We start from the raw sequence: 71,222 nt of genomic DNA on the forward strand, positions 1-71,222 counted from the left end.
TCAGGGAGGCCAGTTTTGATCCAACAATACACTGACCTCTTGCTAAGAAAGATTTTTCCGTTGCAGTGTGTTTACACATAAATGTGGGTGTTGCGTGTTTCGCTGTTTTGGTGAACAGCAGCAGGGTGTGTTGTGTTCGTGCGAGCGTTTGTTTTGCATGCTCTCACTCTGTACATATTTGACTACCTGTCTTTTCTTACTATTGTTCCATGTGCAGCCTGTCAAGACAATGAATCTCTCAGTGAAATGCCTTTAGGAGGATTTCTCTACTTTCTAGACATATTACGCCACACAATATCTTCCACAGTTTATAAAGCTCATATCCATGGGGCTAACAAATCAGACGAGAATGTGCTCCAACCTCCACTCTGCTCTGCTTTTTAATTAAAGTCTGTCTCAATTCAGTCAGTGGTGCCCTCTAATGGTTTTCTTATCTTCTGGTGTTTGTTTTACAGAATGAGGAAAAGTCTCAGTCGGAGGTAAGCATCAGCCCGCCCACAGCACTTCTCTCCTCTTTAATTTTCCGCACGCAGCCACTGGACTTGTTGGAACACGGGGATGTTTTTACAGTTGGATCCAGATACACGTGTAGCTGTATTGTGACTGACCCTGTAACAAGCTCTTGTTCCTGTGAACACCTGCGTGTGCTCTTTTATGCTTTTTGCCATTTCATCGCTGAACCTGAACTTCAATCACAGCTTCAGAGCTTCAATCTGGGAGCCTGACTCTTTTGATGCTGGATGCATTTATGTGCTTAGCGTTACATACATGCTCCATGAAGGCATGCATGTATTTAAATCTATGTGTTTATGCTTTTGTTTTGGCGCCTTTTGATGTCATGACGTTTTTTTTCTTGTAAATCCTCAGATTCGCAAGCTTCGGCGGGAGTTGGATGCCTCCCAGGAAAAAGTTTCAGCCTTGACAACACAACTGAGTGCAAATGTAAGGCCTCAAGCACTTAAGAACATGCAAACCCAAACTGTTGAAGAACATCTGTCAAAACTATCAAAGGGGCTAAAAAAACCCCTTTTATTATATATAGTATATAGTTTTTATTTTCCAAAGATTAAGCTAAATAAGCCGTTATATGTCAAATAATTTCACATATGCTAATTTCTAACTGCTAATTAGAGAAGTTTTAACAAACGTATTGAGCTCTTTAAAAGGCCAGCGTTTTCTCAAATTCCTGAACTTTTCCCAAAGACAGGCAGAAACACTTATTCAGACTGAGGGGATATCTCTTACAGGTATCATTTTACAGCTGGTAGAATGATCAGAACATCTCTTTAAGCATCTCTAGACACGATCATTTCTGCCAACCCTGCTCCTGTATTGCACAAGTTCTGCCACGCTCAGCTGGTAATCTTCAGCCCGAGTGGGCGCTTGCTAGTAGTTTCACTGTGGATTAGAGATATGGAAGCAAGGCAGAGGTGTTACATTACAGCAGTGTCAAGTCCCAACACAATGCCGAGGGTTTGTCCCAGATGTGGAGTAGAGATTTGTTGTCGATGACGCCTGGATACACAAAGTGTGCACGAGTGTTGAAAGATAAGCACAGACGGAGCAGACAGGAGCTGGTATTGGGGAGGTGGGCTTTGTTCAAATGTATTTATATGCGTGATGAATTATCTGAACACACCTTGAAGCCCTGGAGGCTGACAACATTTTTCTGCTCTAAAAAGTCACGACTTGAATCACATGTCAGTCAGCACTGTGCTCAACTCTCACACACATTTCTACAGGCGTCCGTGGAACATTTATATTCACAGCCCAGAACATAATAGTGAAGGATGAGCAAGTTCACCCATGTCTAACTGTTTAAATCACCATAATGATCCATGTCACTCAAAAGGAATAGTTCAAGTCTTTTGTTGTAAATTTGTCTCCAGTTTTAATCCTTGGCACTCGCATTATTTTTCTTTGACATGTCATGTCTGTGTCTGTATTTCTTTTGAACTGTGAACACATACCCAAGTTACCTCTTTCTCAGAAGGTCGTGTAAAAAAAAAACAAAAAAAAACCAAAAAAAAAAAACCACCACCTAGAGTTAAACTAGGTCTGACCAATCGTTGACTGTCTGTGGCCTTGAATGAGCCATGGATCCAAGGATTGTTTTTGGAACAGTTTTGTCATAGTTGTGCTCGTATTTTGCCGTCTCCAGAAGATAATATTTTTTCCCAGGACATTATTGGGTAGTATATTATTTGGGTTTGGTTGTGTTTTCATTTTTTCGTGTGAAGATGGATTGACTAACATGTTTGGGCTTTAGCCTCAAGGTTAACGTATCTCACTTTTTTCCGTTCATCCAAAAAGTAGGCCGTTCATTTTCTTATTGTCTCTGTTTATTAAATCAAGATTGTTTCTTACACTTACAGGATATTATAAAACAGACTTGGGATACAATTCTTTAGACACGAACCACTTAGCTCTCTGAAGTTAGCTAAAATTTGTGTATTTGTATATTTGCCATGTTATGTAAGGAGTTGTTAAGATGTCATTTGATTGTTTCTTGTCAGGCTCACCTGGTGGCAGCGTTTGAACAGTCTCTGGGCAACATGACCATAAGGCTGAAGAGTCTCACCTTGACGGCCGAGCAGAAGGTAAAAACAGAAAAGAAAAAACAAAAAAATGTTTGGTTTCTGATGTTTGAAAGAAAACTACTGTGCACAAAGTCTCTGTAGATGATTGTTAGGTTGATCATCATATTTTTTCTGTGCAGGACTCCGAGCTGAATGAGTTGAGGAAGACCATCGAGCTTCTGAAAAAGCAGAACGCTGTTGCTCAGGCTGCCATCAATGGAGTCATTAACACACCTGAACTTACACCTAAAGGGGAGCGCACAGGTACAGAAAATAATACAAACGCCTCAGTACAGCAATTGGAATTTGTGCCAATAATATCAGGATTATTAACTGGGAATTATGCAAAGGCACTCTAGTATAGAGGCTCTGTATAGACATGTCTGGGAGAAAGGTCATTATGGGACACATTGTAATGCCATACATCTTTTCCCTCTGTCTCCCCAGCTGGCAGTAATGGCAGTCCACAGCAGCAGCAACAGAACCAGCAGCCAGATCTGCGCATCAAGAGACAGCACTCCTCCGACAGCGTCAGCAGTGTTGCCAGCGCGACCAGCCACTCGAGTGTGGGCTCCAACATGGATGCTGACGCTAAAAACAAAAAGAAGAACAAAAAGAACTGGGTAAGAAGCCAGCAGTTTAAATAGATTACGTACAAGGAGCTGATTGCACTGTGTGACAACAAGCAGCCATTTTTTTCCTTTTATTTTGTCTTGTGTATCTGCATTTTCATATTTGTGTGGGTGACACATCTTTGTGTTTCTCCTCTTTAGCGTTCTTTGACTGGGGAGAAGGTGATTACAAACAGTATTTTCATAGGCTCAGTGTTGTTGAAAAGCAAGTAATGATGGATTTGACTGGTTATTTTAGAGATCAGAAAAGATCAGGGATTTACCTTGATATTTAGCTAAATGAAGTAGTTGTCTTTTGACCTGTAAATTATGTAGTCATTGCTTTCTGGATAGTGTTGTCCCACAGTTGAGTCATTAGTGGTTTTTTTAGTGATCATACAACAAATATGACACTTAAAAATTTTTTGTTGTTGTTGATGAAAGACTTTTTTGTGCACCGGAGGACAAGTCAGAGATGATGAAGTACGAACCTTTTCTTCCTCCCTCTCTTCCTCCTGGTTGACTGAAACAATGTGTTTGGCCACCTGTGCTTGTCAATCCAGATGTTGTCAAATGTCAGGAAGAGCAATGTAGCACTTTTAGACATCAGATCCTCTAGAGTTTCCTGCCTTAGGCCACAGTGATAATAAAATACCACTGCTTGGATAGATGAGACCCCACAGGAGCCTCCTCCATGCAGGTGCTGCTCATACAGTGAGTAATGTGTTGAGTGCATGGGGGCAGCGTGTGTTGGAGAGTATATAATGGATCATGAAAGACCCCTCGCTTCATGGTGGCTATGATGTAGAATTAGCTTGCAGCTGCCTGGAAATCAAATAAAATCTCTAGTCCTGTAGGCATCTCTAGTTTAATCTGTTTGTCCCACCATAACACATTATCACCCCCAAACCCATATGAACATGTGCTGTTTTGTCTCTCTGTCTTCCTGTGCTTCGCTTCATGTGGCAGGTGTATGAGGTAAGAATGGTACGCTATGTGAAATGAAAGGAAAGAAGCCTAACCCCTGCACTTTTTATAGGTTACTAACATCGGCCCTCTTCTTCCTTTCCTGCACTTTGCTGTCACTGTAGTGCCTTTCTGCTCCTTTCTAACACTACTTCTCCCTGAAAGCTGCTCTCATGACGCTTGAGCTGGCTCTTTAAGGAAAAATTCACCTGAAAATGTCAGAAGAACCATAATGCTTGTGGTTCTTGTAGGAGATTGCCAAAACACCTTAAAGAAATTACTAACATGAAGAAGAAGAAAACAAATATGTTTACATAAGAGTGTAAACATAACACATTACACTGTGTTTGGGGCTGTAGCTCTGAGTCAGTCATAAGACAGTTTTCCCCTATTTCTTCTCCCTGTGACTCACTTGCAGTTTTCCCACTACTTCCCCTCTCAACAGCTTTTCTAATAACCTCACCTGTTCATCGCCTTCTTTCTTTCTTCTTTTTGTTTCCTGCAGTTGCGAAGTTCCTTCAAACAAGCATTCAGCAAGAAGAAATCTCCAAAGTCGGCCTCCTCTCACTCTGACATCGAGGAGATGACGGACTCTTCATTGCCATCCTCCCCCAAGCTGCCTCACAATGGCACCTCGGCCACAGGCCACATGCTCAGGAACACGCACTCCAACACACTGTGTGTACTAGCTCAACATCTGCATGTGACAAAAAACAACCAAACTGCTCAAATTGCACTATGTTAATGCTTCAAACTGCATTGCCTTGTGTGCGCATACAGATTGTCGGAGTGTTTGGACAGCGAGGCTGAGATGGTGATGCAGCTGCGCAGTGAGCTCAGAGAGAAGGAGATGAAACTAACTGACATCCGCCTGGAGGCTCTTAGCTCTGCACATCAGCTGGATCAACTCCGCGAGGCCATGAACCGCATGCAGGTCTGCAAATTTCAGACTGAGCTTACTGAGTATGCTTCACATTGAGATGGATGTAAACATTGATTCTCTAATTGCATATAATTGTTGCTGTACTCATGTGACTGAAGCGTTATTGATCTCTGATGTTAAGTTTAATACATTTTTAATGCTAACAGTTTAATTGACATGAAGGAAGGGTGAATACATACATGTACATAAAAGATTATTTTCGATGTTTGTCTGCAGGTGGAGATCGAGAAGCTCAAGGCGGAGAATGACCGTCTGAAGCTGGAGAACCAGGGCAGCAGGACGGGCTCCCAGGCCTCCATCTCATCTTCTCCTCCCCCTCATACACACGGCCACACCCCAGGGCCTGGACCAGGGCTCTCCCAACATGGCCTCAACCTCACGACCAGTGAGTCCACCAGCCTGGGTAAGACAGGACCTGCACAGTTCAGGATAGATTTACATTAAATACCGACCAGGGTTTATCCAAGATGAAAGTTGGGGCATGTGATACATTACTCCAGTGTATTTAACGATGAAATGTTTTAATGTGTAACACTGACAATGGAGAAATCACATGTAACGTTGTCTTCCGGTCAGACATGTTGCTGGATGACACGGGCGGAGAAGGAGGGAGGAAGGAGGGGCGGCACGTGAGGATTGTTGTTAGCTTGGATGAAGACAGCAAGTGGGGAGAGGTGAGACTGATGTAACAAATGCTTTTCTGGTTGTTTTTAGGTTTTAATTTTATCTGTAGGCTTTTGGTATATTCAGCTTTTTTAATTTTTCCATCACAGGAGGCTCGACCTCGACATTTTCTTATTGGATGCATCGGTGTTAGTGGCAAAACTAAGTGGGATGTCCTGGATGGAGTAGTCCGACGCCTTTTCAAGGTAAAGACAGGAAAATGGTTTAGAATCAGATATAGACAAAACATGGTTGTCTGTATTTGACACATTTATAGTTCATATATTATATAAACATCGTTTCCTTCCATTCACTTTCATGTTTTTGGACAAAACATTCTCATTCAGAAACATTTCAGTCCTTAGAAAGCTGCTAAATGCTTTATCTCTGACAGGAGTACATCACCCATGTGGATCCAGTGAGCCAGCTAGGCTTGAGCTCAGACAGCGTGCAGGGATACAACATTGGAGAAATCCATCGGCCCAGCAGCCCCAGTGCCGCCAACACGCCTGAGCTGCTGCCGTGCGGCTACCTGGTGGGAGACAACACTATCAACATCCAGCTCAAAGGTACCAACCTCTCAGCAGGGTCATTGGTCCCAATGAGTTCGCAGCCTTCAGTTTCCATGAGCTCGATTGGGGGAGAAAAAAAAAAAATATATATATATATATATATATATATATATATTTATAGAGAGTAGTTTTTAAGAAAAAGGTTTCCCACAGTAGTAAATCAAAACAAAACACCCTGTGCTAAAACTTAAAATATGTCTTCAATTCCATTTTATTTATATAGCACCAAATCACAACAAAAGTCGCCTCAAGGCGCTTCATAGATACAGAAAAAACCCCAACAATCATATGACCCCCTATGAGCAAGCACTTTGGCGACAGTGGGAAGGAAAAACTCCCTTTTAACAGGAAGAAACCTCTGGCAGAACCAGGCTCAGGGAGGGGCGGCCATCTGCTGCGACCGGTTGGGGTGAGAGAAGGAAGACAGGATAAAAGACATGCTGTGGAAGAGAGACAGAGGTTAATAACAGATATGATTCAATGCAGAGAGGTCTGTTAATACATAGTGAGTGAGAAAGGTGACTGGAAAGGAAAAACTCAATGCATCATGGGAATCCCCCGGCAGCCTACGTCTATTGCAGCATAACTAAGGGAGGATTCAGGGTCACCTGGTCCAGCCCTAACTATATGCTTTAGCAAAAAGGAAAGTTTTTTAAGCCTAATCTTAAAAGTAGAGATAGTGTCTGTCTCCTGAATCCAAACTGGAAGATGGTTCCACAGAAGAGGGGCCTGAAAACTGAAGGCTCTCCCTCCCATTCTACTTTTAAATACTCTAGGAACAACAAGTAGGCCTGCAGAGCGGGAGCGAAGTGCTCTAATAGGGTGATATGGTACTACAAGGTCATTAAGATAAGATGGGGCCTGATTATTTAAGACCTGGTATGTAAGGAGCAGGATTTTGAATTCAATTCTGGGTTCAATAAATGAATAAAACATTTTATTTCACTGTAAAAAAAAAAAAAAGAACAATGAATAAAGCTGTCAAATGAAAAGATTTTTAATTGTGATACATTAAATTATCTGAATTTAAACAAACTATTGATTGATTAAAAAAATCTAATTAATACACTTTGGTTATGAAAGGTAGAGGATTTTAGCTAACTGAACTAAAGAAAATAACATTAAGATATTTGACAAACTCAGTCATCTTCTGCAAACTGCTAACCTCCCATGACATGAATTTATGTGTCCGTGTACAGGAGCAGGCAGTGAAAACGTGGACTCGCTGGTGTTCGACACGCTCATCCCCAAGCCGATGCTGCAGCGCTACGTCTCCCTGCTGAAGGAGCACAGGCGCGTCATCCTGTCAGGCCCCAGCGGTACAGGAAAGACCTACCTGGCCAATCAGCTATCGCGTCACCTGCTGCTGCTGGAGGGCCGACCGCTAACTCCAAATGCTGTCGTCACTTTCAACGTGGATCACAAGTCCAGCAAAGTAAACATGCACACAGATTCTCTACATGCTGGTTGTTAAACCCAGTCTGCAAAATGTAACAAGCACAAAAAGCTACGTTGCAGAGGAATTCCTCTTTAGTGGGTTGTGGGAGGTAACAGCTGAATTTATCACCTCTAAGAGCTCCGATATTTAATTTTTCTAGGGTTAAGTAAGTGTTGGGTTGACTCTTGAATATATTGAATTTAATTCTTTATGTTTAGTTTGCAAAACTGTAAACAACAGCTACAAATATAAAAATGTAATATTAGGGCAACAATTATTTATATATGTCAGAGCAGTTTGTACCCCAAAAAAACATGGTTGTTTTCTAAAGCTTCTGGTCAGACGGGTTTTTTCGAGAAACAACTTGTTCCCTGGCTTAAGAAATGTAAAACGTAATCTATGTGTTTGTAGGAGCTGCGTCAGTACTTATCAGGTTTGGCCGAGCAGTGCAGCAGTGTCTCAGGGGCAGAGAGCCCTCTAGTGGTCATCTTGGACAACCTCCACCATGTCAGCTCCCTGGGAGAAATCTTCAATGGTCTGTTCAACTGCAACTACCAGCACAGGTCAGTTCACTACACATTCCATCTGCACAGTCCTCCTAAAGCTTGAATGGATTTGTATACATGCTTAGTGTTATTACTCAATAAAGACTAGAAGTATCGCATTTATTTGAAAATGTGTACAGTTGTTCTGTAGAGCAGGTTAGCTTCACTTTACCTCAAATGAACTGAGCTGAAAGAAAACCCCTGTTAGAACAGCTCAGGGAGTTACGTCAGATTAAAGCAGAGTAAATCCCTCTCAACGTGTTTAGTAACTTCATAAAATGATGTACTTTTCTTGCCTTTCAGCCCTTACATTATCGGCACCATGAGCCAAGCCACTTCATCTGCCCCCAACCTGCAGCTTCACCACAACTTCAGGTAAACTGGGGATTTATGCCATAGCTACGTAAACCCTACAGCTTAACCTGACATGCACCTCCCTAGAAATGTGACTACGGGTTGGCTCCATGCAACCCACAGCTACAGTGACAGGCCTGTTCAGCACAGTTGATTCTTCTTCTGTTTTTCTGGCTACTTTTCACCCCAGTTTTTGAATTTATCAGTGAGAGAGTAACAGTCATCCCCTCAGTATAAAGAATAAATGTCATAGCATCAATATAAGAACTTAGAAATGTCAGCAAATTCCTGGAGGAAGCCTGCTGAAACTGCCAGAATGGACCTGAAGGAATGTAAAAAAGAATTGGAACAGCTAGACGGACAAATATGTGTGCACCCGAAAACAAAATGAGCACAACAAAGAGCAAAGACCTAGGGGGGGGGGGGAAACCCCAGCGTTTTATTTGTTTCTATCGGCTGCCACACAGTAATTAAAACAAAATGCACCAGCACAAACATAAATACCAACAACTTATATAACAGTACAGGAAAGACCTACCTGGCCAATCAGCTATCGCGTCACCTGCTGCTGCTGGTGGGCCGACCCCTAACTCCAATTGCTGTCGTCACTTTCAATGTGGATCACAAGTCCAGCAAAGTAAACATGCACACAGATTCTCTACATGCTGGTTGTTAAACCCAGTCTGCAAAATGTAACAAGCACAAAAAGCTACATTGCAGAGGAATTCCTCTTTAGTGGGTTGTGGGAGGTAACAGCTGAATTTATCACCTCTAAGAGCTCCGATATTTAATTTTTCTAGGGTTAAGTAAGTGTTGGGTTGACTCTTGAATATATTGAATTTAATTCTTTATGTTTAGTTTGCAAAACTGTAAACAACAGCTACAAATATAAAAATGTAATATTAGGGCAACAATTATTTATATATGTCAGAGCAGTTTGCACCCCCCCCCCCCCCCCCCCAAAACATGGTTGTTTTCTAAAGCTTCTGGTCAGACGAGTTTTTGAGAAAACCCTGGTTCCCTGGCTTGAGAAATAGATTATGTTGTAGGTCGTTGTAGAGCCTGGCAACTGAATGCTTAGATTCACATGATCTTAGTTACAGCTTCTCCCTTCAGGACAGGCGGTAGGATGTTGTATTTCTGAGTCCTGATATACCTGTGTGATCTCTGATCAGGTGGGTGCTGTGTGTCAACCACATGGAGCCAGTGAAAGGTTTCCTTGGCCGCTACCTGAGAAGGAAGCTGATCGAGATGGAGATCAGCAGCCGAACACGCAACGTAGAGCTGGTGAAGATTATCGACTGGGTCCCGCGGGTCTGGCACCACCTCAACCGCTTCCTGGAGACACACAGCTCCTCTGATGTCACCATTGGTGAGAGCACGGGAGAGAACAGGGAGTGCATAGATGCCAGTGTGGAAGCAGCATTTATACCTCTGCTCTGTGGTTTGCAGGACCCCGTCTCTTCTTGTCATGTCCCATGGACGTGGAAGGCTCCAGGGTTTGGTTCACTGATCTCTGGAATTACTCCATCATCCCCTACATGCTGGAGGCAGTGCGTGAGGGACTGCAGGTTGGGCTTAGTTTTTGTTTGTAGAGTTATTAAACATATTACCATTCTTCTCTTTCACATTTTTCCCATTTCATCCAAGAATCAGAAGCTGTGTCTTCTTTCATTTTTGTTCACATATGTTCCAGCTTTCACTCTTGTCTGCTGTAACTTTTAGTTATTACTCATAATCCTGAACCTCAGGCAACACACTTGTTTTTCAAAACTGTTGTCCTAAATTCTTTGTCTACCTCGAACCTTCTCTGGGTCACAGTTCTGATGTTCGTCTCTCTCTGTAGCTGTATGGCCGCAGAGCTGCATGGGAAGACCCAGCTGCCTGGGTGATTGACACCTACCCGTGGTCAGCAACCCCCCCTCCAGGTGACTGGCCCCCGCTGCTGCAGCTCCGGCCAGAGGATGTTGGGTTCGATGGCTACTCAGCCCCGAGAGAAGGAGTCAGAAAAGAGCCGCCACAGAGTGACAGTGACGCAGACCCACTGGTGAGTAAAGAGCAGACTGTGATGCCTGTTTCTGTTCTGAGCATTAAACCATTTAAACCAAATGCACAGTGTCTACTATAACCTGTGTGTGAAAGAAACTGCTTCGTGCATAAAGCTCAGTCAAACTGACACTTAGTTGTGCCGACAGATGAACATGCTGATGCGTCTGAAGGAGGCAGCAACCTCGTCGAGCCCACAGAGCTACGACAGCGACTCCAACAGCAACAGCCACCAGGATGACATCCTGGACTCATCGCTGGAGTCGACCTTGTGATGCTATCTAAAGGCAACACCGGCATCACTTTAAAAAAAAGATTTTTTCTTTTAAATAATAAGAACTGTTCTCAGTGTGAGAACTTCCTTTTGAGGGTTGAATTTCATGCCACAAAATCCAGCCACCTTAATTTGGGTGCAGGTAACCCAAATACTTTAAAAAAGGAAAGAAAAAAAAAGTGAAATTGCATTTCAGTAAACAGGCAACAGAAGTTTCTACTGCACTGCGCTGTTTGTCCTGTTTTTTGTGTTTTTTCCCTTCACCACTGTGGCCCGTGGCTCCTCTCTCTGGAGCCTGACATGTATTCCAGACAGACAGACGAAAAGCACACAGCCTGTCGCTGTTGGCGAGGCTTCATCATTACCATCATCACCAGCCATCAGTGTACTTAAAACACCAGCCAGGAGTCCTCCATCCTCCACAGGGCTGCAGCATCGGTCCAAGGACATCAGGCTAAAACACTACGGGTCCTACCAAGCTGTAGTGTGCCAGAGCTGCCTGCAGATGGTGATACAGGCCCTCAGCTCTGGAGCGTGAGTGAACCCTGTGCTTCAGCCTTCTGAAAACATTTATGCTGCTGTGGGTTGAATGGATGGAGGAACAGCCAGCCACTTTCTTGCTCCTCCTCCTCCTCTTCCATTGCTGAAGTTGCCTGTGTGATCACTGGAGGATGAATTGAGCCAAAGTGAATGTTCAGTCTCATAGCATGCCTGATCTCACTCCAACAGACTTCTCAGAGAGATCATAAGTTATCCATCCCAAACTAGCAAAGACAAAAAAAAAAGAGAGTCCATCGAAGGACACGTGTCCATTAAAACCAACTGAGTTCCTACCTGACATACCCGAGCGTGTTTGTGGACATGAAGGATGGGAACTGATGACTTTCTATATGGTACCAGAGAAGTAAGCAAATACTGTAGCAAAGCTTTGTCTACACCGTGTTTTAAGAAAGAACCTTATGAAGGCAAGCTTAGTTAGTTGAATCAAAAGTTCTTATCACAAAACCTACTTACACTTTGTTTTGGTATTTTATTATATTGCACTTTTTCTTTAAGGTCCACAGAGGTTATAATATGGCATTATAGCTGAGAAATTATTATTCCAGTAAATCTAGAAGGATAACATGTAGCTTTTACTGGCTAAAGAGACAAATATAAACACTTACTTCCTGAGAAAAGCTTTTTGTTTCTTTTTTTAATCCACAGCATCTGTAAAGTAACTTTTAAAAAACTACACAGATGAAAATCTCTTTTACAGAATCCCTTTAAAGTTCTCACAAAAAGATTTTTAAATGGAAAGGGCACTTAATGGGAAGTTATCATCCACCACAGCTAGATTTGTGCTTTTGAGGCATTCTTCTCCTCTAGCTGTGTTACAACATCACCGTGCAAGTCTGTGAGCTCATGCTTCAACCCCCTTAGTAAACGTTTGAGATCTCCATGCACATTAGCCCCAAGCAGGAGGTTGTAGCACAAAACCCTTTTGGTGCTGGACTGAATTCTAGCAAACAATGCCTTACTATTTTCTACGTGCATTAGCGGATTCTTTATTCCTCTAAATGGCTGTAAACTTGACAGGGCTCTGAGTCGACTCTCACCTCGAGCGACTGCGGTTGTCGAGGAGTGATGCTGACCTCTCATCATATTATTCACCAATGCCGCATGATTGAATACACATGAAAGAGAAGTAGTGATTTTGTATGCATGTGTGAACTGAGAAGATGGTGTAAATATTTGGACCACTATCAAGAAAAAGATTCGGATGTGTTGTGGTGCTCAATACCCGAACTTAACTTATTGGTGGTTGATTGGGTGAGGGGAACTTTAAGAAAAAGTCTTTAATTTTTTTTTTATACCTCATCCACATCCTTGAACTGTGCTTCTGCCACACTTATTGTCTGTTTTTATGTGATTTGTGATGAACAAAACTGTCATAACTACATATTGAGCTAATTATGGAAAACTAGTGCATATGCTGCTTTGTTTATATTAATATAATTAATCAAAGGTGAGATAAAAGTACTTGTGGTTGAATGATAATGAAAAGCGGTTTGCCATTATTTCAGTAGCTTAAAGAATTATGAATATCATACTTTTGTTTTAAGCCTCCCAGCCTGCCTTCTGGGAGGGGTGCTTAAAGCTGGGGTCATGGAGTCCAGCGCGACTTTCCATGTTTTTCTCACCTATCCTATGCAACATTCATTCTGATCTCCAAATGGAAGCCAAAAGCCGCATGCGTGTTTGTTTTCAGCACTGCCTCGAGATGTACAGCGTGGAACCAGATATGTGAAGACTTTTCAGATTTGTGGCCAACGTTCTTTGTCCATTAAGTGTGTCTGTGTATTTCATAAGGCCTCTCCTGCTACTGTCCTCGTAAGCACAAAGAGACTTAATTCTGTTTGCGTGTGTAAACCCACTCTGAGAGGTGTGGATGTCTATCAAGCGTTTGACTCGTCTGTTGATTTATTACTCACAAACTCAATGAATGTTTAGCCTTCTTAGCAATGTACATTTTTTTTTACATGTAACATAATTTTGTAAATAGTTGATTATTGTGCAGCATTTTGATGACCTTTTTCTAGACAATTTGTTACAGTACTTGAAAAGGAGTATTTTGTGTACAGTCTCTTTACATCAGAGCAGATTGGTGCAGTTTCTCATCACTGGCTTGTCCGGGGCTCAGAGAATTAAATTTGATATCACTGTACTAGTCTTAAGTTATTGTGTTTCAATAAAGTTAATAATTATTTATGATTGAATGGTCAAACTGTTATCTTAAAACTACACACACGTGACTTGGAATTGTTTACAGTTTTATTTGATTTTTGTACAAAAGGTGAAATAAACATATATACAGCACATAATACAACATAGTTATTAAACAAATTGATATAAATTAACAAAATAGCTACATTTTTCAATAAACAACTCTATTCATGTCAATGTAAAGTAACGCAATATTCTTGGCATAAAACCTCCATACGAACTTGTACAAAATACTGTACAATTGAACAAAGCTGTGCAAAACAACAAACTGTGTCTCAGTAGCAGATCCTGTCCAGTGCGCATGCACTGATGAAGCCACAAACATGGGTGCAACTTGTTTGAACGGCGACGTTGATGGTTTGTCACAGCGGCAGTTTCCTTCTAATCTGGTCACAGTCTCATAAAAACAGATCATGGGTTATAACTCTATACTCGCTTTGCAAAATAAATTAAGATACTGTTATCTCCTCTTCATCTGACTCCGAGAAATCCGAGTGCTTACTGGAGAGGGAGGGAGAGGAGATGGTGGAACCTGCCGCCCTCATTCTCTCTGTTCCGAACTCCTTTTCTTCCTCCTCTTCCTCTTCCTCCTCGGCTGAGGACTTCTTGCCCACATCGCTGAGGTCCGGGTGCGGGTTGGCTTTGGTGGGCAGCGTCTGCTCGCGGCATCCACCGGATGACAGCAGCTCTCGTTCCTTGGAATTTCTCCATTTCATCCGTCGGTTCTGAAACCAAATTTTTACCTGCAAGAAGGAGAAAATCATGAGTGGATAAAGTTGTTTGTCGATAATGGATTAGTCGTTAGAGGATTACGAAACTGTTTTTTACGCACGGCGTACTGAACATTTTGAGCACTTGCAAGTTTTACCTGCGAGTCTTTTAGGCCAAGTTTAGATGCCAGCTTCTTCCTGTCGGGCTTGCTGATGTATTTCTGTTTCTGAAACATTTTCTCCAAGGCTTTGCGCTGCACGTCGGAGAACACCGCCCTCCTCAGCATCCCTCTCCGGGGTTTTCCTCTGGCTGCCAAGGGCCACGAAAAAGTCCCCGGGATTGGAACAACGGATGAAGATGCTACAGTGCAGGAAAAACAAAAGAAAAAAATAAGTGGAAGCAATTAGCATCGTTTTTCGTCATTAAAGACAACCACCATGCCACCTATGTACCGAATTGCTGTACTTAAAACTGCCTGGACATGAGACCATGACATGGTCGCATGAATATAACGATTCTGCGTTAGGACCAGCTTTCAATGGATTATTATTTGAAGTTTCCCTTTTTGGAACTGTGCAGTGCTCATGCGTCCTGAGTGAAATGGCACGAGGTGACTAATTAGCACATTGGCCGGTCCCCAACCGCATTGGTATGGTAAAGAGGTAGCATATCCTTTAAGGAACCCTGTGAGGGCGGATAGAGGAGTTAATAAACCGTGAACGGTAATTGTGTAGTAATGAACTAACGGTGAAAAGACTCTGGACAGGCGGCGAAGGCCATATATTATCGCAACAAAAGGAGATTTACACTTTCAAACTAAACACAACTGCATACCAGAATACTGATGCTTGGATGGGGGAGTGAAGAGTGGAGGGGAATGGTGCTTTTTTTCGTGCCCTCAAATCATTTTCATTAAATGAACACGAAAAGCTATTCAGGACGCTGGAGTTGTTTTGTTGAGGCATTCAGCTGAGCCCATGAAAAGACTCCATCTCTATTATGATTTGTCTGAATGAAAGACTAGCGACTTTATAGACTTTTCTAAGAGATTATTCTTTATCTCAAGTCGATGATTGGCCCGCTCGGAGAAAAGAGAAACGTTTAAGGCACAGACAGAGTGGGGATTTGAGGTCAGCGGTAACCTATCCTATGAGTCGCCCAGCATGCAGAAAACTTTCCCCCGGCTGCGCCAATTGGAGCACAACTGGGATTTTTTTTTTCTAACGTTGGCGTTATTTGAAAATCCCCTCTCCCGGCGAAGGACGCTGTTCCTGTCCGCACACTACTGCCTGGACTCCCCCCTGACTGCAGCTGCCCCGCGCTCGCAGCAGCACCAAGAACAACGACGCGCTATGTGGTCTTGTGAGAATATTGAAAACTCTCAATAGCGCCTAATAGGGAAATTAGTGCATGACTGGTTCACGCCTTTGGTCCGACTGGTAAAAGTCACTCTCCGGGGTGTGTGGGTGGTTCACCCGGTGGGAGCTGACCAAATTGGTCACGGTGGTGAGGGCTTTGTTGCCCGCCACAGTGGCCCGCTGGCCCCCCGGACGCTGTGGGAAAACGCGGTGCCGGGGAAATGCCAAAACGCCCCCCAATGGGAAGCAAGGGGGACTATAACTCGCCACCCCGCCTCAAATTTAGAGCGTGACGATTTGGGATAATTGGTTAATTAGGGGGTGGGTGTGTGGGTCCACGCAGAGGCCAGAGCCAGCGGTCCCCATTAATGAGACAGTGATTTCTTCTTTTCTGGCTGTTTGTTTCCCTTTCTGCTTCTGTTTTGGTTAAAATATATGACAGGAGGGGGTGAAAGTGTTTTACATTTAAATGCAATTAGTACAGACACAACTCTAAAGGCTAAAGAGAGTCATCAATAAGGAAGAAGCGAGTAAAAAACAACAACAAATGTTGCGCCTACCTGGTAAATAAGGCGCCCTGAATATGGGGTGAAAGGTTGCGTCAAAGCAGGGGACGGGGAAGGTCTTGGTGTTCAGACTGTGGACTGCAGGGGGTAAGGACGCTGTTGAAGAGCAGAGCATGTTAAAATCATTCCTTCATTTAGAAAAGAAAAAAGTGGCTCTAAATCAAACGCATGCGCATAAGGAGAAAGCAGAGCGATGGTGTGGTGTCTACTCACCCGTCTTTGGTGAGGGTGCGAGGATGGCGTTCACTCCAAACTTGAGAAAACTCGGATCCTTGCTGTTCGGCACCGATATTTTAGGTGAGCACGATTCGCGCGTCCCCGTACCCGCCGCTACCGTGCGCTCCGGCGCGCCGCCGGTGGACACGGTGGTGGTGGCTGTTGGCACGGAGGCGCTCGCTGACGGGACAGTCCGGTTTATAAAGGCGGCGGGACGGCTTATCCGCAGCAGATCCTCCACCAAGAAGCTGGAGTGGGTCTGGAAGGCCGACGGCAGGGTCTGGTGGAGCGGGAGAGCCGCGGCGGGCCGGTACAGCCCGGGGTAGAAGGCAGGAGGCGCAATAACGCTTGGGATCATCATGGTCCCGGCTTTAAGAAAAATTCAAATACTCCTTGTGTCAGCTGGGAGAGAATCAGTCTTGTGAACGGTTGCTAACTCCTCTGGTTTCCTCACTCTGGGGAGAGAAGTTTTATAGTAGCCTGCCCCCCCTCGGCCCTCCACTCAGGGCTGACAGCCTCAACAATGGTGCTCAACAAAGTTCTCCACATGGGTCGCTTTCATGCAGCATCTCCCGGGCCGCTGATTGGCCGGAGGACGCAATTTATGATTGTATTAGACTTCATAAGCAAGTATCACACAATGTGGGGACCACAAAGGAGGCTCAGTCATCAATTTTGCATGTTGGCTACTTTCCTTTCAGTTTGTTTTGTTTGGCAGAGCCAAGCGCCCTAATTAAAGAGCAATCTTTGTATTCAGGTATTATATTGGGAGATTTAATGACTGCTTAAAAAGATATCATTCCCTTTTCGCTTTAACGCTCCCCTTCTGCTATGCGGGATTTAAAAGAAAAGCTTAGTTATTATTTTAATCTATTGTCAGTTATGCAAAAAATAAAAATCTTGGGGTGGATTTCTTTAAAAAAAAAATCAGGTGAGATTTCTATTTGGCTGTCATTATTAGAATAAACTGTAGTCCGTTTTTGTTGTTAAACCTACACCTTCTACATCAGTTGCAGACATGGGCTGCATCTCAGATGTAAATCACTTTTAGGGTTTCATAGGATTCTCAACACTCAATCTGGCCCTCGTCATGGAATAATGTCTTAAACGGATTTCTGCTATCAAAACGCTTTAACAGATGTGTTAAATATCACTCTTTTTTGCACAGGCTTCATTCATTGCGCACTGAGCTGCGGCTGTGCGCAGAGTAGAAGTGTGCGGCCTGAGCCTTGCGCTCATGATCCTGTTAACCATGAACTAACTGTCACCCTCAGCTGCGGAGGAGGCGCCCCTCGGCCTTTCTCCCCTTCCTTCTCTCGCCTTCAGAAAAAGCCCAGTGGAATAAAAAAAAAAGAAAGAAAAAAAAGCCTTATTTCTAAAGACGGTTTTGTTCTGCTATTTTAACTGGCTGAATAAAAGTGCATCTGTGATTTGATTTAAAACGCATTCATATGAGCGGACACTGAGACCCCATATAAAACTCTTATTAAAGCGACTTGGAGCCTGATAGTCGTGTTCTGTCAGCTTTCCCCCCCAGAAAACCCGTTAAAGCAGCGCAATCAGGCGAAAATGCGTTACAGACTCAAAGAGGGAGGGGGGATCCCAATTGTTGCCAGTATTAAACCCAATTAAAAAACAAACAAACAATTAAAATAAAACCAATCTGGAGGAAATATGTGGCTTTAAAATGAAAACAAAAGTTACAACTTGATTTTATTAAAATATGTAATTTAGCCCCAGATGTTTTTTCGTTTATATCTTTTCTTTGAGCTCAAGAGTACAACGCTCGGCGCATTTTAGGCCTTAATTACGTTTCTTTACCAAAAATTCAGTTTGATCACACTGATTATTTTCATTTACACATATGAAACTCATTGTGTGCAATTTTTCAGTCTCCTTAAAACAACAACAACAACAACAACAACAACAAAAATAAAATAGTTACACTCTTTAGACCATATTTTAGTTTGTTTTTGTTTTTGAAGAAAAGAGGTTCACTGTTAAGTGGAAGAGCGAGTTAAAATCTGACATAATTAAACATCAATCTTCCTTCCCTTCTCTGAGTTGCAAATTTTTATGAAGCTAAGCTTCATTTGGGATCAGCTCAGATCATGATTAGCACTTCTACGTCAGTCTAATATAAAGTGGCCACAATTCCGATAATTAAAAGGGAACGCCTCCGTGAAATGATCCTTTAAAGAGAGTCAGCGCTTGTAAGAGGTGCGTCTGCGTTATTCACGAGCGCAGGACGCACAAACAGGCGTTAACACAGCGCTCCGTCCCGGCAGCTACACCTCCGCTAAGTAACGAGACCTTCAAAGCTTTTTTATGAGCCTATATTCCTTTACTTGGCCGCCCGAAATCCTTCTTTTGTGAGCGGTAAGCAGATGGTTAGCAGGAAGCATAGGCTTCTCTGGCTGACCGAGACTAATTTCTACGAGCTTTGCAAGCTTGCCACGTCCCCGCTCCTTTACCAGGCCGAGTAAAAACAGCTGGCTGCGGCTGAATTAAAAGCCATTAATAGCGCATCTCTCAAACATTAACACTAACGACCCTCCCTCCCTACCTCCCTCTGTCAGAGCACGATGCAGTCCATCACTTTTATACAATCATCCCGCAGGGATTCAGATACAAGTTAAAGTTTAGGCGGCACCACGTGATACTCTGTAGTACAAGCCCAGAAGTGTTTTATAAATCACTGCGAAAGTGTGGATCCGCGGTGGTATTTACCGTTTAGTTTTTAATGCGTCAGTTTGACATAGCAATATTATTCATATTGCCAGTATTATTTATAGTACTCAGAATATCCTGATAGCCTTTGATGGGCCTGTCTGTATAGGGATTACCATTACAGAGTGGCAGCTGCAGGAGATGCAATTCATTTACACTCCCAGTTATACTGATTACATTAAACACTTTTCCTAAGAGTGTTATAGTTTTTTTTCCGGCTGGGCCATGCCAGTTTACCAAATAGATGAACTTAACCATTATCTTGGCTCTCTTTCTGCTTCGTTAAGTGAAAGGGGCTGAGTAAATATGTTACCCATGCATGAGAGGCTCTCTATGGGCCGTCCTATTGTGCTGCGGGTCCGACAGGTGGTTGACTGTTTATTATTCCCTCATTATTTATCAGTGACGTGGGCGCATCGAGGAAAGGGAACTCCCCGTCTTTTCACTTAACCGGGACGAACAGATTGTGCTGACTGGTTGCTGCCTGGTTTATGACACCGGCCACCAGTCCATCCATCTCCACCCTGCAGCCGTTTAGCCGGCGTCCACCTCCATCAGGGTCTGTTGACTCCGTTAAACGCTTTCTCTGAGTTAACACATCCATCCCGACAACTTCTGTTGTGCCGATTTCAGTGTGGTTTTAGCAACACTGTTTAGCTTTGAATCATTACAATAAAACTGATAGCTTATTGTAAAATAAATAAATAAATAAATAAATATAAATAAATAAAAATCTGCATGTCGAAAGTTTAACAATTTGTAGCTCTACATACTGCAAAATTCAAATTTGGGAGAAAAATGACGCAGTTTGTTTCATTATGTTAAAGAAAAGCCTAATTTTGCACATTTTACATATTTGTACTCGATATTTTCCATTTGAATACAACGCCATACTCGTTACCCACTAACATTTAAATACAAAAAATGATGCACTCTGAAATAAAACTAGGCTTTAGTTAAGGGAAAAGGGTAAACTTGAAATGTAAGTTCCGTACTTTTTGTGTTGGGTGTCCAAAATATGAGTCCTCAAACACTACATAGCTCCAGAAGATTTTTTTAACATTTATTTTCACATGCATGAAAAAAATAAACAGGTAAAAATAAAAATCTGGAAACAGAACGTGATCCATTTGTTTTTTGGATCACGTTTGCATCACTTATTATACTTGCAATAGAAAAAGGAGAAACTAGTTTTGGCTGATTACAAACTACAATTCACATGATGGTGTGCTACACTAATAATCTAAAAAACAAACAAACAAAAAAACTGAGTCTTTTTTTACTTGCCAGTGTGGAAGTATTCATACAGTAAATCCAATTTTATTAAAAGAAACAAGTACGCAGGAAAGTAGACAAGCCAGTGGAAGCAAATAGAAGATAAAAAATTAAATATACTTAATCAAATCAGGATATTCTTTGCATTTTCAATATGTCTGAAATGATCTAGTGGTACATACATTTATTGAAATCAACTACTTCAGTGAGATCATGGTAAATTACAGCTTCTATAAAGCAATTACTAAAAAGAAGCCTTAAACTCATCTTTCTTTGATAACATTAAAATAATTTATGATAATCTTCATGCCCCCATCCCCTCCAATTTTTAATGATTTTGGTACTACTTGTTGAAGTTTGTGAGTGCTTGTGCCCTCGCTGTATATCGTTTGTCAGATGACTCCGGCCTTTAGCCCATACAGTTCTTAAAATGTCCCAGTGTGTACAGGTTTCAGATGAAGCTGAAATGGGTCTTTGCTCCTGCCATGTGAAGTTAACCAAACATCTATTTCAATGGATTCAGTTTGTGACCGGGCTTCACCTCAGCAGCAGCTCCCACTTGGGGTGTTTTGGCCGCGGCTTCACCTCACCGCTCGCTGCAGCACTGAAGGTCCCTGTGGCATCTGGTGCAGGCGGTGCAAAAGCCCCGCTCAACACTGAGCGAATTAGCGATGCCACAAGATTCAGAAGAACAGTGACAAGCATTAAATTGATATTAACTTTGTATTAAACATGGGCCCCTCCTTCTTCCCCAAATGGACGGGAGCCATATTAGGACACAAAGCGCTCTGTATGAACTCTAGCTGCACCTGTTCCCTCTCACTTGGTCATGGGAGTTCAACTTCTTAGTTTCACCCCAGGCTCCCTTTTTTGTTTGCTTCGCCACACACTGAATTCTTTTAGTTTGGCCTTTTGTTAGAATTTTTTTGATCTCATCTTCACAACCCCAAAGTTACATCTTATCAAATCGCAATCCTTAAGAACATCAATTTCACAGCAACCATCCAAACTTTAAATTGCAAGTTCTGCTCTCAGCCGCATAAAGTTTCCAAGCAGAATGGTTCTTTTCGGGCCAGACGGGGGACACTTGCCTCCCCTTTTTGCTGTTCATTTATTAGCAGTTGTTGGTATGGATGTCGAGTGGTGTCCTAATCCTTTTAAAACGCATGTTGGTACAGTTTGCATATCATTTTCTGATCTTGGAGAAAGGCCAGAACCCTCTCTATTCACAGGGATTCCCTGTCCTCTTTCAGTGGAGCCACTGCCAACAGCATTAGCATAATCTGACAACCAATACCATTGTCCGTGACCTTGTATGCAAAGTTAATTGCTCATTAATACCAGACAAAACAGAGGGGTGCAGAGGAAACATAGTAGTGCTTGAAATCCCTGTTTTAGAAGGGATAGGCAGGCAGGTGGAACATACTTGACTGGGTTATTAAACTCTACCTGAAGTTATTGCAATTACATCATGTCTGAAATATTTTAATGCTGGCTCCTGGTAAAAAAAATAAAATTAATAGACTCCAAAATATTAAAATAAAAAACAAACAAACAAACAAAAAATCACCTGGTATTTAGACACTTCATTTGAACTGCTTTTAAATAATTGTTGTTTAACTAACCTCTTTAGTTTTCTCAATAATCTGGTGCTGATATTGGAAACACGCACACAAAGGGTCATACACACTCTCTCAAAATTATATACAATTTGTCACAGTGGCTCAGTGCTAATCAATTGCAAATGTATCTCTGTGCATGTTTAATCTCATCTCGACATTAGTTTCACGGATTTGGGGCGATTTATGAGAGGAGACTCCACTCCACCACCCCCTCCCGAGCACCTGGCAGTCTTTTGGGGTAGCGTCATGTAAACACCCACTGCTTCAACGAGTGCCCTGTCTAAGGACCCAAGCGTCATTGCACAGCACGGAAAAGAAGGCCGGGTTGTGTGGTTGTCAAGACCGGTTTAGCTTAGGAGACCCATGGTGACATTAGTGGTGACTCTCCTGGTCAGCCCGACCTGCAGAACTTGTCTGATATAGATATAGCTGCTAATATCTGATTATTATGGAATGAACAGGCACTAGACAGGGCTCAGAAGGCCACTGAATGCAGCTGCCTAATGCTGTCTTTGTGCTCTGCAGAGCTGCACGAGAACAAGCTTGACACAATTAAAATAAAACCAAATGCTTGCTTGCATGTTTTCCAGCAATGTGCACAACAAGAAAGCTTGAAATAAGCAAAAAGCAACTATTTAGACAGAATGGAAGGTAGAAGAGTTTTCAGAGTTTTAATTAATTATTTCCCCCCATCTTTCCAACAAAGTTTTGATCGGGTTTAAATTTGTCAGTTGAAAACTCTGTCCTGGAAGTTTGTTGTTTACTAAGGCCGGAGGCCTTAAGAAGTGTGTGTGAGAGTGTGTTTGGGAGGGGTAGCTGCACAGGGCAGTTGAAGAAGGTGCTATGAATGGGGAAAGAAGGAGCTTGGGTGGAGGAGGGGATGCTTGACGGACTTCACTGCCTGTTGGCCCTGTAGCATTGATGCCGTGTTGGCCATATAATCGGATTGCCAGTGAGTGAAAGTGAGCCTGGGTGCTTATGTCAGTTTGCGTCTCGTCAAGCTGAATAATACGCATGGCCGGGGAGTGAAGCGGACGCTTGCCATTGAGGGCTCTCAGTACTTGTGGCTAAGCATTTCTAAAAGAGAGAAAAAGCCTCATTGGATTCATATATAATTCTCACTCAAGCGTTTTGATGCATTTGCATAACAGGGGGAAACCAGTGATCTTTTCAGTGCTGCTACTGCTCCTGCTGCACAAGTGTGTTTGCATGTAATACTGTGTGTGTCTGTGGGTGTGTGTTGAGCTGAGCCTTGCATAAACAAGGCTGACACGGTTCTGCACTTGGCCTCATGATTAATCGAAGATCAACAAGAAAACAACAGAACATTTAGCATTTTCCACTTATCTTCTTTTACATTGAGAGAAAAACATTGTCAGAACCAAAGGTTTGCTATTTATTGTCATTCTAAAGAAAATGTACAAAGATCTTAACATTCAGTTATTTTTGCCTGAAACACTTTTCTATTTATTTATTTATTTATTTAAATTTTCTGTTAAAGTCAATAATGGTACCGAAATGCTCTTTTTTCTCATTGCCTGGGCTGGTGTTGTTTAGCCCACGATTATCATTTTAAAAAATATACTGCTTTGTCCCCATTCTTAAACTCAATTTATATGATTAAATTGTTAAAGTGCTCACTTTCAGGATTTATTTGAGAGTATTGACTAAGTGGAATTCTTGGAAAATGAATGAAAAACAAAATAAAACCAATGTTTCTCCAAAGGCCAATTGAGGCTAGCTTTAAAAACAGCCTCTGTATATTCCCTGTACTGAAATGTCAGACCTTACAGTGAAAATAATCTCAAATAGTAACCAAAATATATATTAAAAACCCCCCAACTCATTTTATACAACTTAACAATTCAGATTATTAAGCCTTAAAGTTTTGCATTATTAGGGTTGTCGCTACTTTGGCAGATGTTGCTAGCTGCTAACTAGGCCTCGTATCTGCTAATGAACAAATGAACAACCGATCAAAAAGTCTCCATTCCTTTTTTTAAAAGAAATTTTTTCATTATTTATAGATTACCACAAAAGAGGCATATATTAAAGTGGAATGATGGGATGGCATTTGCTAAGCAAGCCAGCTAGCTAAATTTAAGCTATATTTAAGTCATTTAAAGCTGGTTGCTCCTTTTATTTCATTCTTTTTTGCATTCATCTTTGGGTTTTTAACTGTTCACTGGGAAACAAAGTTAAAATGTCACATCTGAGAGCTTGTAATGAACAGAATCTATTAAGTCTTTTGACTTAATAGATTCTGTTCAGAGAAACAATATAAAAAATACTAACTGAGGACTTTAGCAACATTTAGTTGCAACACAAACTTGGAGCCAAATATGTGTCAGTATTATTGTTTCAAACAAGACCATTTGTAACGGTACCTACCATACTGTACAATATTATCCAATGTCTAGTTTACACTGGTTAATACTCAAAGTATATCACATATCATTATGTTGATATTTGAACCGCATGGTTCTGTGGGACATGATATGAGGTGGTGGTTTGCTAACAAGGGAGCTGCAGTTCCCTTCAACCCGGATGTGAACCTCCCGTCGGTCCATTTAGCCTGTTGAAACTCTGTGAGGCATGATGACCATCAGGGCAGTCAGGGTCTTTAGGTATAACAGTTGGGAGTAATGTGGTCTTACTGACTTTCCACACAGCAGACCCCCCCGCACCTCAGTCTGAGTCCTGGAGCAGTCAAAGTCTTGCATCTCAAAGTCATATGCAGCCATTTGGAACCACTGGCCTGTGCTGGTTCTTATTCTCAGTGTGACTGATAATTTATCCCATCATTGCATTATGGGGGAATCTAATAGGCTCTAGGTGAGCTGACCTCTGCTCTGTAGCTCTTTAACTCCTCTTTTCTGCTTGTCACTTCACCAAACCATCACTCTTCAGTTCCTTTCAAAATCTCCTTTCTTCTTCACTCTTCCTCTTTCTTCAGGTTTAGCAGCTATGTTGAGCTCTAAGCTGTTTCATCTTAGTGTGAAATAAAGTGCACAATATACCCAGATTCAAGGTTTTTGTTTTATGCAATTCTCACATCGATTTGTCAGAATTGCATTGTTTAAACTCACGACTAGGATGCAGGGTTAAACAGAGATGAGGTAGAGCTCCTTATTTCTTAAAGCTTTTGCAAACATTATGGGAGACTGCTGAAGTCTCTGGCTTTGTTGCGATTCCTCTGAATCTTCGACATTTCCATTCATCTCCTATTTCAAGTTGTTCAAAGCTGTATTGAGGTATATCTCAGAGTACTTTGTATATTATCTTTAGTTGAAGAGTCTTCCTAGAGACCTCTTGTACGTCTTACACTCTTGTACAATAGTGGAATGAAGGCAGCAGGGGGAAGGGTCACCTATTGCAGAGTGACCTCTGCTCTGCAGTCCCAAACAATAAGACGCTTGAGGTCAAGAAGAGAACAATGGACAGAGAGAGAGTCCACTCCAAAGAAAACAAATTGCAGAGGAGGAATGTGAAACTTTCACTTGCCTTCAAAAATCTCTTGAGGTAAAGCTTGAAGAAGAGATGCCACCCTTTCAAAACTACGCAATAGGTCAAGGATGCAAGGAACTCGACCTGCTCTTACAACTCATCTTCATGTTTAGGCAGCACAGAAGACATAAAAACAGAGAGTGACCTATTGTTTGCCCTGCTCCACACAGGCACAGATTATAGCTTCAGTTGTTCTATTTGGTTTTCATGAGGCAGAGTGTGATTCCAGCTATTATCCATGACCACTGTGTCCTTGAACATTTTCCCACTGTCTTGTCTTTATGTCTACAGTTTGATGGATCTTTACAGACTTTTTACTATAGGGTTGATACAGTGGGACAAGGCAAGGATAATTGATCAAGGGAGCAGCAAATCTCAGTGTCACAGTCGGGGAATCCAGTCGCGTTAGCTTTACGACGTGTGTCCAAAAAATCCAGCCCAGCCTGATCTCCAATTATATCCAAGATCCAAGCACATGGATGGGAAATTATAGCTACCATTTGTTGTTAGAAGCAGATGCATAGTTTTATACTCATGCAAGTCCTTGAATCAGAGCGGCAGTGATAATTCATGAAATCCGAGAAACAGAATTTTCTGCATGTTTGATGAAAAGAAGAAAAGACATTATTTGCAAATGATGACTGCTGCGTGAGACATTTGCAGCTTGTGAGCGATGGCCTGTGAAAACAGGCTGGGATAAAACAACAGACTGGCAATCACAATATAATGAAAGATTTACAGAATAATGACACATATGTTCCAATTTTACACCATTCATTGAACTGGGGACAATAATTCAAGGATTAAAGATGACAGGCTATGATAGGCCATCTCCTGAGTCCAAGGATCACAGCTCTATTCACATGCAAAGAGACTACACACACACACACACACACACACACGCACACACACACACACACACACACTTTGAAATTTATTTTTAATGACCAGACAGCACAAAAATGTTCACAGTAAGAAACCGATTCCTTCCAAACATTTCACAAGCTACCAATGACAATGGCACCAATGGTGTGCAAAAAACTAATTAATAAAAGCACAATCAATTCATTCACTGTTGCAACATTGGACAATGACGGCAGAATGAAGAGAGCAAGAGACAGTTGCAAAGGCCAGTTGAGAGAAACTATTCAGTCTTTCCTATGTCCTCCATACTCACAGAGGAGATGACAAAGAGCACCAGTTAATTAGCAAGAAGTAGCATCTCAAGGACCAAAGGAAAAAAAACTCCATTCACTTTCTCCGCTCACCTCTTGCTTATGAGGGAGACTGAAGAGTTCGAAGGAGGGGGGCAATGAGACGAGAGCAGGCTAAGCTGAGAGCTGAGCTTCTGGCATGGAGCTGCCTTGCTTGATTTAATCTGGACAGTCATTCCTTTAATTTGCAAGGTCATTGTATCTAATGTGGGGGGGATTTCTATTGAGGCTGGTAAATAAGTGAAAGGCTTGGAGTGCGAGTCAACGATGTCCCCCTTCTGTCTGCTTGGTGAGACGCGGCTGTGGAGGAGGAAAGAGGATGAGAGGAGAAGAATAAAGCAGAGCGCGGGGATTTGGACATTTGGAGGATGAAGTTTTAATTAAGGCAATTCTCCTCTCTCTAAGCAGACTAATTTAGCCATACTTCCTCACAAGTGTATGAGACGATTGAAACAAGAAGCAAAGGAGAGGGCTGAAGGGCAGCCAATATTAGATCTATTGTAAAAGAAGATTTTGAAGTGCTTGAATGTGTCATTCAAGAGAAAAATAACTGTGAGAGGGGGGAAAAAAGACAGCCGGACAGTTGGTGTGCTTTCAGAAAAGCAAAAAGGAAATGAATACAATCCTTATTATCAATTTGGAAAATATTACTCTTAAAGCACAAACTTTGGTGTTAAAATTTAAAAAGCAGGTAAACTGGATTTTCTTTTACATTCTTTAGTGGTAAATGTGCAGCTTAGGAAACAATTGAATGACCCAAGGAATTAACATTTGCCATCGCACCAGGAGCAGAAGGGTAACAGCTTGCAAATAAATCTTGGATTGAGGGAACCTGGTTGGATTAAATGTTGTTTTTGTTTAACTTGTTTAAATGGAGGCCTGATCAGAGCAAAGAACTCCCTGAGGTGCACAGGCTGAGGTGCAAACAAAGGTAGGCCTGCCTGGGCTAAAGTCTCTGAGGACTCGGGAATATGCAAAGCCCTGCACCTCCACCACCGAGGCTGAATTTGAATGGCTTAAACCAAGCAGCACCATAAGGAGGCAACAATCAGCTCCCCAAGCCACCGGGCTTTACATATAAAGGTTATAAAATGTAAATAGATGACAGTAGCTGGGATGTCAGGGGCTTAAGTAGGGAAATGCAAGTTTGTATAAAGTGTCAGCCAAACAAATAAAATGTATAAATAACTGTAAAGTTAGCTTTGGATGAAACCTGGGCGTGGGAGGGGAGTTAAAAAAACAACAAAACAACTAGAGTAGAGTTCATTGCCCGTGATAGACAGTGTCAATCAAACCAGTGTGTGGAAAGCCTCACCGCCCAGGTCTTTGAGGACGCATTGACTCCCTGTTCATCTTCACTGCACCACTCTACACTCCTGAGAGATGGCTACATGGGAACTGAGCAGTAGTCAAAATTATCCATTTGACCTTTTCTTCCATTTGACTCTGCCGAATACAATAACCTACACAATAATAGCAATAATAATAATAATTCCATTTCATGCCTTATCCCATAGCATTTCTTTCAGCAGCAGTGAAACTGTACTTTATTAGAAGTAATGCTGAACCATAATCATCATTAACATTTTTCTCCAAAAAAGTCAATATATACCAATATATACTGGTTCATGTAGGCTGTTTCATGAGTTATTATTTACAACTACAGATAAATTATTTAAAAGTTAATAAAAAAAATGCAGATCAAATAATAGCTGATGGTTTTCAAATTGCATTTTGCCAAATGCGGTATCTCTGCTGATATCCACATCGACTTTTTGCATGCATGCATGCAAGTAACACCTGTTCAAATGCAACTGCCCACAAGGACTGTGACTAAAGATGGAAGCCTGAAAGGATCAAGTACCAAAAAATCTTGTCCTTTGCAGATAGAATCTGAATTTGAAGATATAAATTTATAGAGAATAGAAAATCCACTTTATGTGCTTGAACCAGTTAATTTAAGAAGGAAAAAAAGGATTCAGTCTTTCCACAAATTTGCATAAAACCCCCAAACATGATCTCTTCTTTTAGGAAAATGGATGAGCTAACAAAAATGACCAACAGTTTCCTTAACCATAACTAAGTGATTATAGCATTGCACAACTAACTAGCAGAAGTTTTTTAATCTGACAACGTACTAATGTATTAAGTAAATTCCCACCTACCAGTTGGGGTAAATTAGCCAGCTAATCCTGCTGTGTCAGTAAATGTCAATGTGATACTTCCTGCAGCCAGGAACCTGCTGACAGACACCACAACAGTGCTAACTAGGGCCTTAGAGATGCAGGATAATGGTTAGCTTGCCAGTACAACCTCAGCATTTCTACATCTGTCTCTTTCAAAGGTCAACAGGAAGGAAGATGACAGCTATTTCCTGGTAATGCCAAACCAAGATGCCTGGCTATAGAGCTGCCTACCAGGTGTGATCATTTCATGTTATCAGCAATCTGAAGCTAGTTATGAATCTAAGAGCAATATAAAATGGATGGTAACAGAATGCCAACAAGCACAACTATCAAAGGCCTAATTTGATATCATCTATATACATGTCAGAGATTAAAAACATAATGGTTTTTGATATGTCTGATGAGTAATGAATATCCAAATAGCAGCATTGTGCTTGCAGTGGTCAATATGGAAATGACGACTTTCCAAACGGCTGTGACTCTTTGTGAGAGTCGTGAACATTTGTAAGCATGAGAAGGTTGGGAGAAAAGACTCTTTTTCTTGGAGAAGTGTGGAAACTTTTTGGAGGGAGGACGGTTTCAGGGGTTGTGCTCAAATCGCCGGAAAATTCAAAGTGGGAGAGTGGAGGGGGTGGATCTGCCAGAACAGAAGGGTGGAGGAGAGGTGGAGGGAGGGGTGATGTATGGATGCGTAAGAGTAAGAGTTTATTCACTGGCGTCTAAGGGAGCCTTTCAGAGCCACTGAGTGAGTGTCTATAGTGGAGCAATCAACCATAGGACTAGAAGGCTTTATCTCTAAAATACAACCCCACCTCCACCACCCCATCCCACCCCACCCTTCAAACACACACACACACACACACACACACACACACACACACACACACACACACACACACACACACACACACACAGTCTTTCTGGTACCTGTGAGAGTCTCTCATGTGCGGCTAAGGGTGCCATTGAGGGAGACAGCAGGGAGAATGGCCCATGAGCAACAAACAATTCAGAGGAGTCTATCATTCTGTGTGGTGTTGTCTTAGGGATTGAATAGAACCACTGTGACCCCACCACCACCACCACCACCACCTCCTCCTCTCTTCTATATCAACCCCTCCTATCTGCTGCCAACCACTCCACCATTACTATCTCCAACTTTCACAAGCCGCTCTCTCTTCGGGCATAGGCTGTCGTGTTTATGGAACTAGAGTAACGTACGTTTTTAACACATCCCTATTTTTTTTTTTAAATGCGTCAGATATGTGCTCTAGTTTTTACTGTCTTGCAAGGCTGAGTTTAATGCCTTGATGCAGAAACGTTCACTTGCCTCTGTTCCATATACTGTCTCTAAAAAGTGCACCATAGTTTACATGGTTCTCAGCTCTCAGAGTGCAGGTTTCCAGATGATTCCTGTATAAGGTTGGGATTGGGGTATTAGGCAAATCCTAAAATCAGGGCTTGGCTTATGATATACTGAACCATTCCTCAGGATGACAGTGGTCCAAAGGCTAACTGCTTTAGCTTTTTTACATTTTTCTTTACATTATTACTGACATTTAATTTTAATTTTTTTTTAGAAGAAGAAGAAACTAAAGTTACATTTCATGATCACACAAACAGTAGGGTAAACTATATATCAAGCCATTCAGCAAAAGTGTTCCCAATGTCACCACACCTTGTATCTGCTAAAAAACATTTGGAAGTAAACAAACTGATGGATGCCTGAAGCTCAGAAGTTAAGAACACTTGCTGTATATTCATTTTGCAGTAATATGCTGTAATATTTAGCTACATACTTGATACAGTTAAATGAACAGCTTGACATGACAACGTTCATATTGTCATATATTTTTGTACAGCACATGCTTAGAATGCTCGTTTTTTCCCCTAATTACTGGACTAAAACTTTGGACATGTTTAGATGAGATCATTTGAAATGTGGTGGCAGATATGACTTGGAGAACTGATGAAGCAGTTGAACATTTTTCTGAATGTTCTGAATTAGCTCATAGACTGAAAATTTAACACTTGATAATTCTACAAAACTTTGTTCTAATAAATATTTTAAAAATAGAAAGTTACACAGTAGAATAAATTAACTTCAATAAAACAAATATAGTATATGAAGTGCCCTGGCTTTTGTGACTCGGCGCTATATATCATCTAAACTAAATTAAAATGAATACCGTACTGTGTGTTGTGCTGAGAGGCCAAAGTATGACTTGAAATGTTTGTCTTGACTGGACCTTTGACTCCTACGTTGAAAAATGGAGTGGAATTACTTTTTAAAACCAAACTTCTTGTCATTTTTTCCTGGAATAACTGTAAACTCTGTATATTAGCTGTATGAATCAACTCCATGGGCCAAAACAGTACTGTTCAATATCAATGTTTTACAGTAATTAATGTAGTATTTCTGCAACAATCACAGACATGGAAGAACCACTGAGGATAACTTTGGGGAATTATTACTCCTATGCTATGTTTAAAGGATGGTTAAGAGTATATGGCCGAAACATGAAATAAGGAAAACTATCACAGTAATATTGCCCCTCACCATATAATGTTAGTAGAAATGCTGCTTTGCACACGCTTGGTGCCTGATAAGCTTTCACACTAGACTGGACTGTTTAAATATTGAAATCTGTTAGCTGTAGCACATCACCCACACAAAAACCCTGGCATCTAGACTTTAAGCTCATGGCTCTACGCACATAAGAAACTGGGGAGTGAGGAGTAAGCCTTTCCCTGGAACCTACAGGTGGACGCCTGGGCTGAAATAGGCATCAGCACAGACATGTGATGGGGAGAGATGGGATCACCAGATTAGGAGGATATGTGGATCTATGGCATAAGTGAGGTGTGCAAGCATGTATGGTGCACTGCAGCTCAAGTCACCTGCCTAAAGTAGCTTTGCTCCATTTCTCCAACTTTCAGTTTATATTGATTGCCTGAATTAAATACAGGAAGAGGAATCCTCTTACCCTGAGAGGGTGTATACCCAGAAAACAGGGCTGAAACCCCAGTGTCATCAAAGCTGGTCAGTTTTTGGTACAGTCGAAAGATGAGTATTGAGACTGAGTAGAATAAATGATAAGCCAGATAGATGTTTAGTTCCCATTGTTTTTAATAAAAGAACTTTGTTCTCTGTTAAGTTTTCACGTTCCATATACCAGAAAGTCCCACTTTCTCTAACACAGCCTCCTCTATCGAGCTCTGGGAAAAGCAGGAGGAGCATCACTTATCCCAACATATGGTCCCGTGATCCTTTCTCCCTGATCTGTCGACAGCATCTGTTGCCAAGTGCATAACACAGACAGAAATTACAAACATTGTGTAGATGACACCAGGAGAAGACCAGGGGAGCACTCAGAGTTGGAAGGAAAGGTACGGAGAGGGCACGGGGCTGGTGGCCACTGGGGTAAGGTGGGGGTGTGTGTGAGGGCACCAGGAGGGCGTAAATAGAAAGGCATAGAATACAGTCATTACCCACCCAGTGGTATTCCTCTCTGGCCCATTAGCTGCTGGCGGCCGTGACCAATTGGGTTTTGTCGCTCCTAGCAGGGTCATCCAGTGGTGGTCTGGGCCTTTTCTATAATGGACGCTCACTCAGCCGTCCTCACACAAAACCTTTAAGAGGGAAAGAAATTCTCTCCCTGACTCCCTCTCCTCTCCCTCTCAGTTTAAAAGGAGCCAGTCAGGCAAGAAAGCGAAAGAGTGAAAAGTGATCATGAAAGGAGATTTGTTGCAATGCGAGACGTGCAGGGAAGTGATCGTTTAGCCACACGTGGGTTGAAGGGGGACTCCATGGCGGTGGGTCTTGTTAACCCTCTTGACTTGTATGCCAGGAACCACATCAAATTGCTCTGCGCCTCAAAGTCTGCGGACGTGGTTCCTTGTGGGATAAGCTCACAACTTCACAACCTAGCGGCGTGTGTAATTTTCAAAGAGGAAAGGAGGACTTTGAATAGGTCATTGCAGATTATCCAGTGTGCATGAACACAGCACCTTGAACTTCGATGGTTAAAGCGAAGTTCGGTCTTTAAAAGAATCAGAAAAGATTACGAGTCAGTGGAAGAAACACAAATTCCTAGACATTGCCTTTACAGAATCATTGCCTTGAATTATATTCATCATCGACACACTGCCATTTGAAAACCTGAAACATCTACTTTGTGGAAATCTGTATGAAACTCTCATCTTCATGGCTGAAAAAAACCCAAAACATCATAAGACTCTCCAGGCAAGATGTGGAAATGGGACATTCACACAGAGTGATATTTAATTGTGTGAACATAAATGCATATTGCATCTTATGGGATGTGCATCTGTCTGTGTGTGGGTGTTTTGGGTTTTTTTGTTTTGTTTTTTGTCCAGTCCCGAGCTGAATAAAAGGCCAGTTAGCCACCTAGCGGGCTGCTAATTCTCCATGTCAAATACAATAGCTGCAATTATATGGTAATCAGTGTTGGTGGCTCATACCTTTCTGCTGCTTTTCTGCGAGTGTGTGTCTGGTCGAGCTGCTCCTCAGGGAGACGGTTAGTCACGGCTTATTATTGACCCATTAGACACCCGTCCCACTGCCAGAAAGAAACCAGTCAGCTCACAGGCCGTGCTGCATTTGCGGAACAATAACAGAAGGGAGAGTGAAAATAAAGTTAATCATTTTGTTATCTGTGGACAAATTGAACACGTCGCTGCCAAAGATGATTCTTTTAGAGGCACCATATCCAACATTTTGCATGCTTTCATTAAAAACTAACAAACTAATGACTTTAGAAGCCATAATGCTAGACTTTAGGCTCTCTTCCAGCCTGCACTAATGCATAATGAATTATTTGTGCTGGTAAAGAACAGAGGAGACTTTTCAAATCAGAACATACTAAAACTCCATGACCATCTAGTCATAATGTAGCTTGATAAATCTAAAAAATAAAGGCTGTCTAAAACTTTAGGAACTTTATGAAAAATATTCCCATGAAACATCTTAGTTATAGTTACATTTTACGTACACACCAGTCCTCCAACTCACAGTGTTGCTGCAAATAAAAATGAGCAGTTACTCATTTTACTTTTTTGCTGCTTTTTTTTTGTTGTATACACTGGAGAACAAACTTTACAAGTCAAAAAGAGATTATTATACAAAGGAGACTCATAACATGACACAAGCTTGTGAAGATATTCTCTCTCAAAACACATCCTCGTGTCTTTGTTGCTTCTTCTCTTCGTCCCATAATCGGCAACTGTGTTGTTTTGATATAATCCTCCAGATCTGTCAACTCAAAAGCTTGCCCTCTGCCCCACCCATCCGTCCATCCCCTCACCCCGCAACACACCCACACAGACCCCTCTGCCACCTCCTCAGCGGTCTCCACCCCTCCAAAGCAAAGCTCTCTTTGTTAACCTAATGTGCTTTTACCAGTTGCTTTCTGCCAGGGAGACATCTGCTGTGTGCAACCAGTCAATATTGTGAGGACAGTTCAAAGCAGCCAGTTCATTATCTGTGTCAGCTTAACAACCCGAAGGTAGCGGTCTAAGGGACACAAGGAGGAGGTGGTGGTGGAGGGGGAGGAGGGTGAAGGGTGAAGGGGGGGTACAATGTGTGAGGACACAATAGACTCCTCATTAACCAGTGATTTATCATGATGGGATGCCCGGTTCAACCTTTGCCCCCCCTCCCTCTTCGTGCACACACCTCTAGCACCCCTAGAAAAAGATTCCTATTGTTGGAAAAAGGGAAAAGAGGACTGTGAAAGTTGGGCTGAAAGCAAAATGATACAGTTAAAAAGTCAAATGAAAAGTTAAGGTGGGAAAGCATCCCGCATTGCTAAACTGTGCTCTTTTGAGCATGTCTAAGGTTAAAGAGTCAGCGAAGACCAACAGTCTAACTTATGAGCTTATCACATTTTTTAAACAAATAAAACCAGACAAAGCCGATAGTTTCTCTGTTATATTTTTCAGTCTTCCCACTTAGATCTGAAACATTTAAACACACTTTAAAGTTTGAGACTTCTTTGATTGCCAAATGCTCTAATCCTGACAACTTAAGAGAGAGCACAGAGGCCTGAAAAGTCAACTTTATTAAACATCACATGCTATATGACTCACACCGTAAAAAATTTGCCTTGCAACATACACACCCCTCCCTTTTCTGATTTCAGGCTATATGAAAGTCAAATCTCTCGGTCATGATGATATCATACATGTCAGAAAGCCTCTAAAGATGCTCCATGCATGCATATGCAGAGAGATCATAGTCCATCCTCGGCCGCTCTGCCCTCACACAGACGGAGCCTCCCTTTGCACATAAAGGCTGTATAATGAGCGTTTAATGTATGGCTTTTCAAAACGTGAGAGAAAAAGAATATTTAGCGTGGCCCATGTGGTGGTTTTGTAAAGCTGCTGCATGAAGGAACACACCCCTTTTCACTTTCTACTTTTCCATCCTTTCCATGCAAACCCCCTCTCTCTCCACCCCTCCCTCCCTTTCTGAATCCATTTGCCTAAATCAATCCCGCAGGAGGCGGTCGTGGATAATGTACCAGCCAGGGTTTGTAAACCGTTTTGTTAACAATGCATTTTGAAAAGAAAAGAAAAAGGAGGAGAGAGATAAAGCGAGACGGAGAGAGTGAGAGAAGGAGACAGGGGGAAATGGGCAGAAGGGTGCTGAAAAAGGAACAGTTGGGTGGGTGTGGTGCACTGGGCTGCTTCGGACAGGCCCTGCCGACTGGTGACACCCCTGTCCCATCTCCTCCTCCCTCAGCTAAAGCCTGCATCCGCCTAATTCGGCCCCAGTCCTCGCTTTAGTCACACCACCTGCTTTCACCATTCTTCACTAACTACACATCCACCCATCGGCTGACGCGTTGAACACACAGAATAAACTCCTGTGAGTCAGCCTAAACCTCCTTTTTTATATATTTATAACACATGTTACACCAGCAGCAGACCGATAGGCCCAGTGTAATAATAGTGATAAAAAAACATAAGCTGTGAAAGGTGATCAGCTCCTCAATTCCAGTGCATCATTTTTTGTTTGTTTTTTAGAGGGAACAAGGGAACACCTGAATACTCTGGAAAGTTTCATGTGATCATGCAGACAGTGAGAGGACAGTCATACTTTTAAACTCAGCATCTTTTCCATTTTTATATTATCATTTGTGTATATTTATTTATTAAGCCTGCCACATCAAAACTGTCAAGATATTTGACATCCATAATTGAAAGCTTTCAAACTTTCCTTGCAAAAAGCACATGATCTAAACAGTCTGGTTTTGTGTGTGAGATTGTATGTGAGCCACTTTGTCACTTTTTAATGTTGTCTCTGTTCACTGCCACACTGGAGTGTAACATTAAGAAGCCATGGACATTACAAAACATTGCGTTTCCCCCTTGAGTTGCCCTCTTAGGCCTTGACTGCAGCCACCTTCAGATGCTGCTTGTTTGTGGGTCTCTCTGCATTTGGTTTTATCCTCACTGACTGACTTGACAGCTGAAGAAAAACACATTTCTTTGCCCTAAGAAACTATTGGGTTACTTTTGCCATATGCTTAGGGTCAATGACTGGCAGTGGCTCAGGTGCTAGGGTGGGTCATCTGCTTATCAGGTCGATCTCACCCCAGCTTCTCCTGTGCATGTGTTGACATATCCTTGGGCAAGATACTGAATGCCATGTTGCCCCTGATGCATCCATCGGACTGTGAGTCAGAATGTTAGGTAAAACTGCTTAGGTATAGGCAAAAGCATGTTATGACTCTGTGTGTGATTGGGTGAATGAGACTGTAGTAGAAAGGCACTACATAAGTACCAGTTCATCATTATCCATTTGCACTGTAAATAATGGCAAAATATCGTAATAATATCAAAGTAACATCAAATTAACTGCTAATTAGGATGAAAACAAACTGATCAACACATTTAAGCCCAATCACAAAAGCATCTTGCAAACAAACAGACAAACCAGAAAGGGAGGCACAATTGTCCTCAAAACTGTACCAGTTATATATTTTCAGCATCAGTACTATTACAGGCTTTGCAACAGTTGAGAGGGGAATGTGGACAAAGCTGCTGAAGCTTTTTCAGTCCCTGCCGCATCAGTTTACATATTAGTTTCAGGTAATTCAAATCTGTTCAAATATCGTGCAAAGCAGATCAGAGTTTTAATTCAGATAACTCCAGGTTTGGCAAACATTTAACATATTATCACTGACAAGACTGAAAGGGTTGTCTCTGTGAGCTGTGTTAGCAAGGGGTCATCTGCTTCAGTACAAGTTAGTAGTGACATATCCTATCAGCTGGGACCTGTTTCTCAATGTTCTCTTTGCCCAACTACTTTGCCTATCAAAGAGCCTTTCAGCCTGAGGACGCCTGAGCCAGTTTAACATCATATTCCCTTAGGATCCCTCACATATCCACCAAAGCACCCATTACTGGATCATAAGCTTCAGAATCAGGCAACACTGGACAGGAATCCCCAGCAGAGTCCTGTGGATCTGTGCTGATTTGCAACATAAGCCCCCCTGTGATTGCCCATTAGCCCCTGTCCCCACTGACAGTGGCTAGTAGGGTAGCATGTGTAGGTTCAACCAGCTACTGTGCTTTCCCATTGAAGGTTTGCTACCATTACTTCGCCTAATTGGCTGTGAGGGGTATTAGTAGAGGTTGTGCCTTTGGGGAATTGATACTGACATCTGAACTGATGTCCACTTAAAATGAAGATGATGTTGAGTCATAGTGTGCTAACAGAAGAATATTCCCTTGGGATGCAGCTTAGGGTCTGATGATTGATGGGATATTCTAATACAAGCCCCCTTTGTCAAAACTGATTTTATGTTTGCTTCATTTTCTGTGTTCCTTACAAAAGCTAAAATCTTCACTTTGCTGTTTTTCTTAGATTACATCTAACCATATAAAAGTAACGCAGGTGTGTGAGAAATTCTGGACAGATTTAAAAATGTTTCTGCTTATTAAACAGCCATTTGATAAGCTCAATTATGATGGATACAAAATCTGCACCCAACATTTGGAACATTTTTTGTGTTTGTATAGGGACAGCTTTGTTGCAGGAACCAACTATGATGTGTGACATTGCATGCTGGGATACTATGCTAAATTTTACAAACTAGTATAATGTCCTTTTCTTGTGACATTCAAAATAAGCTCTCTAAATTCAGTAGTAAACAGCTTTATGATGTCATTTCCTATTGCCTCTCTGTTTGCTTGGGAAACTCACATTTTTAAGCAATTAGGTAAAAACAAATACTCCATTATATATCCATCTGATATAAGCAAACTTTTAGATTATTTTCTTCTTTCTTCTTTTTGATTTGCACAAACATTTTACGGTCCAAAGTTTGAACATATATAATAAATGCTGTGATTTTTTTTTTTTTTTTTAATTGGCCGTTGACCCATCTTTGGGTCATTTTTTCACACATTGAAATCTGAAGTAATGGTTGAACAGGAACATCTCAAAAACTATTAAAGCTAAAAGCCAGAAATTTTCACCGGCCCTTTGTACCATCAAAAGTAGCATCTGAATACTCCAGAAGTTTGTTTAATTTAAATTAGACTATCTGTTAATATTTCCGTTTGCTCGATTCAACATGAAAGTTGAGCAACAATAGCATTTTTTTTCCTTCTATGTTACAAGAATTTCATGTTAAAAATATTGTGTTTTATTTCTGGATTTTTGTGAAATATAATGATTCAGAAATTGTCACTAGTTATTAGTGTATGGTCAAACGTGGGATTTTATGTGAGTGCTGAAAATGATTTTATATTTTAACCTCAGAGGGAAACAGACAAGGTTAGACCAGGTTTACAGATGCCTTTTTACAATGATGGAGAGTTCTACAACAAAAAAGCTGGACAATTTGTACAAAAAACTCCACTGTCTCAGTATTACTACATGGAAACGTGTCTGGTTTCCTATGCACACACAAGTCAGGGGATGCACATATTGTCCAAAACAGATTTCTCGCAATAATCTTACCCCTGCTTTCTTACAAACTGAAAAGCATGCAAGGAACATTTTTTTTTAAAAAAAGGACTTTGAGAGAAGCGTCCTGATCTGCTAACACTTTGTAAGCGCACCAGAGGCCACAACAGGCCCACTTGGAGCCACCCACAGTCAGAACTAGTGTGACACGTGAGCCAAGGGGCTCACAGTTTTTCTGCATGATGTCTGCAGATCAGAGGACACCAACACTGAGTGTGGTCCATCAACAGGTCTTCCTAATCAACCTCAGAGACCCCAGTCTTTTAGCCGCCAACTCTCAACATCTCTCGCTGTGTTTACACACACTGATTAGTTTGGTAAGTGCACAGAATGTCCCAAGGATGGTGATCTCTGAATCAATGTGCCCCTCAGTCCCATCCTTTATCTTTGCATCCCTCTGTCACAAAAGCTAGAGCTCCTCTTGGAATCGGTGAGAGAAATTAGGGGATCAGAGTCGGCCTACTCTTGGGCAAACAGAGTGAACTAATGGACCAGCCGCTTTCTCCTCCCCTCAAATTATTAGTGCAGTGAGGGAATGTAGCCAGTCCAGTCATGATGTTAATGCTAAAGCTCACTAATCCCTTACACACACATTGGCTTCGCTCTCGCCTTGATACACACATGGCTACTGGGTAATCAGCCCACCACCCATGCAGTGGGAGAGGATGGGAGAGTGCAAGACAGCCAAGGAAGCCAAGCGACTGAAAAATATAGGTTTGAGAGATGTGGGGGAAATTCCAAAAAAAGGGGATAACTTGTGGTCCACAGCATTTTGGGGGTGGGGGATGTCTACAGGAATGCTAAGGTAACCCGTTATTGACCATTTAACATCTTTCCCCTCCTCTTAGCAGTACATCACTGCTGAAGCTATCTCTTTTGGGTTCAGGTTAGCAACAGCTGGCTTGAGAAGTATATGTTAATGCCACTGTTTGGGAGGAGTACTTTGGGCTTATGAGGGATTAGCACTTGTTGGCCAGCCCTTACTCCCTGCTGAGCGAGCACGCTAATACAGGTGTTAGTAAACTGGCATTAGACTCCAGCTAATTAGCTTCCATTCAGCAAGTGATTGTCCAGCTAGCTCTGCCATTTGTCGTGGTGTTTGCTCATCGGCAGGGAGGTCTCTGTGCTGTGGTGGGTCTGCCATGATCCAGCATGATCTCCCTTTTTCCCTCCCTTTAAACCACCACAAGACAGCATGGCCCATCCAAAGGAGAAATTCAGGCAGTTTTATAAGACGCTAAGATAGAGAAACAGAGGGGAGGACAGAGTTTGACAGCACGAGTTTGGTAAAGCATGAGTCACTTTGAAGACAACTCTGAAGTGAGTGCACCTGGAAAAACCACCAATCACAAAGCTTATGCACACTACAGTAACTGCAGTAGGTTAAAACTGAAAAAGGGAACATGATGGATGCATAGAATTTGGATCATATTTGTGACTTTTACTATTCTAACTTTTTATTTCCAAGTAAGTTTTGTCTAACCTGGAGATTTCTATCATCTTACTACATGACCAGACCCTTCATTTAAATTGCAGTACTGATATGTAAAGGAATATATATGCATATAGTCTAGTCTAGTCTATGAATATAAATGTATGGGAGCAGCCCATTACACATAGTTTTAAATTGTTGTGAATAGTGATTTCGACCCTGAATTGGACAAGCGCTTTGGGTGCCTTGAAAAGCGCTATATAAATGCAATCCATTATTATTATTATTATTAAGTGTAATTTTGGGGATGAATGAATTTTTGGATATACGACAGTGTGCAAATACAAGGTTGAATTTCATTCATGGCGCTGCTTTTAAAAGCATGACTATGTCAAGATAACATGTTTTATTAGTGATCATGTAGTTTAAGCAAATACAATCCTACAAGGTTCAAAAGAAGTTGAAAATCACATCACCTGCAACTATTTGGCGACTTTGTATTTTCTCTTCCAAAGATAAAGTTGTAATTTGTACAAAACATTAAAAATGTGGTAGGCTAGCTCAATAGGCTCATTACCATAAAAGCCTCATGTCTGCGTGTGTGATATACAAAATAATTAACTGATTACGAATACAGGAGAGGGACAGGAATCGAAAGATAGGTATTACGTGCCCTTCACTGTTGCTTCATGTGGGAAAGCGACTAAAGGTTAGTTGGCTGACATTCCCGAATCCAATCTGCCGGGGATGTCGGCAGTTCAAAGGAGTCATTAGGCTTCATCCGTCCTGCCACAAAAGGGAGATTTAAGACAGCAAATAGATCTGATAGTGAAAACTCAAAGCCAAACACAGATATCCTCTAAGAGGCTTTGGTGTATTATGCTATTATTACATACAAGACCATACAGATTTAACAGTTTCAAGTTTAATTTTCTCCTGGGAAAAATCCCATCCTATGATCATCTGTCTTTTTCATGTTAACTAATATTGAGGAAAAAAAAGGCAAGGAGAAAATGTCAGTGACAGTCAATTACCATTTGCTATTTCAGTGAGTTCTGGAGGTTAGACACTCAAATAAATCCACATCTCAATTAATTATACATTTGGAATGCATTAAATATTGGAAAAAGGTTAGTAAACCCTAGCTAATATACGTGCAACAAGGGAAAAGGAAGGCCCTTCCAGTTAGCTGTCTGACTTTAACAAAGCCAGACTCGTGAAATGGGCTCAAAGGCCAATACACATCCATTCAAACAAAGGCAGCAGAAAACACTTGGTAAGGAAACAACTTTTAGGAAATGTTGACCAAAAGGCACAATACAGCATATCAGCAGATTACTGACAAAAAAAAAAATCTGAAATAAATAATATAACCTGAAAATAAAATTGGAAATAAAAATAAAAGTGCATTTGGTATCAGCCTTGCTCTTTAAAGTATCGAAAATTATGTCTTTAAAAAAAATCATAGGACTGTCTTTCTGCACCTTTCTGCCTTTTTATGTCTCTTTATGACGTCTCAATCCCAGCATATGGCAATAGCACCATTTGTTTATTATTTGAAAAATGTTATTATTAATTATTAGCTAAATGAATGCTTACTATATATACTATATTGTTTCAACTGTATTGTTGAAACAATACAATATAGGCTAAAAACATTATGAAAATGAATGCAATCGCTGCTCATGGCTCTGTTTATGCTACACGCACGCATGCATACAGTCCACTATTTGTTATTTTTTTCCAGCAAACCCTGACAGACAGGCAGATGCAAAACCTCTCAGGTTAATTAGCCAAAAGCTCAGACCCTTTTGGCAGTTACCTCATAACTTCGCTGTTAACATTCAGGTTCAGCACTGGCAGACTTGGAAACATGGCCTCGTGCTTCAAGCAATGTGAGACACTTTGATGTTCAAAGGTCCAGATAAATCATGTTCTTTATGTCACAGCATCTTGTTTAAACCTAGATTTCATACTGTAAAGTCTGTTTTCAGAGAAGATAATATATTTTGCGATTTGTCTTATTTAAGTGCAAAAAGATGCAAAGTAAAGATATACAGTTTTAAGACAGCAGAAACCAGCAGGTCAGCCAGATGTGCATGGGCAATCTTAACTCTACATGCTGGGAGCTGCTAGGTCCCCCAGACTCCTCAGGATCATCTATTGAAAAACACAGATAATCTGTTTGCTCTTCTAATGAGCTCATTGTTCCGTAAAGAAGGAAAAAGCAGGTGTCATTGCTGCTTAGCTGTGGCTCTTTGAGCAGGAAAGCTCCTCTGAGTCCAGCTGATACCTTGATTTGGCTCAAGCATATTGCTAATGTCTGAGCCTGCAACAAAGCCAAGCCTGAAGAAGACTGGGCCTTTATCTTTCTATGCCATTATTCTTAAAAATTAAAACTGATCAGATGATTTGACGGCAGGTCCGACCTTTTAAGCTTTTAAAGTTAAACCTTCTCTTTTTTAATTTCGATGCACTCTGTAAAATTTGTAAAACATAGGCTGTTTTTGTGTGACTTGATTTTTGTTATATTTTATATCTTCTCTACATATTTACAGGGATTTTAGTTCAGAAAACACATGCTTTTCTTGCTTAGATGGAACTGCAAGGGGAAAACTTTTTTGCATTGCGCAGAATAACTTCTGCACAATGAATTCTCTGTACTACATATATGTTTTTATGTTTTTATATATAGTGCAGTGAAGTGTATATGTCTTTATTATGCCAAAAGTGCAAAACATGTGTAGTGACAAAACACTGTCAATTAATAAAATCAATGAATCAAGTGGGGAGAAAAAAAATTCATATGATTTTTTTTAACTAATGACACTGACCAGTAACAAGGTCACTTTAGGCATCCTAAAGTATTCATGGATATATTATCATTTGGACCACAGAACACAGTGGAGATGATTTCCCATTGAAATGTATGGCAACAAATGAACGTAAGGTCAGCAAAAAGACAAAAGACACATTTTTTCACTACTGTTAACATTATTAGACGCCGCAACATCTGATGGCAACAGTCGGCTTTAATGATGGAGCTTCGCTCACATTTCTCCCTCACAGACGCACCATATATATCACTGAACCCTCCATCTTGATTAGACAGTGCCTTTCTAATTGAGCTAATCCCCCACTTCAGTTTGAGCGCTGTCCCCTGAGGTCCGACCCTCCACTCTGGCTGCCTCCTGCTCTCACTGTCTCAGCTCTCAGCTTAAAACTCCCATCCCCTCTGAGGCTCATGTGGACTGTAAAGCTGTTTATTGAGAGACAATGGGCAGCAGATTGTGCTGTCAGGCTCCATTAATTACCATCATTAGCATCACACTCCAGAGTCTGTGGAACTCGGGCCTTAAGCCTTAAGCCGTGGTGGTGTACAGATTGTGTGTGTGTGTGTGTGTCTGTATGTGACGTGTATATGCAGGCATGCATGTATGCGCTTTTTATTTGCCTTAATTGGTTGTATCACTCATTTTATTTGCTTCAAAGAAATATAAATGTCAGACAATACACACGTACACAAAATCTTATCTATAATTAGATATGTTCATTTTAGTTTGGTGTCCAGGGGTTCAATCATATGTCAGCAGTTAACACTTTGAAATGAACCTTTTAAAACAGTGTATTTTCTGCAGAAGATTACTTTTTAAGATGTTTAAATTGCACTCTGAAGCTGAAGTGTTGGCAGACTTCAGAAAAGTTCAGTTTGATGTAAGCATTGCAGATGTTTTGTGTGACACCTGCAGGCTCAAACAGTTATATTATATCTCATTTTGAACACAAATAAAATGTATATGAGGTGAAAACTGTAGTTTCCTAACTGCATAAGCCAAAAAGCCTTTAAATATTTCTGGCCAACCAAATTTTCCACCTTCATCTAAAGTCAAAATAAAAAAATTAATTTAAGTACTGACATCAATGGCTAGGGGCCATTATATAACATAGAGCATAATAAATCATAATGCATACCCACCAACTATTGTAAAAGTTAGTCTTGCACGAAAATGTTTTTGTTAACATTGCATAACAAACCTGTTACGCACTGTTGGGTAAATGCTATAACTGAAGTGTAAAGTAAAACAAATGACTGATGGAAAACCAACTCTTTATGATCCATATGTCCTTTTAGAGACAAATCAATGGTCAAATGCAATTGACCACTGACCACCATTGGTATTTTCACCTCCAACGGCGGAGTTCTAAAAGGAAATTGAACCACGTTTCTGCCACGCACCCACCGAGGCATAAGCCTTCTTACTCCAACTTCCTGTCTGATCAATGTGAGAGACAATGACTCAACAGGTGCGACAGACAGGAGCCCAGCAGCAGCTTTCTTCCCTGCCGCTAGCTCCAATTAGCACCCGTGGCTAAGGAACAAAGAGGCGACATTTCATTTCAGCAGAGTGCCAGTTTAAGGCCTCTTCTCTCAACCTCAGTCTCTTTTCTTTCTGTCTCTTACTGCTGACATCTTTAAAGGATCATCCCTGGCTCCATCATATTCTATTAGATTGGGTCGATGCCTTGTGTTCAAAGTGGCAGGAGTGTTAAAAACATGGGGTGTTGATGAATTCATTGCATGTGACTGGACTTGCTTTCTTTGTGTGGAGGTTTTGACTAATGAAACCCCGTGAAGATCTGATAAAAGGCAAAGACATTTTTTAAGGTTTGGTCCAACTCTGGAACCACGCTGGATTTCTTCACCATAGCCTAAAGTGTTGCTTTTCCCTACAACTTCCACTTTTTGGACCTGGTGTATTCTATTTCAATTACCCCCCCCCCCCCCCCCCCCCCAACCATACACAGCACTTGCTGTGTAAATACCATTGACCGATGTAAGAATACACGTAGTGGAGAGCTAGTTTAGCTCTGATGGGTTGAGCAGGTGACCCATATGCTACAAGGCTAATGCAGAGCCTTATAGGTTCAAATCTACCCCAAGGCCCTTTACTGCCTATCTTCCCCCTGCCCCTCTTCTTCTGCCTTAACCTCCTAAGACCCGAACTCTTTCTTGGCCTGCATTTTTAATTTCTCTTTACTATTTTGGCTGATTGGGAGCTGATGAATGTAAAAACAAAGAATTACCTGATTTTTTTAAACCTGATTTTTGTTTCTGAGAAAAATGAGATCCATATATGAGGACATTTGTTTTAAATTTTGATAGAACAGTGGCAGTATAATGTCCTTGTAAGTGGCTATCAGGCCCTTGTAGAGCAAAGTTTTGTATTTTGGTATAGACAACCCAAAATGTGATGTCCACATATGTGGATGCCAGGTCCTTGGAGGTGAAGGTTTCTTTTAACCTAATTTTCCTCTAAAGCACTGGCACGACATGAGGTTGAACATTTTGTAAGCATATTTTCTATGTAACTTTCTATGTTTTTCAACAGCATGAGCTACTCTGACTGAGCGATTACAAGTGTGTTCAGCTCCAGTTAAATAGTCATTTACCTATGTATAGCTTACTGTTCTAGGGCTAATATAGGTCTAATTGACCGTTTTTGGTCTTTTATGGTGTTCTGTTAATGGGGGGAATATTTTAGAGAGCAAATGAATATTTTGTGCTCAGAGTTGATGTGTTACAAGCATGAAAATGGGGAAGCTGAAGGATTTGAGTGAGTTTGACATGGCTAGCCGACTGGGTCAGAAACTAAATTAAACCTGGGTCTAGCTCAGAGGGATGGTGGGAGTGTCTAAGTGTTTCAAGAATCCCTCTTTGACTCTGAACTGCAACAAAATGATCTCATGTGTTTTACAATCCGGTGTAAAGTCTGGAATAACTTTTCCATTGTGATTGATCAGAGAGAAATCCAAAAAGTGGATGAATTTAAATATCTGGGTGTCATCTTAGGTTCCCATCTTAATTTTAAAACTTTTAAAACAGGAAAGTATCCAGAACCATTAAGATCAACATAAACTGTTCCCGTTGTATAAGATCATGTTTATGTGGAAAAGCTGATCATTTGTATCTGCATGATTCTGTGTCATCTCTCGTACTGTGTCACTGTTTGGAGCCGAGCAACTCAGTCTGCTTTAAACCCCATGACGCTGATGTATAAACAAGCACTGAAAGTTTTAGACCAGAAGCCGTGAAGTGGCACCACTGTAAAATACTGGAGAAACACATTCTCTTAAGCTTTGATACAGTTTTGGGATTTCTCTTTTTTAAAACTAACTTTTAAATGCATCAATGGTCTTGTTATAGAGTTAGGGAGCAGAATGATTCTAAAAGCCAGCAGTACCAAGAAGAGTAGCTCATGGAGGCCGCAAACTACCAAAAGAAAACATAATTTGATCAATCCTCATTCTCACTCAAAGGTCCCCAGATTATTGAAACAGTTTACCATCTGCAATAAAAATGTTTAACAGATCCTAGAGTTTTTAATTCCCATGTGAAACAATAGCTGAAACAAAAACAAATCTCTGGACACTGATGTAAACCAGCCTGCTTTTCTGTGGCTGAATAACACGATACATCGCCATGTATCCCCTGCGTGTGCGTGTCTGTGTGTGTGTGTGCATGTATTTGTGGACAGATTAGCTTTATTTCTGCTGTATTTAAAAAAAAAAAAGTCCAACCACGGACTGGGTTTTCTAGCCTTTAGCTAGAAGACCTTTGTACAGAACAACGGTTGGATTGTTTTATCATATAACATTGTCTTATGTGCTGTCCTTAATTAAATAAACTTAACTAACTAACTAACTAGCCGCAGACCAGTCCTTGTTCAGTACATAAAGCAGCAAAAATGGATACATGAGCATCAGAACTGGACCATGGAGCAAAAGAAGGTGGTGGCCTGGTCTGATGAATCATGTTTTCTTTAATGTCACGTGGATGGCTGCGTGCATGTGTGTCACTTAACTGGGAAACGCCTGGCACCAGGATGCACAATGGGAAGAAGGCATGTCGGCAGAGGCAGGGTGTTGCTTTGGGCAATGTTCTGCTGGGATACCTTGGGTACTGCCATCCATGTGGATGTACTTTGACACGTTGCAGAGCATCTACACCCTTTCATGGAAATGATATTCCTGCCCTTGGCTGTGGCCTCTTTCAGCAGGATACTTCCCTCTGCTACACACAGCAAAAATATGATGCTGATGCGATTAACATCAGCATCAGCTAATTAACATTAGTTTACCAAGAGCTTGAAAACGTTGAATTTCACACCCTTAAACAGTCCACCTCCAGTTTCTCCAGCATAAACTGTGCGGGGCAATGCAAAGACACACTTACGCTGAGCCACGTTTGTCGCAAAACCAACAACAAACAAACAAACAAACAAACACACACACACACACACACACACACACACACACATACACACACCTCAGGAGATGAAGATTGTGCACAAACTAACGGCTGGATGCATTACAAACCTCTAGAGCGCATGCGCATGCGCTGTCCGTAAAGCCTTGTCTGCGGTGGAGCGGAGCGAGGCGTGTTTATAGCGTCCCTTTGGTTTGCTTATATATCATGCTACAGTTTAATACAAACATAAAGTTAGCAGTCTGCTGTGAGTTGGTTTCGTGTATTAACCAGCGGCACGCTGTCGTTTCAGATTTCTTCCTCGGCCTATCAACGAAGCAGGAAGACAGCCGTTTGTGTAAATATGAAGCAACCAGGAGGTGTTGCAGCACTTTAATCGTTGCTATCAGCGATGCCTGTTATTAAACTGCTGTGCACCACCCTGGGGAAGACGTTAGGATTTTTCACTGTCCTGGTTGTTTTCATCGCAGCGACCTTAAATTATTTCGAAGATTCCGAAACGGTTAAATACACGAGGTAATGACAGCACTCGTCTTTGTTAACGTTGCCGAATTTATACTCAAAACCGAGCTGTACTTAGTAACATACATGCTAAATATGCCACTGTCAGATCGGTCAAGCCAAACTCCATTCACGAATACATGAATTTAAAGTGATCTTTCCTCTTGGTCCCCTTAACACCGATTTCTGATTTCCGTAAATTTAGCACAAATAATCATAACTTGTAGTCACTATTAACCGGTATTTAATACTTTGTTTCACCCTCGATTATAGCTGCCCACCGAGGTGCTAAACGGTACTGTTCAGATTTACATGTGCATTAAACGCGTGATATTTACATGACTGTCTGTTGTTAACAGTATGGCTGAGGACATCAAGACCCTAGAGGAAAACTTCAGGCAGCAGAACAAAAGCTGTTTCATCCTAGGCGCTTCAGGGGAAACTGGCAAGCTGTTGCTTCGAGACCTGCTGGAGCATAATATCTTCTCTAAGATTACTCTTATTGGAAGGAGGCAGCTCACCTTTGAGGGCAAAACTTATGAAAACCTGGTTAGTGGGCTGATCAGTTGACCAAACCTGCAATAATAAGGCCCATAAAAATTTTTTTTCTTAAGCACTGTTTTCTGTGGCCCCAGGTCCAAGAGGTGGTCGACTTTGAGAAGCTTGATGATTATGCTGCTGCCTTCCAGGGCCATGATGTTGGATACTGCTGTCTGGGAACAACCAGAGCTAAAGCAGGAGCTGTGAGTGGTCTCAATCCAGCACGGGAACTTGACAACCAAATGATAAGATTTTACTGTTTCACTGTGGCTGTCGGCCATAGCCAAACCTTAGTTTGTGAACAGTAACTATGACTCAACAGTAACAATAACTGAGACGTTTCACCCACATTAATTTGGCTAACATTTCCATTAACACAGCTAATAAATTGACAAGGCTCATGGGCTGTTTTTATAGACACTGGCTTATTTTGTAATATCTTTTATGCCACTAAGTTATAAAACATTGCTTTGACGTAATTTAGAAGCAGCAATGTTATTACATATCATGTCTCTCAGAGCACTTCTAAATCATGGAGGTATTATTTGGCTACAATGACTTATTTAAGAGCTCCTAATGAAAAATACTTACCCATATTATACACATGGAAATGATATACATCAGTGACAATCACCAAAGTTAAAATGTAAAAAATGTTGATCTTTTTTGGGGGTCCTATTTCATTAACTGCATTCTTCTGTTTCAGGAAGGATTCATCAGAGTTGATCATGACTATGTTCTAAAATCAGCTGAGCTCGCCAAGGCTGGAGGCTGCACACAGTTCCACCTGGAGTCTTCCAGGGGAGCAGATAAAAACAGCGGCTTCCTTTACCTCAAAGTCAAAGTATGTTATTGACTTAACATCCTGAAATTTCCTTAGCTAAACTTTCTTGGAGTCCTAAAATTAATGACTGTTCTTCCAGGGACAAGTAGAGGCAGACATCGAGGCCCTTGGTTTTGACAGATTCGCCATATACAGACCAGGGTGAGTGATCTCACTTAGAGCCTCTTTTCAAAAAGAACCAAGACGCTGTGTAAAAAAATGTAAACAGGAGCAGGATGGAGTGCTTTTTAAACCATAAATTTATTTGAAAATAGCACATAGCCCCCCAAAATTACACGAGTCATCACAAAACAAACCCTCTTTCTTAGAAACTACATTGTACTGGCTGTTACAGAGCCTGTAAATATACACTCACAAGCCACTTTATTAGGTACAGGACGAAAGGTGAATTGAGTATGAACATGGCTGTTTGTACAAACTCGTCTGAGTGTTTCAGAAACTGAGGCCTTAGTTCACACAAGCTCACCAAAGCTGGATAATGGAAGATGGGAAAAATGAGTCTTTATTTCTACTGTGACATTTTTCATCGCATAAACAAGATGAAATCATGGACCTTTCCTGCCTTGTATTAGAAAATAATAACTAACTCTTAAGGCCAAAGCGGGTACAACCAGGTATCAGTGAGGTATACCTAGTAAATAGGCTGCTGCAAATTACATGAATTGAAGGGATGAGGAACACCTACCTAGAAAATATACAGGGCTGTGGCTGCATAGAGTTGATTAGAACAATAAAAAAGTAAAATCTGGGATGATCATTCTCTAAAAGAAGAGTCATGTGTGACTTCTGCTAATGTGGCAACAACTTAGGGAAACTCACAATGAACATGACACAGTGTGACTTTTCTGTAATTAAACTCTTGTAAATTCATTCTTCTGAAGTTGAAGTGGCATTTCATCAGTCAGTGTGATCTAACCAAATACAATATCTCAGTCTCACCTTTTGTACTTCTCCTCCACAGGGTTTTGTTGGTGGATAGGCAGGAGAGTCGTCCCGCTGAGTGGATGGCGAGGAAGTTCTTTAGCGCCGTGTCTGCTGTGGGATATAGATCCATGTCTGTCCCAATCCAAGAGGTGGCCAAAGCAATGGTGTCAAACACTGTGCTTCAGCCCGAGCAGAAGACGGAGATCCTGGAGAATAAAGACATCGCCACTCTGGGGAAAAGTGCAGGGAAATAAGAGAGCGGGAAATTTACAGGGGTGGGAAAAAGCATGTTCAGTTTGCACTCAAACTTTCAGAGAGACACATAAACCTTTACATTTGACAGGAGACACCTGTGATGCTGTGAATAACCTAAGTGGGTGGTTGTCTATAATTCATCTGTATCTAAAAAAATCATCTGTGTTTAAAAAATATTTGGGGTGTCTCAATATTTTCCTATAAACTTGTAAGAAATTGAAGCCAAGTAACTTTCCAAAAGTATAAAAAACTCAAAGGTGTGAATGAGAAGTTGCTTAAAGATAAATATTAACTTTAGTTTCTTTTTTATTTAAGGAAATGTCATCATATTTCAGGGTTATTATATCCTCGAATGCCCATCAAACCAACATCATGGCGTTTTGCAGTTGTCAGAAATCCAAAGGTTTTTGTCTTTAAAGCAGTAAAAAGGATAAAGTAGTAGTGCCAGGCCTTTCAGTCTTCATCATTTGTGCTCCAACATATTAACCACTGCCTTAAAGTAAACGTTTACTGAACACTAGATTGAGATAATGACGTTTAACCTGTTTGTTAAATTATAATACAAATGTAACTATGTGTGTTTAATTCAGGGAAATGTTTCCATATCTGCAGGATGAATGTATGGATCAATGTAAAGATATCTTGTGTGCATAGGTTTTACTTTGCACACGCCAAGATCCCAATGTGTGATGCATGTATTACAATTTCTTTACTGGAGGTGCTGCATAATTGTCATATTTACAATAAATGTACTCATGACAGTTTATACAACACGTCTCATGTACCTGCTCTCTCAGTTTTTTCTATTTCTAATTTCTTTCTAATATTAGTAGATGACCTGCTACCTCCTGAGCCACAGTGACCCCCAGGCAAAAACTGCTTATTAAAAACAAATGATCCGCTAATTGATTTCATGTAATGAATCCACAAAACCAGTTTACCTCTTTGTGCGCTTTTGTACAACTCCAGGGTTTCTCCACACCTCTATTATTAGTGCAGTGTATTTTCCAAGAAACAGAAAGGTAAAATCTGTGTTTGTTCTTTTTCCTGCATTTTTTAATAGACATTTTCTTTTTGCCGCATAATAAATGTCATATTCTTGATTTTAACAGTACAATGCAATATCACATGTTTATTTTTTATATGTAAAGTGATCTTTAACAGATATATTTTGCATACTGAATTTTGTTCACCCGTTTCACAAGTGTTAGAATTGAAAGTTGCAGATTTATTTGAAGTTGATAAAGGTGGTGATACCCCCACTTCCCTTTTTAAGAGACGCTAACTTCATTTGAACATGCGTGACAGAGCGGTGTCACTGTCACGTCTTAGTTCTATCTCAGTTTTCGGTTTTGCCTCCTCGTTATTGCGTTTTGATGGACTTCAAGCTAAATGCAAATCCAGTGAAACGCTTGTATTTGGGATGAATCGCCCCCTTTTCCTCTTTGTTGCAGCAGCGCCCTCTTGTGACTAAATGCTGTAATACATCTTACAGACAACGATTTGTTCACTAGACATATTTGTTGGGATCAGCAGTCGGTGGTCGGTATACATTTTGGTCACAGAAACACAGATGAATACTTTGACATTATTGGCAGCTGAATTAAATTTAGACCGTTTTAGAGTCTTGCTGTTTTGTGCTTTGGCTCATTGTCACATTTGATATGTAATAACTTCAATGTGTAGGGGAGACCGGGGATAGTTGTAACGTGGGTCAGTTGTAACACTTCCAATTTCTCCAATCAGGGCTAAGTTTCAAATGATGTGACTCATCCTGTGCATGCCCAATTCAGTTCTGCTACCACATGTGAAAAATCAGCACATTTTGTCAAACACAGACAATTTAACACGAAAAAAAGTAATTTGTATGCCAAAAAGTAAGTTTTTCTACTTTATTTCAATTTCTAATAGCATTATCTGCTTTGCAGTTAAACTCATCAAACTTAAATTATGTTATTTGTATGTCTATGGGGATATATTCTGTGTAGGTCTTTAGTGCTAATAGGAGTCTGGGTCAGTTGTAACAGCAACAGTCTGGGTTAGTTGTAACAATAATGCAGTTGTTACAACTTACCACACTATTACTTTAACTTATATTAAACAAGTTGGGGCAACAACATCAGCAGAGAGAGGTTCACTGGTCGCTTTTGTATATGCGGTTAATGGCATTGGCAACACAATTCCTCCACTGTTTGTGTTCCCACACATACATTATGCAGACCACTGTGTCAGAGATGGACCAGTAGGAAGTACTGGTAGTGGAAATAAATCAGGATGGGTGCAAGAAACAGATTTCCTCATCTTTCTGAAGCACTTTGCAAACCACACCAAGGTAAGCCATGATAAAAAGTAATGGAATTGCGATGCTGGTGAACAACTACATTTTTTTCAGCTTCATTGTTATGTTCAAAATTGGTGCAAAAGTTGTAGGTTATAATGCCCACTGAGCCAATGAGGCCAAACTCAAGGAAGACCAACCAAAATTAATGAAATATTCAGTTGCAGAAAATTCCAGAATTTGTCTTTTTTGGGGGGTTGGAATATGTTCAAAAGCTAGATTTCTGCATTCTGTCACACACACACACAGCTACATAAATGGCTCTAAGTGCATTCATGTGTTGAATAAACAAAGATTACATGTTAATGTTTTGTCAGTACCCTTATTTCATTGTGTTACATTTCACCCCAGGATATGTTACAACTAACCCAGACTATGGGGTTAATTGTAACATTTCACTCTTTGTGTTTGACGCCATACCATGCAATGGGTAATTGTGCTGCAGAGAAAATAGCTGCACTATTTAATAGCCGAGACATGTAAATACTTTGCATTACATTTTGAATCCACTACCTTAAAAGAGCTCCAATTTACAGACAGAAATGTCAAAAATGTTACAACTATCCCCGGTCTCCCCTACTCAGTATTTTGATTTTGCTTTTTATATTAATTCCCATAAAGACTTGAATGTTGGGTATTTCTCTTCCTTTCTTTTAATCTAAAAAAAACTGCTGTATGGCTACTGTACAAGTGTGCCTTTTAACAAACCACCAAAATGACTAAAATTACCCACAAGGTGACATAAAGAAAGGGAATTTACCTCTGAAATTGAAAAACATTCATTAATCCCTCCTGCACTTTTGTGTGTGTTGCCATCATGACCCTGAAGTAATTAGTCCATAATGACAAACACATGCATCTCTCTATAAACGTTTGGAGTTCACAATATGTTTATGGGTCTTAAAAGCCTGTTTCATCAGGTTGCTTCCAGCCTAATTTACTCATATGGTGGTGTAAGGTGGTGCAGCTTTTTCTATGCTTCTAGGCCAAACGGGAGTCTAAATACACAGTCTCATATTCTTTTAGAGGCTAAATGTGACTGGACAAAACAACAATTATAATTTAGTTTTCATTTTTAATAGGTCATCTGGACATCACCAGAGAATGGGATTAATTGCCTTTGTCACAGATGTCTTCAGTTGTTTTTGTGTTTGCGGGTCTCCCTATCTCCCTTTAATTTTGTCATCAGCAGGTGAAATGAAGCTCAGTCAGACTGATGATGATTGAGACTCGGTATTACAGAACTTTTTACTTTTAAAGTGCAAAAAAACTTTAAAAGTATGTTTTGGGTCACTATTCATATAAGGGAGAGTCAACTAGTTATTTTTTCTCCATTTGGTTGAATAAGAAGAGACAGTATATCCCCAGCAGTTCAGAATTCCTGGACTCCTGTCTCCTTTAATTTTCTTCTTTTCAGCTCCTTCCTTTAGGGGTCGCCACATCTGCCTTCATCTCACCCCATCACTTGCAATTACTCCTGTCACACCAACCCTCTGCATGTCCTCTCACTACATCCATGAATCTTCTTTGTGGTCTTCCTCCTTTCCTCATCCCTCACAGCTCCAGCTACAACATCCTTTATCCAATATATCCACTATCCCTTCCTGCACATGTCCAAACCATTTCAATTTTACTTCTCTAACTTTGTCTCCAAACTGCTTAACCTGACCTGTCCCTTTGATGTTCTCATTTCTAATTTTAGCCTCGTCAGCTCTGCCACCTCCAACTCTGGTTTCTGCTTAGTATGCAAGAAAAAGCATTTCAAAATATAATGCCTTGTCACCTTTACCAAGCTATCTCTTTCCAATTAACTATTGTCTGCTTACCCACCAGGCACGTTACAGACACGGCTACAAAACCAGGCAATAGCTTGCTATGTTTGGGTGGGCAGATAAAACAAAGACCAGAGCTGAGATAAGCAGAGCAGTAACTTCATATTTTTAGAGATAATTCAGGGATTATTGTTGTGATTTGGCACTATTTAATAAAACTGAAGTGAATTACACACCCTTACCTCAGAGGTACTCTAAATTGATTGACAATTGATTGAACCAACTTTGATCAGCTGTTCTGGAACAGAAAGCTCAGAGTTCAGAAAGTAGACAGCTCTTTCCATCTTCTTTTGTGAACTGAAAAAAGGAAAGGAGACTGATCCCCTTTACAGTGATGACCCAAAATATCAGTAAAAAAATTATTGTTGTGGAAATAAAGCCTCTGCTGTTGGGATGTTCATGTTTTTTCATGTATTGCATTGTTTTTTTTTTTTTTGTTTTTTTTTTTTTAAATAATTATATAATTTAGTCAGGCAACAAATCTTAATATGAATCAAGAGAAAAAAATGTACAGGGAGATGCCTTCATTAATGAATCAGACTGAGAATGAGAACAAATTAGATTTATGTCAACATTTCTTCCATTTCGTTCTTCATGAATTGTCATTCCAAGTACACAAAAATGGTTTTATCACAGACACGTTTAAAATGAATTTACTCCTTGAGATCTTGTATCAACCTCCAACTCATCTAGGATTACATCAGTACCAACAAGTGTGAGTTATGCTGTGTCATTGTATTTTAACTTCAGCCTCCTGTGGTAATAACATAATATACAGAAACCTCCAGCACAGAAAGCAATAAGTAGTCTATATGGCTAACATGTGATCATTTATTCTGCAGACAGCAGCTTATTTTTTCAAACAATAATTAAACTGTAGGGATTTTTTTTCTGAACTAAAGAGATAAATCAATCGCTGGATTTTGCTTGATATGGGAACCAAATATATGTTTCTCTTGTTAGATGAGCACTCGCTTATGTGTGGTCAGTTAAGGTGCAAACCTTTGTTTAAATATACACAGTTTTCCTTCACCGTGTGTCACCATGAGCACGAGGAGCGGCTGGGATGTCTTTGCTTTTTGTGGAGTCACAGAAAAGAAGAAAAATTGACACAGATGTATGACAGATGTAGACAGAAATATACAGTGAAAACAGATAAACTAACATTAATGTTAACATAACTGTGAGGGGGGGGGGGGGGTCCTTTTCCATTGGTAGGAGAGCATCTAAAGAAAAAAAATAATAATAAAGAAAAAAAAGGCAGTGGTAGCCAAGGAGTACAAACCCAAGTTTAGCATTTAAAAGTTTACACTAGCTATTATCTAGTATTTCTAAACGTTTACAAGCCAATAAAATACTAAAACTAAACCCAAGCTATTAGTCCCACTTATACAACACATGCCGCAGTGTTGAAACCACCATTACAGAAATCACGCTTCACCAGTTGTGTCTCACTGGGAAAAAGCCTCCTTACTTGGTCCACCTCATTCATCATATCCAGCAACACTTCCAGGGCAGAGCCCCTTTGCATTCAACTTCACGCTTGTGCACTTCTGCACATGACTGCCATCACCTCCCACCATCTATGCACGAGCAGGTGTGGACAATTTCTTTGATTAAGATGCGGGTAGGAAGTAAAAACCTTGCATGCAAAATCTATTGAAACGTGGATAAAACCATAATATAAAACCAAAAAATTAAGCACACAGAATAAAGACATTAAAACTATTCATACCCTGTAACACAACCCCTGGAATCAAATACCATCAAGAAGCATTTGTTCTGTCTCCACCTTGATCTTAAAAAAACTGCAATGCCTGAACCATTTCTACATAATTTAGTGACTCATCGTCATCGATATCTTTATTTGTAAATTTCTACATTTGTCAGCCCAAATTTGAAAACAACAACAACAAAGCAGAACTGCTGCATCATGGCATTTAACACTGAGGGAAAACTGCTCCATCTGCAGGGCTTGAAGTTCCTTTGATTTTAATATCCAGTAAGGCATTTACTATTGAATTTAATCTACAATCACAAAGGATAAAAAAAAAAAAAAATCAGTGCATGTCATGATCATTGTCGCCCTCTATTGGTTGATTAGATTTACTGTCAACCACTTCTGAGGAAAGTCCCATCAGATGACTGTATCCCTGCCATATTTAGAGTTTAGAGTTTCCAGATAAGGTTGATATGTTTGGAAAGTGAGAAAATGTGGGCAACTGGTGAATGAAAAATATTTATGAAATAATTAAAAGCAGACTGTATTTGCAAATATACACTGACATTAACTTTTTAAAGTCAAATGCAGGCTACGGCCAAATAACTAACTAACTAACTAACTAACTAACTAACTAACTAACTAACTAACTAACTAACTACTGGATTAAACTTACTTTAACCATACTCAAACCTACATTATAATATTTTGTTCTTATAAACATAAATGGAAAAATGCTGACTGTATCTCCTTAGTACCATAGCAGTTGGTATTATTATTATAACTTCTCATTCTGTATATTGGATTGAGAAACTATTTAAATATCTCAATGTACACAGTGCGATATATCCCCACTTCCTCTGCAAAAAGAAACAGACAGAATATCAGCTATATAATGTATTTCCCTTCAAAATAAAATCAAAGTGCTCTGTGAGGAGGTCCAAAATTGGTGATTCAAGAAATTCAGATGCACAATGAGATTGTAGAAGATCTGAATGCTTATATGGTAAATTACATGTGACTGAAAGCAGAGACAAAGTCTCTTATCAACTAAAATACCACTGCAGATGAAGCTTGAGGTGCCGAAGTAAAAGTTCTCAAAAGAGGAAACATTGGAGAAGAAGAAGAATGAAGTTAAAGGAGAAAAGAAGGGCTTCTTTTTCTCCTTTAACTTCATTCTTCTTCAGCATGTTAAATCTGGCTCTGCAAGCTGAAGTTACAGAGCTCCATAAAAAACTCAAAGGGATACCCTTTTTATCCTGATATATTGAAAAAGAGAACATCAGTTGACAAAAGAAACGTAAAGAACTTAAAATGACAAATAAAATAGAAAAGGCTGTGGAGCAGAAGTGTCCAGAAATGAAGGAAGGACAAAATACCCTTAAAAATAACTCAATGATCTGACAAACTCTTAGGGAAACACCTAGAGTCACTAATGAAAGAATCCATTTAGCTCTTTGATTTTCTATTTTGGCAACAGAGTAATGTTTTGAGGTGGAAGTGCATCAGCAATGGCTGTGAGTTTCAGTGCAGCAGTGTGTAGTCAATTAGCATCAATCACATATCCCAAATATTCCACAGATGACTGTTTCCCTTCATGGACACTCAAGACATATTCTTTCTTTGTAGGTTCTATCCAAGTTGTGCGGGTGCTGGTCCTCATCTGCTCCAGTGTGCAGAATATTATTGAGATAACTCTACACTGTTAATAACTCACTCAGGATTTGATCCATTGTTCACTGGAACAGTGCAGAGCTCAGCAGAACTGCTACAAGGCAGTATCTAAAAAAAGCCCTTTATGTGTGATACTAGTCAGTATTTCACACGACTGCTCTTCTACATGGATCTGTAAGTAAGCTTGACAGAGAAAAATTTTGAATTCTGAATTTCAGTCCTCCATTCATTCAAGCAAACAAATCATCAATCTGGGGGTACTGCCCTGCTGCCAACACTGTAGTTAGTGTTACTAAAGAGTCTCCACAGATTCAGATTCCACGGTCCTTTTTTAGTGCTGGAACAATGGGTGTGTCCCATGGCAAACCAAAATAGCATCCTTAATAGTGGTGTCCCAGTTGCTTTCAAAGGGGCCTACTCTTCCTCTACTGAAAACTAAACAAAAACAAAAGATTACCTTTAATGCATCAAAAAAAACAAAACAAAAATCAGGCAATTCAGTAAGCTAAAATACAGAGCACCTAGTCTTATGCTGCAACCTTGGGATGATTGTAACCCTCTAAACAGCCCAGATGGGGTCCAAAAACATAATAACACTACCCCAGTAGTTTGATTTTCTTATCACTCTGCCTATTGTCATGTTTTAATGTTTAGAGAGGTCACACTGTTTATGGTAAAAAAAAAACACCCATGTGTGTAATAATGCTGCCATAATCACTCCTGCAGTTATATACCTTGAATTTAAATGGATAAAAAAATGAAAAAACGGATATTTTGACATTAGAAAGTACCTCAAAAGTTTCAGATAACAATAATCTGACTGCTTTGGTAGCACCCACAGCTAAAACTAACCTAAACCAGTGCATGTACCTGCTTGTAATGTACCTGCAAACACCCAACAAAACATTATACAAACCACGTTATTTACGTGTTACCTTAGTTAAACTTTGGCGACATCTGGTGGTTTGTCTGTGGAAGTGCTTCTTCGGAATGGGCCCGTCCCATTTTTTACGTCACCAAACGTCACCAGGAAGTCCTCCGGACTCAAAGCGACATCATGGCAGAGTACACAGACCCACGTGAGTGAGAAATAACTGTATTAATCAAACACACATACTCTTCTTTGAGCTAGCTCATTTGTGTTATTGACTTTGGTGAAGAATCGTGTTTCTAGTTTCGTCACACAGCTGCTTTTACATCTGCGTTTACACTCATGAGATTTAACTTTGGCAGACGTCGATGGAGCTGCTGAGGAGATGCCTGAGCTCTCAGACGGTGATGATGATGATGACGTTGATGATGAAGAGCAGTGGCGGTGGATGGAGGAGGACAGTCAGCCGGTTACCTGTTTGTTCTGTGACAGGTGAGATCACCCTGCTCTGGTCCTGTCTGTCACTGCTTTTCTTAGAATGATTGGCGACACGTTTACACGCATTTTGAGTTTCTCAGATCTGAAGATGCTTTACCTAAAAGAGATCGTGTAACAAAACACTACAGATATAACTTGCACACACTAAGTGGCCCTAAACTTTCAATTCATGTGTAATAATTGTACTTGGGGTGGCTGTGGCTCAGGTGGTAGAGCAGATCAGCTACTGATCTGGTTGGTGGTTCGATTCCTGGCTCCTCCAGTCTGCATGTCAAATATCCTTGGGCAAGATACTAACCCCAAATTGCCCTCCGATGCGTTCATCGGAGTGTGAATGTGTGTGAATGCTTATTAGTTGCACTTGAGTTTAGAAGTGCTTGTATGAGTGGGTGCACATGTTACATGTTGTATAGAGCGCTTTGAGTACTCCGGGAGAGTAGAAAAGCGCTATATAAGAATCAGTCCATTTACCATTTACTTTTGTGTCAGTACGAATAACTCATGGTCAGAATAAAGACAAGTTCCTTTGACATTATGCAAACCTAGGTCAGTGGTCAGCAAGCTTCACCATCAAAAGAGCTGTTTTTGAGTACTACCTCAGCTGTGCAACATATGATGTCCTTCCATCACCTGAAAGCTTAAACCTTTGAGTAGGGGAGGGTGCAGCCTGTCAGCTATGTTCAGCTTCAGTCAGTCTCAAGCACATACTCGTTACTTGTAGTACCAGTGCAACGCGTGGCAGATACACCTGGAGACACAACCAGGTACTCAAGTTCCCAGCACCTGCACTAGCAGACAAAACAAGAACCACCAACATATTGCTGCATATCTCCAAGGCTACCCTACTACATTGTAGAGGTGGAAATCACCAGATGCCCCATAATACATTAGTATTGCTTTTTTTTTTTTTTAAGTATTTAAGATTTATCACCCTTTTCTAATGCAAAATTATGGCCTCTGCTTTGTCCAATAAGATGACGTTATCTCACATACTGCAACTTTTTTTTGTTCAGTGCAAAACGAGATTGTCAAGAACATCGACACTGTCACTTAATCCTGCCATAAATTGTGCCATAAGATACTCAGTCGACAATTGAATAGGGTCAAGTTGGCAACTACATGCAGTCTGTTTCTGACAATACATCAATTCACTGTGATAAATCAACGGAAGTCGTATATCTGTTGTGGTATGCATAGACAGAAACTCACATTTAGCAGAAATTTGCATTTAATAATTATGTTTGCGCTCAGCAGCCTTCCTGTTCTGTAGGAATATAACCAAAATGGAACCAGCTGAGTTGTGTTGTGTCCCCTCGAGTTGTGCTCATTGACAAAGACTCATTCAGATGGAACCATGTTGGCAATCTGTCTGCATTTGTAAATTACACAGCAATTATTTGACAACACTCGACAATCTCTCTGAGAGTGACTACAGTCAGTCTGAGTCAGACCATAACTATTTGCAGAAAGGTTGCCTCCTAGCAGACGAGATGAGCCCCTTTGTTCTTATTATTCCCAGTATTTAATTTAATTTAATACAGTAATGGTATTTGGTGTCTATGTATTGATATAGTATTGACACGACAAATATTGTAATATTATGCTGATTGTTGTAAAAGTAATGTATGTACTGGTTCCAGCTTTTAAGGTAGTTATTGACACAAATCTCCACCCTGTGTCTTCTGTGTTTTTTGCTTTTTCAGTCAGGTTTGTTTGCTGTTATGTAAAATAACTGGATACCCAAGTTACTACTCTACTATGAAAGAAAAAAAAAACAATCAAAGATTCAGTTTTTGATTTTTCTGGCTTATAACTAAACAAGTCTTCCTGTCTGTCTTATTTTTTTCAGGTTGCTAAGTTCTGTAAATGCCACCCTGCAGCACTGTACAGCTGAGCACCAGGTCAACATTGTAGATCTAATAAGAAATTACAGTAAGTAGATACTGATTTTTTTCTGCATCACCAAAGAAGCAGATGGCTGTTTTGTTCTCATGAAATGTCTCAACTTTCTGTCCCTCATTAGATTTAGATGACTACGGATACATAAAAATGATCAACTTTATACGGTCAACAGTGAGTGCTGTTTTCAAACTGAATTGAACGTCATGCTGTGAAATATCAGGATGTGAATGTTTCTGCTTTTTATGTGTGAAGAATGAATATCTAAAAAAAATTGAGAGTTTTCAGATTTATGACTATATACATTTTTTGTGTGTATAGAAATGTAAAGCATCCAGTCTGAATGGGTTGCCAGATGCTCCTTTACCCTGGGAGAGCGAAGACTTCCTGCAGCCAGTCCTTCAGGATGACCCGCTGCTGCAAACAGGTACAGAAGCAGTTTTAAAACACAGATCTTAGTTTTTGATTTTTGAGTAGTTGCATTTTCTATCAACAGATCTCTGTCCTGTTAGCGCGGCTTTTATGCACAGGTCAGAGAACATGTCTGGCTGTTTCTGCTGTTTTGATATTCAGTTGAGTGGAGAATCTGCTGGTCACTGTTCATACCGCAACACCAGCAACGAAAATATAAACTATTTGTGATTATCATGATTGCATGATAGGGCATAAGGCTACTGGAAACTGCTGGAATAACCATTGCGCATCAATAACATGCCATTTCCAGAAGGTTTGTTGTGTCCCCCAGCACAGTATCAAAATATTCAGTTTCATCTGCTGGTTCTCGTCTTTTAGGACTGCTTCTTCTGCATGATTCTTTAACAGTATTACACAGAAGAATGTGAAATGTCAGCTCTATTGCAAAGTCCTGACTTGCTTATGTTAATGCTTATTTTAATAGTTGCACTTATGCTCTATTTCTGTCTGTATCATCAATGCAAGAAAAACACATAAATACATAAAATGCACACTCTAAGCAAAAACAACAGCCATGTCCTGCATACTTCTTATTGTATGCCACAGGCTTGATCACTACGTGTTGTCGCTCATGTTTTCACTCAGTTGTCCTTAAAAGGAAAACTTTTTCCCCATTTAACATCCAAACATATCTATCTCTCTGTTTGTGTTTTTGTCAGACCCTGAGGAGCTCTGTGAGAGGTCATGCCTGGCATCTGGGGCCGATCCCCATAATGCACTTGTGCACAGGGCGCAGGCTGCGGAGGAGAGAGCCCGCTCTGCGGAGGAGGCACTGGCCAGAGCCATGGATGACCTGCACAAACTCAAGTCAGTGACTTTTCTGCAGTTTCATCTTCATTAATGTCAGGGTGATTGTGTTAGGTTTTAAATTGTGGCCTTTTATTTATTTATTTTTTAATACATTATTCAGAACTTGCAGTTTAGTCAGTGTAATACGTTGCATTTGCACTGCTCTCCGAGCACCAGCAGGGGGACACAGTGAACGCAGTATTGCAGAAACATTAACTAGAGTACCTTGTGGAAGAAGTTTGGAGGAAGGGAAAAGATTAAAAAAAAAACGGAAGGGAAAATTCCACTGCAGCATGGAGGTTAAAGTGAGGAGGAAAGGTAGGTAGGGGAGCAATAAGGGAATATTGCAGAAAGGGTGAGCTGTGGGGGAGGAGGGGTTTGGAGGGGAGGGGGGGGGACTTGGGTGAGAGGTAGAAAGATGAATGCCCCCCATCTCCTCCATTTACTGCTTCGTCCTGCATGAAGGCTGTGTGTGCGTTCTCCTTTCTGGTCGCTGCTCTTGTCCCTTGTGCTAATAAGAGAAGTTAAATGGCGATCTGTGCGATGTTCTTTCAGGGTGCTGGCTCAGGGGTTGGTGCTGAATGCGGAAACAAGCAGGTCTGGCACCCTGGGCGCTGTGGCAGAGCTCCGGGAGGACGAGGACGAGGCCTACTTCAGCTCCTATGGACATTACAGCATCCACGAAGAGATGCTGAAGGTCTGAGTTGTGTAAACACACACACACACACACACACACACAGTGACCAGGCCTGCAGGTCTCTTTGCAGTCTTTGGAATAATTTCCCCTGGGCACAGAAATGAAGCCGGGTTCATTGGCGTGCATCTTGGCTAAAAGATTTTCATATAGCTTATAAATGAAAACGATCATCTTCATGTATGAATTAATACTGAGGACGACACAAGCGCTCCAAAGTGACAAATCAGCAGTACGTGCTGATCTCTCATGTGAAGCAGCGCTCATGCCTCTGCATAGCGGAGCTTTAAGTGTGCAAATTAATTTTTACACTCCTGAAACGCTGAAACCTGAAAGCAAGCTCTGTGTGTGTGTGTGTGTGTGTGTGTGAGAGAGAGTTCTCCCTCTCCTCAAGTCCTGTTCTACTTACCGCAGTGCTTCCATATCCTTTTGGCTGTCCTGATTGGTGCTAAGCACGGTTAAGTTTTGCGTCATGTTTTTGCGTCAAGCTTTAAAGTCCATCAAAGCATCAGGAGGGGCCAGGAGCACGTGATGGGGGGGCTTTGCAGTAGAATGTTTCACAGGTTGTCATGAAGTGAATTACCTATGACGCAGTCTCTGTGTGTGTGTGTGAGTGTGTAAGAGAGACAGAGAGTGAGAGATGTCATGTAAAAGAGAGTGACATGTTTCATGAGTGTCAGGGTTTAATTTTTAAAACAACTTTTAATTGGCCACAGACAACATTAGCCTGGATTGCTTTTCAAAAAATCTGAATGATTAAAATCTTCAGTATTTCCTGATCATTTTAGTTTTTCATTTAATTTTGGTTTCGAAAGGGCATTATCTTAAATCTATCTTAAATATCTTAAAGTAATCAGGCATGAAATGCTAACTTTGTTGTGTTGATTGGGATATTTTTAGCCCTTCTCCATTAGTACCTACTTGGCTTGGCTCAACTTAACTCGCTTTTTAGAGTTATTCATTAGGTTTGATGGGCCGGTCCGTGATGTCACTCGGCAAGTCACCAGAGCCACTTCTTCACCAAATTAATAAAATATATTTTTGAAACCTGGTAATGAGGGAAATGGCTGCACAAAAGCCAACACTGTGTTGTTTTCATGATAAACGGGGAGCATGGGAGCTAGATGTACAACTTAATTAGATCTGATTGGATCTCATCTCTCCAGAACATTTTCATCAAATGTACTGATTCAAGTGTCAGTACAATTCATCATAGTTTTCATCCTTATGCATTAGTTGTTATTTAGTTATTGTCTTGTTTTCTTCCAGAAACAAAATCAGAGTTACTATTAGCTTTGGTAATGGAAACAGGAAAAATCGGAAGGGTATATCGGTACTTGGGGACCGCTTAACTTCTGCCAAACTCCATGAACAGAAGGTTCTAAAATCTGTTTCTTGTAATCTTTCAAAGTCAAAAGTCCAGATTCATATCTGTTCTAACATGTATTAAGCCGTGTTACTGTATTTCGTATATAGCTTTTCCCTCAGAGCGAAGGTGCTCGGATTTGTGGGCAGATATGATTGGCAGATTAATCAGCGAGTCCTGACCTGACCTCCAGTGTCCTTCCAGTTGTTATTATCCAAGCGTTTTGCTCATAAATGTTCAGGAAACCAACACAGACTGTTGTAACCTGCTGTTATATACCCCTATATGGAAAAAGCTTTACTTGCCTGGATTTACTTATTTTTTAAGTTTGTAGACAACCTTGAATTCAAAGCTTTGTTACAACATAAACATGACTGTAGATTACAAGCAATCCCTGCTTTAATTCAAGAGCAGCTTGTATATTCTATCCACAGGATAAAGTACGCACGGAGAGTTACCGAGACTTCATGTACAGCAACCCTGAAGTGTTCAGAGATAAGGTGAGTCATCCAAGCAAATGAAATTGCGTGTGTACACATTAATGTGTGTTTACATGTATGAGTTAGCCAGTTTAATGTTCACTGAAGCCTGTTAACAGGAATGTGCATTTTCCAGAAAAAGACATTAATAATGTGCCACGGTGTCTGATTTAAAACACATTATGACTTTATTAGCATGTCTAAATATGGACTGCACAGTCCTGATAACAGACACATGCAATCCACCACCAACCCCATAGCACACGCCCCCTCTGCACAAACCCTTCCAACTAACCGCCCCACCCCCCCACCCTATCCGTCTCTTTTCCATTGCTTTTAGCTGTGGGAAGCAGTGGCCTGTATCATGACCATCCATTATATGGGTCGCTGCTGGTTAGTGCTGTGATGAGGCGGTAGAGGGGGGGAGGAAGGATGTGTTGATGGGAACGTCCATTATCCCTGTCAGGCTGAAGCAGTCGGCAGAGAGTTGAAGCGTCTCCTCCTTCAGTAACCGGTAACAGAACCAAGCAGGATATTCTTGTTGCAGATCAAGCGAGGAGTTGCGTTCTGATGTGTTAGCAATATGTTGGCGACCCTCTGTGAACCCATAAAGACTGCAGGATTGTAACCAGGGAGCTTCCTTAAATAGAGACACAGAGTCACACAGTATTAGACATTTGGGGCATGTAGTCGCTGTGTCCATGTCTCGGTCATTTAACTCAGTTGGTGATGAACAAGAACAAATTAAGTGAAAGCAATGGGAACCTGAAATAGAGGTGATTAAAAAATGCAAAGAGCGAAAAAGCTGAGAGAAAATAAGGGTTTAAACAGCAGTTTGAGCAAGTTCTTTAGAACATGCTTAACATGAATTCATTAAGTAATCCAGATGTTGATGCGGTCTTTGAAGTTGAAACAGCAAGACATCAGCGAAAGAAAAAACCCAACTTTTGTTTCTTTGTTTCTTTTTTTAATAATCGTTTGATTATTAGTAGCCATGTAATGTAATATCAGTTCCTATCTGATTATAGTTTGCCAATAGAAGAGCCTGTTTGACATCACTGTCAAATGTGGTTAAAGTGAGCTCACTTCTGACCACACTGGCCAAAACTGGTGGGTAGTTGTCCTAAAATTCCCTGAAAAGTCTTCAGTTGATCCAAAATGATGCAGTGAGAGTACTGACAGGGACTAGAGAGAGAGAGAGAGCATATTTTGCCCAGGTGAGCATATTACTGCCTTCTCATTATTAGCTCCATGTTAAAAATCCTTCTCCTCGCATACAAGGTCTTGAATAATCAGGCCCCATCATATTTTAAAGACCTCATAGTTCCATTTCGCCACTCTAGAGCACGTTGGTCTCAGAGTGCTGGTTTACTTGTTGTAACGTGGGTACTAAAAAGTAGAATGTGAGGCAGATGCTTCAGCTTTCAGGTCCCTCTTCTGTGAAAGCAGCTGCCAGTTTGAATTCAGGAGACAGACACCTTCTCTACTTTTAAGATTAGGCTTCAAACGTTCCTTTTTGATATAACATTTAGTTCGTTACACTGCTGTAGGCCGAGGCTGCTCAGGGTTCTCATGATGCAATGTTTCTTTTCACATTTTAATCATTAGTTATTATTCATCTCTGGCTCTCTTCCACTGCCTGTCTTTTGTCCTGGTCTCCTCCCCTCACCTTCTACTGGTCACAGCAGATGGCTGTCTCCCTGAGCCTGATTCTGCTGGATGTTTCTTCCTGTTAAAAGGGAGTTTCTCCTTCCCTCTGTTGCCAGGTGTTTGCTCATAGGGGGTTGGTTGATTGCTGGGGTTTTCTCTGTATCATTTTAGGGTCCTTGCCGTATGATAAAAAGCATCTTGAGATGACTGTTGTTGCTGTTTGGCTCTATATGAACAAAATTGAATTGAAAATTTGATGAGGTTAAATGTTAAAACTGACAATTTCAGTAAGTGAGTGTAAAGTCTTTTGTTAAGTTATTACAGCGCCATAGACTTGACGTGGTTGACTTATCTGTTTCTGAAAATCCAAATAAGAATCATGTCTTTATTTCTTCCAGTTATATTAGATTTTTTCTTTTGTAATAACTTGCACAGGCTAGAATCTTTTATCCTTAAAGCTGTAACGTGATTGCATTTTCCTTCGTGATCTCTGTTGTTATTGTGTTGGATGACCTTTTGGGGTCAGCAGCGCATGGACATGACGAGAATTATGAAGAAATCAATCGTAAACACTGTTAAATGCTCCTGTTTAAGTGTTTGTTTTTGAACCCCTTGACTGTGAAGAACTTTCCATGTTTGTGGGTAATTTCTCATTTTGACTCCATTGCATCCTTTAGGTGGTGCTTGATGTGGGCTGTGGCACTGGCATATTATCAATGTTTGCTGCACAAGCTGGGGCCAAAAAGGTTATAGCGGTGGATCAGTCCGAAATCATCTACCAGGCCATGGACATAGTCAGGTGAGACTTCCTGTGCTCTCTGTTTCTGTTCAGCTCCACGAAAACACATGAGCTGAATTTCCTTTGCGGTGCTCACAGCAATGAAAAATCTAATTTTTTACAACTTAAGTGCAAATAGTCAGTCAGTATTAATCAGATTTGGTATAAGCCCGTCAGTCAAGTGACCCTCACCTCATATCGGCCCCTGTGGAGCCAAGAGAGTACGCAGATCTTCTCCCCTTTGTGTGCAGCAGAAGATTGTGAGAGTGGAGGTTTGTGTGACCTCCAGCTACCTTTTATTTGTTTCAGCTGGTTGACTTCAATAGAGCTGCTGTCAGCTGCCTGCCCATAATGTACATAATTTACACCTGTGATCTGACTCGTTCACCCCTCTCCTCTGCAGTATCTCCAGTCTGAAAACTATAGTCACCCCCAACACTGCCCCAATACACAGAGATACACAGATGAACATGCAGATGAACCCCCTGTTGATTCCCTTTTAATAAAGTCCTCGGTCCAATTTCATGTGCCGTGTGTTTTCTGTATTTCTGCAGCTGATACTCCACAGTGGAGTCCATTTACCTCAACAAGAGCTTCTGCTCTCCTTCCGTCTACCTGCAGCCACTATCATACCCCTGCCTCCTAAATGGTTTTTTGAGTTGGGGGCCATTATGACAGCTATTATTTCCGTTATGTAAGACAGTGCCGTATAAGCAAAACAACAGGGTTTTCTAAGGGAAGAGGACGTTTTAATTTTACAGCCCACTGAATAGCTGTTGGAGTGTGTGTTGGCATGCAGGCTGCATTGCAGGTTTGCCAGCGGTGAGGATTCAGCTAAAGAAAGATGTTGTACATCCTTCAGCACTCTACCCTTTTTTTTTCTTCTTCTTTTTAAAAAAAACATACATCCACACATGTCCACACACGTAAATACAGCAACGCATACAAAAACCCACCCATGGCTTCTTTGGGTTGTGATTTTATTTCTGTGTGCGTGTGTGTGTGTATATGCACATAGCGCTGGCCCCTGTGTGTGTCCGTCACTTCCTCCTGATGTTAATATCGGGATTGTAATTAAAGTGGCTCCTGTTGGTTGGGCAGGAGCATCCATCTCCTGTTTCCACTCCATCGCCAAAGTTTAAATGAAAAGCTCGATGTGACTTCCTCCCTTCACAGTCACTTCCTTAATAGATACTGTCTAAATACTTTTAAAAATGGATGGAATTGATGGATTAGCTGATAAGACGTAATTTATTCTGACAATAAAGCGTAAAAATGTGAGACGCTGTTTTTTCTGAGTGAGCAAAGTTAATGGTGGCATGAACTGAAGACATGGATGTTTTTTTTAGCAAGTATTTGCCCGTGGTTTGCCCAGAAACGCAGTATTAACAAAAGTAAATCGGGGTGTTTTAGCCACGTTTGGTCTGTGCTATTCTTTAAAAAAAATTACTAGGTTCACCATCATGTAAAGCCTCTCTTTTTCCTTTTCCTCACTTCCTCTTTCTCTCTAACACACACACACACACACACACACCTACAAAGCTGCGCAGACACGACTCTCTCCCCAGAGTCCTGACATTGTCCTCTAAATTACCCCAATAATGAGATTACAGTGTTTCCTTCTTGTGAAAGGGTGGTGGTGGGCGGGTGGGGTGTAGGGTGTAGGTGGGGGCCATTGCATTCTGGAAGAAGGTGATAGCAGCAGTAGAAGAGCAGCTGAGAGGGGAGAGACAGTTCAAGATAAGGATCGTTGCTACAGAAATGCACTCTGGGCCGCTGTGAGTAATTGTTCTGTCCTCTGTAACATTAGCTGTCATGATAATGGAATATTCACAGAGATTGATGCCCAAACTGGCTGGTCTGAAAGGAAGGATCATTTAAACAGCAGCACTGATCTCACAGTGCTTACCTGAACCTGACACATCGCCGGCCCTCTGGCTGGAAATGCACAGAACAGCGAATATGCCCCTGCACAAAACACAACAAGTTTTGATGTTACTCAAAAAAGGGGAAATGGTCGACCCTAGTTTTATTAACTTCAGCTGGTGCTGTGTTACGCAGTGAGGGGTGGTGAAGGAAACATCAGACTTCACTCTATCTTAATTAAAGTAATTGTTTTATTGTCTCTTGCCAACATCATGCACATGCAGACAACAACTTCTCAAAATGGCTCCCAATCCATTTCCTGCTCCCTTTAAATACTCTAAAGACCACGCCTTCTTAATATAGACTGGCCTATAAAAGAGCTGCAATTGAGGCAGGCTTCCTCTTTACTGGGAAAACAAGATGGCCACCACAGAGGTAACCTGCAAAACACTTTGTTAGATAAATGCTTCCCAACATTACTCACTACCCCCCCCATCTGGTCGACATATCTCCGGCAAACGGGAAAGATAGTCAGCAATAAGATTGTTCTTACCCGGACAATGCTGGATGGTGAACTGGTATGGCTGGAGGGCTAGGCACCAGCGCAGTATCCTCGCATTTTGATGTTGCTTGGAGTGCATCCACACCAGGGATCGGTGATCTGTCTGAAGAATAAATTCTCTTCCAAGGAGATAATATTTCAATGAATCAATTGCCCACTTAATTGCCAGTCCTTCTTTTTCTACTGTAGAATAGTTTTTCTCCCTGTCAAACAGCTTCTTACTTAAGAAAAGCACAGGTTTTTCTTCACCAGCTTCTCCCTGAGCCAGCACTGCTCCAAGTCCAACATTAGAGGCATCTACCTGTACAACAAATGGTTTGGAAAAATCCGGGTTTTGCAAAACAGGGGCTTCAGAAATCTGTCTCTTTAAAGAATGGAAGGCTTGTTCACAGTCGTCATTCCACATCACTTTAGAAGTGTGTTTTCTCGTGAGATCTGTAAGAGGGGCTGCCAAGGTTGAGAAATGGGGAATAAACCTCCGATACCAGCCAACCAAGCCCAGAAACGACCTCACTTGCTTCTTGGTTTTAGGTCTGGGAATTGTTTGTATAGCCTTTACCTTTTCAACTTGTGGCTTTATTTGTCCATGGCCAACAATGTATCCTAGATACTTCACCTCTTCTTGTGCCCAGGCACACTTGCTCACATTCAAAGTCAAACCAGCCTTCTGGATCTTTGCCATCACAACCTTTAGATGCTGCAGGTGTTCCTCCCAAGACTCACTGTAAATCACCACATCATCCAGGTAGGCAGCTGCGAACTTTGAACAACCATTAAGGATAATGTCCATCAACCTTTGAAAAGTTGCAGGTGCCCCATGAAGACCA

The 71,222-nt window shown here is 41.0% G+C and overlaps 4 protein-coding genes and 1 long non-coding RNA gene across 13 annotated transcripts in view; 3 read left to right on the plus strand and 2 right to left on the minus strand.

The window, feature by feature from the left end:
• nav2a (neuron navigator 2a) overlaps window positions 1-13,745 on the plus strand; it is a 218,029-nt gene extending 204,284 nt beyond the window's left edge. For all 9 annotated transcript variants that reach the window (XM_085162574.1, XM_085162536.1, XM_085162545.1 and 6 more), the window contains 18 exons: window positions 456-479; window positions 868-942; window positions 2,517-2,600; window positions 2,720-2,843; window positions 3,027-3,202; window positions 4,662-4,834; window positions 4,937-5,090; window positions 5,316-5,502; window positions 5,676-5,773; window positions 5,873-5,968; window positions 6,157-6,331; window positions 7,534-7,769; window positions 8,184-8,335; window positions 8,621-8,692; window positions 9,847-10,043; window positions 10,124-10,242; window positions 10,518-10,718; window positions 10,867-13,745. In XM_085162574.1, coding sequence (XP_085018700.1) covers window positions 456-479; window positions 868-942; window positions 2,517-2,600; window positions 2,720-2,843; window positions 3,027-3,202; window positions 4,662-4,834; window positions 4,937-5,090; window positions 5,316-5,502; window positions 5,676-5,773; window positions 5,873-5,968; window positions 6,157-6,331; window positions 7,534-7,769; window positions 8,184-8,335; window positions 8,621-8,692; window positions 9,847-10,043; window positions 10,124-10,242; window positions 10,518-10,718; window positions 10,867-10,992 — 2,469 coding nt within the window. In that variant the 3' untranslated portion in view covers window positions 10,993-13,745. The remainder of the gene's footprint in view (window positions 1-455; window positions 480-867; window positions 943-2,516; window positions 2,601-2,719; window positions 2,844-3,026; window positions 3,203-4,661; window positions 4,835-4,936; window positions 5,091-5,315; window positions 5,503-5,675; window positions 5,774-5,872; window positions 5,969-6,156; window positions 6,332-7,533; window positions 7,770-8,183; window positions 8,336-8,620; window positions 8,693-9,846; window positions 10,044-10,123; window positions 10,243-10,517; window positions 10,719-10,866) is intronic.
• On the minus strand, window positions 13,430-17,416 carry dbx1a (developing brain homeobox 1a). The gene is made up of 4 exons (XM_085162665.1): window positions 16,606-17,416; window positions 16,387-16,488; window positions 14,626-14,828; window positions 13,430-14,500 (listed from the first exon to the last, which is right to left on the minus strand). Exons 1-4 carry the CDS (start codon window positions 16,967-16,969, stop codon window positions 14,207-14,209), a joined length of 963 nt encoding a protein of 320 aa, XP_085018791.1. The 5' UTR covers window positions 16,970-17,416; the 3' UTR covers window positions 13,430-14,206.
• A 14,176-nt stretch (window positions 17,417-31,592) lies between these two features.
• LOC146525249 (uncharacterized) lies at window positions 31,593-47,879 on the minus strand. Its single transcript, XR_014874541.1, has 3 exons — window positions 47,438-47,879; window positions 33,625-33,757; window positions 31,593-33,182 (listed from the first exon to the last, which is right to left on the minus strand). It is a non-coding gene; the product is annotated as an uncharacterized LOC146525249 (long non-coding RNA).
• Window positions 47,880-48,146: 267 nt separating this feature from the next.
• htatip2 (HIV-1 Tat interactive protein 2) lies at window positions 48,147-51,668 on the plus strand. Its single transcript, XM_085162678.1, has 6 exons — window positions 48,147-48,357; window positions 48,702-48,891; window positions 48,978-49,085; window positions 49,589-49,726; window positions 49,806-49,867; window positions 50,688-51,668. Exons 1-6 carry the CDS (start codon window positions 48,233-48,235, stop codon window positions 50,902-50,904), a joined length of 840 nt encoding a protein of 279 aa, XP_085018804.1. The 5' UTR covers window positions 48,147-48,232; the 3' UTR covers window positions 50,905-51,668.
• A 7,782-nt stretch (window positions 51,669-59,450) lies between these two features.
• prmt3 (protein arginine methyltransferase 3) overlaps window positions 59,451-71,222 on the plus strand; it is a 67,293-nt gene continuing 55,521 nt past the window's right edge. The window contains exons 1-9 of the mRNA XM_085162651.1: window positions 59,451-59,548; window positions 59,703-59,832; window positions 61,688-61,770; window positions 61,862-61,911; window positions 62,059-62,164; window positions 62,871-63,018; window positions 63,556-63,697; window positions 65,495-65,560; window positions 67,867-67,988. Coding sequence (XP_085018777.1) covers window positions 59,527-59,548; window positions 59,703-59,832; window positions 61,688-61,770; window positions 61,862-61,911; window positions 62,059-62,164; window positions 62,871-63,018; window positions 63,556-63,697; window positions 65,495-65,560; window positions 67,867-67,988 — 869 coding nt within the window. The 5' untranslated portion in view covers window positions 59,451-59,526. The remainder of the gene's footprint in view (window positions 59,549-59,702; window positions 59,833-61,687; window positions 61,771-61,861; window positions 61,912-62,058; window positions 62,165-62,870; window positions 63,019-63,555; window positions 63,698-65,494; window positions 65,561-67,866; window positions 67,989-71,222) is intronic.

The sequence above is a fragment of the Neolamprologus multifasciatus genome, chromosome 1 (assembly GCF_963576455.1).
Source record: "Neolamprologus multifasciatus chromosome 1, fNeoMul1.2, whole genome shotgun sequence".
In the NCBI taxonomy this organism is placed as follows: Eukaryota; Metazoa; Chordata; class Actinopteri; order Cichliformes; family Cichlidae; genus Neolamprologus; species Neolamprologus multifasciatus.

Coding starts and splice junctions, on each gene's coding strand:
- dbx1a (XM_085162665.1), bottom strand. CDS start 16,969: ATGATGATCCCAAGCGTTATTGCGCCTCCTGCCTTCTACCCCGGGCTG. Junction 16,489..16,605: donor CGCACCCTCACCAAAGACGG/GTGAGTAGACAC, acceptor GCTCTTCAACAG/CGTCCTTACCCCCTGCAGTC. Junction 14,829..16,386: donor CAGGGCGCCTTATTTACCAG/GTAGGCGCAACA, acceptor CCTGCACTGTAG/CATCTTCATCCGTTGTTCCA.
- htatip2 (XM_085162678.1), top strand. CDS start 48,233: ATGCCTGTTATTAAACTGCTGTGCACCACCCTGGGGAAGACGTTAGGA. Junction 48,358..48,701: donor GAAACGGTTAAATACACGAG/GTAATGACAGCA, acceptor TGTTGTTAACAG/TATGGCTGAGGACATCAAGA. Junction 49,868..50,687: donor TTCGCCATATACAGACCAGG/GTGAGTGATCTC, acceptor TCTCCTCCACAG/GGTTTTGTTGGTGGATAGGC.